General features: G+C 37.2%; 1 protein-coding gene across 5 annotated transcripts; it reads left to right on the plus strand.

The window, feature by feature from the left end:
• The first annotated feature begins 9,890 nt into the window (after positions 1-9,890).
• DSC2 (desmocollin 2) lies at positions 9,891-42,326 on the plus strand. Of its 5 annotated transcripts, none has more exons than XM_069468150.1 (17): positions 9,891-10,321; positions 18,133-18,217; positions 19,091-19,290; positions 19,826-19,860; positions 20,260-20,383; positions 21,946-22,101; positions 23,757-23,901; positions 24,836-25,002; positions 28,582-28,716; positions 28,989-29,174; positions 30,724-30,980; positions 31,109-31,251; positions 35,500-35,724; positions 38,324-38,560; positions 38,990-39,114; positions 40,390-40,647; positions 41,338-42,326. In XM_069468150.1, the coding sequence occupies exons 1-17, from the start codon at positions 10,253-10,255 to the stop codon at positions 41,533-41,535; spliced, it is 2,745 nt and encodes a 914-aa protein (XP_069324251.1). In that variant the 5' UTR covers positions 9,891-10,252; the 3' UTR covers positions 41,536-42,326. The 5 variants fall into 5 exon arrangements, with proteins under 5 accessions (XP_069324251.1, XP_069324253.1, XP_069324254.1 ...); XM_069468152.1 differs by lacking the exon at positions 19,826-19,860 and adding an exon at positions 41,205-41,250 and having other exon boundaries at positions 20,264-20,383; positions 41,338-41,387; XM_069468153.1 differs by lacking the exon at positions 19,826-19,860 and adding an exon at positions 41,205-41,250 and having other exon boundaries at positions 20,273-20,383; positions 41,338-41,387.
• Positions 42,327-52,902: the final 10,576 nt, after the last annotated feature.

Raw genomic sequence — 52,902 nt, forward strand, 5'->3', positions numbered from 1 at the left:
GAGATGGTCCAGAGAGATGACGAACGGAAGAGAGCAATGAACCTGGAGACTGACAAGGTGCGAGGGGGCAACAAATAGAGTGTCTTCTAGGGTGACTCCCTAGTTTCTTTCTTGAGAGAGCAGGAGGACCATGAAACCATTAACAACAATGTGGAGACAAGCAAAGCCACTGCAAGTTAATATAAATGATACCAAATGCCAGTTGCATCTTTAACACTTCCTAGCAATCTGTTTATGGAGTTTTAGTCATATCTATTTATAACTTTGATCAAAGCTATTCTAAATTTTTGATACCCTTTTAAGCCTGCCCACCGGATCCCACACACCTCCCTCTCATTGAACAGAAAACTTTGCTTCCTACTTTAAGAAGGAATATATAGGTTACAAGTGTGAACTACCTCCTCCCCAAACTGAGTAACACATTCACCATACTGAGTACAAAATTCTAAAACCTATAAAGTTCTAGAAACTCAAAGCTGTTTTTCCCTCTGTCATTTATTTGACAGCAATATCAGACCTGTGCATAATTTCACTGGTGGCAAAAATCTAGACTGAACTGAAAAATTATGTCCTGGGTTGAGATTTCCCTTCTATCCACTTAGTCAACCACACACTCACTACATCATTAGACATCTTAAACTTAACATGCCCAAAATGAAGCTCTTGATGTTTCCATTCAAATCTTTTCTTCTTTCAGCTGAGGATAAGTAGCTTCAACTCATTACCCTAGAGTGATAGCTTGCAGTGCTCACATTTTTCAGGTGCCTAAGCAGCCATTCTCAAAACCATCCACCCCCAAGGGTACCGTGAAAAAGCATCCCTTGCTGATCTGGACCAACTATCTCTTTCTCTCCATGCAAATCCATGCCTTTAATATGATGTCCCAGCCCCTCTCTGACTAGATAAAATAAACAAAAAGGCCACATTTTAATTGTCTTCAGTATATCTATTTCTATACATCTATCTATCTTTATATGTATGTATGTATAGCTCTACCTATCATCTCTATAGCTATCCATATTTATTAGATGACTTCCCTAAAACTGATTAGCCAAAAAAATAATTATAGTTAAGTAAATTAATTGCTACTATTACTTCCTCTGAAAACAAGCTACATAGTATAATCTATTCTATATTAAATGTAGCTTAATTACCAAATCAATGCCTGCAATTAGGAATTACAGAATTTGTTATTTTTAGTTTGAGTCTCATGTTTATGATCACCATTTTAATGTTTTTCATATACTTCTTGCAACTGGAAATTACATAAAACTCTCATGCTTCATTTTCTAGTTGTTAGGAAGGATAACCACCTTTATATGAGATTCCTTCTCAGATTCCCTAGTGTAAATTCCAGGCTTGCTTATGGCCAATATTTTGCATATTAATATTGTCATCTCAAAATAATATCACAATTTCTTAATAATTAGTATATGGATTATAAGTAGTTGGATAGCATAGACTATATATGCACATATATGTTTATTCAAGAAATATTTACTGAGGGCCCACAGTGTGGCAGATATAGCTATAGGAGCTGAAAATAGAGGCTGGTATAAGACCTCATGTAAATTATATTCTAATACAGAGAGAGAGACCGAAAAAGAAAAATGTGAGGGAAGCAGTAGTTTATGCTAGACCACTGTTCCAGCTAAGACCAACCAACAAGAAGACCTGGATAAAATATAAAATTTATCTGTTTAGAGTTATCAGAAAGTTTCAGAATCAAGAATAACTAGAGAGACTAAAATTCCAAAAGGAAGAGCACCAGCTATAGCCACATTTTCCCCAGGGAGCATTTGAAGACACCGGACACAGGCTAGGTGCTTAGAATCCAGGCTTGGCCAAAGCAGAAAGCCAAGAGAGAAAGTAGCAGAGCTTCGAGCAATTGTGCAGGGCTGGATTCACAAAATTAGAGACGTGAGGGATTTCATGTACTTCCGGTTTTTCCTTCAAGACATTTGTTAGATTCTAAAGATTTATAGAGCACGAAGCTAACAACTAAGCCAAACCCCTGGGATAAACAGAAAGCGGTTTCCGGTCTCAGTGCAGGAAACAAAGACACACGGGGTGGGGGGCAGAAGGAGCCACAGCAAACATACCAGGCTCTTAGTTAAAAGCCCTGGAAAGTAATCAGAGGCTTGGGATTTTAATTAGGGGTTCAGGGAAGACCTCACTGAGAAGAAAACTCTTTGATAGAAGGATCAAAACCTAAAGGAGGACAGGGAAGAAACAATGTGGCTATTTGAGGGAGAAGCAATCTATAGAGAAATAAAAGGCCCGGGAGGAGTGTGCCAGCATCGCCAAGGGCCAGCAAAGAGTCCCACATGGCTGGAGCATAGTGCATGAAGGGAGGGTGGACAGAGTCTGAGCCAGAGAGATGCATGGTGGATTGTGTGGGCCCTGTGGACCATTGGAAATATTTTGAATTTGATCTAAACGAGATAAGAATCCTTGGGAGTATTTTTTTAAAAAATCTTTTTATTTTAGAACAATTCTGGAAGAGTTTGAATAGAGAAATGTCATGATCCAACTTATTTATTAATAGGAGCAATCTAGCTGCTGGGTCGAAAATAGCACAAAGCAAGGAGCGTTGGCAGCAGAAAGACCAATTAGGAGGTTTTTGGAACAAGGCAGGTGAGAGACGACAGTGGTTTGGATCAGGATGGTATTGATGGAGATGGTGATAACGGGGTGGATTCCAGGTAGATTGATAAGATTTGCCAGCAGATTGGATTCAGAACATATAAGAGAAAAAGAGGAGTCAAAGAAGTCTGCAAGAGGTTTTGTCCTAAGCAACTGAAAGGATGGTGTTGCCGTTAATTGAAAGGGAAAAGACTCTTGGGTGGACATTTTTAATGGAGAAGATCAGGCACTCAGAATTGGAAAGATTATTTTGCAATGCTTACTAGACTGCTTGTAGGCAGTTGGAGCCTGAAGTTCAAGGGAGAGATCCGAAAGAGAGCTTTAGATTTGCGGTCATCAGTATAGACATAGTGTTTAAAGTGAGGTTAAATGAGAGCAATAAGGGAGTGCGGGTAGATAGAATCAGAATAAAGGTCCAACAACTGAGTCCTGGGGCACTGCAATATTAAGAAATTATGGAAAGGAAGAGGAATAAATTAATAAGGTAGAGAAGGAAAAAGAGAAGTCAAGTGAAGAATGAGTTTCAATGATGGTTGTACCAACTTTCTGCAATCGAGACAATGAGATGAAGCTAAAAAATAACCATCAGATTTTACAAATGAAAGTCTCTGTAAGCTTTGCAAGAACAATTTTGGTGAAGAGGTAGAGGAGAAAACCTGATTAGAAGATGCTCAGGAGGTAATGAGAGGAAAGAAATTGAAGACTAAATATAGAACAGCTTTTTCCGGATTTTTTTCTGTAAAGGAGGGCAGAGAAATGGGATGTGATAGCTAGAGGGAGACATGGGATATAGAGAGGTAGGTATTTCTGCTGGTTTGGTTCATACACTGTTGGGAAAACAGAAATGGATTAAACTGATAATGTAGGACAGAAGGAGCAGATTGCTAGATCGATGTCCTTGAGCAGATGGGAATGAGTACACAGGTAGAGAGATTGACCTTAGCCAAGAACAGGGCAATTAGTTCTTACACTGTACAGAAGGAAAGGCCATATAGACAGCACAGATTCAGGTGGGTGGGTAGATGTGGAAAAGCTTGTAGAAGTTATCGATCATTTCCATTTTTTCTGTGAAATAGAAAGCAAAGTCAGCAATGAGAATGAAAGAAGATGTATAGGTGGTTTGAGGAGAGAGAAGAGGGCATGAAAATATTGCCAAGGAGAATGGGGAAATGAATGAACAGATAGAATAAAACTGCAGGGCAGTATTAAGACCCACCTGAGATACTGATCACCTCACAGTGAAACTCCTGAGGCTGGACGTGAGTTTATCTCTAGCCACGTTCAGCTGTGGGAGTAACTTTGACAATGGAGAACAATGAAGCTATTAGGGACAATAATAGAGTAGAGGTATAAGCAAAAGGTGATTATAATTACTATAACGATTATCAGGAACTTAAGCTGGATGAGGAGGACACGGGGTCAAAAAAAGGGGTGAGAAAAAGTAAAAATGAGATAGAAACTACAGACATAGATACTGGTGCTGTCTAATACTTGTTGGAGTTGAGATAATAGAGGGAGGGAGCTGTGAAAGTAGAAGATGGCGGTCATGGGGTGGAATCCCTGAGACTGAGATTTGTGGAGTAGTTACAGGGCTTAATAATGGTAAAGTCTAGAGTTGGATCCTGCGGTGAATAGCTAAGATGGTGGTGGGGGATAAGACATTGAATGGGAGGAACTCAAAGAACCAGGGGACTAGAGTTTTTAGAATGATCACGTATGTGTGTGTTAGTTTTCTATTGCTGCTGTAACAAGTTATGACACATGTAGTGGCCTAAAACAACACAAGTTTACTATCTTAAAATTTGACAGGTCAGAAGTCTGACGAGGATCTCGTGAGGCTAAAATTGAGGTGCTGGCAGGGCTTGTTCCTTTCTGGAGGCTCTAGGAGAGAATCCTTTTTCTTTCCTTTATCAGCTTCTAGAAGCTGCCCATGTTCCTTAGCTCATGGGGTCTCTCCGTCTTTACGGCCAGCAAAGTGGGCCAGGTCTTTCTTATGTCCTGTCACTCTGACATTGCTTCCATCATCACATCTTCTCTGGCTCTGATTCTTCTGCCTCCCTCTTCCACATTTAAGGACCCTGGTGATTACATTGGGCCACTCAGATAATCCGGAATCATCTCCTTTTTGGAAGGCCAGCTGATAAGCAACCTTAATCCATCTGCTACCTTTGTCATAGAATGTAATATGCCTTTCTCTCATTTCTTAAAATATATTTTGTAGGTTTTTAGATTCTTCTGTTGTAAAATGCCTGGTCATACCCTTTGCCTATTTTTTTTCTGTCGACGTACTGTCATGTTCTTATTATGTTCTTTTATGTTCTAGATATTATTCCCTTGTCTGTTTTAGTCATATCAAATGCCTTCTCCCAGTCTATCATCTGTATATTGACTTTATTCATGGTGTCTTTTGTTAAATAGAAAGACTGACTTTTAATGTAATCAAACATATCTTTTTTTTTATTCCTGTAGGTGTATGCATTTGGGGTCTTATTTCAAAAATAGTTTCCTACCTCCAGGTAACATAGATATTCTTCTATATTGTCTTCCATTAACTTTATGTCTTTGCCACCACAGTATAGATTAATCCATCTGGAGGCCATTTTGTATGTGGTATTAAACAGGGGACCAGTTTTATTTTTCTATAATAGTGAGTCTGTTTTCCCAATGCCAACACTGTTGGGGATTAGTTTCTCCTTTTCTTCATGGTGTCTGCTACCATGATAGTAAGTTTCCATTTATACACTGGTCTCTCTTGAATTCTAAATTAAAATTCATTAGCGTATTTGTCTGTTCTTGTGCAAAAACCACACTAGCAAGTTTTGGTAGGCCCATCTCAAATTTTATCAAATATATTACTGTAATACACGTCCAGCATATCTGAGATTAGATTAGGAACTCTCACCCTACAAATATGAACTAAGATATCACTTTAATATGCCAATAGACATTGAAAAAGAAAAGCAAAGAATTACTTGCCAACAATGCTCAGAAGTCATTAATTTATTTATTCATTTTCTCACTCATTCCACAAATATTTATTAAGTGCCTACTATGAATCAGGATCATGATAGTGTTGGGAATACAAGGATGAAGCAAAAAAAAGTACAGATTACTCCAGCCATGAAAATGCCATCTTTGGTGAGAAACATATATTAATCAAATAGTTGCTCAAACAAACTTAACATTGTAACTGTGACAAATGCTCTAAATGAGAGGCAGTGGCGGACCCAGGAAGATTTGACCTGGTAGGGAAGAAAATAAAAGTAGGATGGGTAGGAGTTTACCAGACCAGAGGGATGGAAGAGGGTGCCAGGCAGAGGACAGAGTATGTACAAGACACTTGTAGCAGAAGGAGCTTCACGAGTGTGAGGGTTTGAAAACAATACAGATGTATTTGTGTACAGCAATATTTAGAGGCCAAGAAATATTTAGAAGTCAGATAGAGCAGAAGAAGCCAGCCAGAAACAATGCATAAACACAGCCAGCACAGGGAAGAAGAAAACCAGAGTGTTGCAGTCAAACAAGCAAAGAGCATATATATTCCAGATTATTTTATTTCACAAATTAGTGAGTTTCTTCTTTCTAGGTCCATTTAAGAAGAGAGTAACATTTCATAATCCGTGAAAAGATATGATCAGATAATTTTTATATTGGTAAGTTTTTATCCTCAGAGGACAGAGTTCATATTTTATTTTCACTTACTCTGAGATCTACCTTCTCTTTTCTTTCTCAAACAAGTCAACATGATGTAAATCTCAGGTGGAGAGTACTTCTTGTCCTACCTAGTAATTTTATATTCCTTAAGTGCTTCCCTTGAGCAACATCCTTTCCATCTTATTCACCACTGCACTCCCAGTGTCCAGAACAATGCCTAAGACATAGTAGGTGCTCAATAAATACTTGTCGAATTAGTTAATTAGTAAAGCAAATGAATGAAAGTTTTGTTGTTTTAAGGATACATTTCTTTGTATAGCACTCCTGGGGGGCTCCTGTCAGCAGCATCTATTAAAGGCAGACCAGGCACTGTGAACTGTCTCCAGCCATTTCCACCACAATTGCCTCGGAATTCATCCACTGGCTTCATTTTATTGACAGTCTGCTAAAAGAAAGGTACTGGAATAAGAATTAATTTATAGTTTATTTTATACTCTACCATGATTAAAAAAATACTTTGAAATGTAATAGAAACTGAATTTGATTAGTGCACTATGTTTCATTGAGGCTAATTTTGAAAAGTAAACTACAAAGAAATATGTGCAGCATTACAAAAGTAAATATTTTATTGATTGGGAAAGAGAAAATTTTAAAAACTTTTCTCACATTGAGGACTCCTTTTTAAAAATTGGTCCAAATTTTCAGAAAGTACACAAGTGACACAAATTGCAGCATGTCATCTTAGTGGTGCACAGTTAACTCATTTTGCGTCAGACAAAATCTGGGGTTGGTGTGGAAGGGAAGGAGGTTGAAGGATTTGGGAGTGGTGTGTGAATTGGCACTAGCATTCAGCCAGAGACCAGGACAGAGAGCCACCTGAGGAGAGGTGCTGGAAGAACAGGAAATCAGGAGCTGTCATAAGGATGAGGTGAATGTGTCACAGCGATGCGGTAGTACAGTGAGGAAAAGAGAGATGCTCGTAATAGGTGACACTTAGGGAGCACTTGGAATGTGCCAGGCTTTGTTCTGAGTGTCTTTCATGCATCACATCATTTAATCCCTGCAACAACTATAAGAGGTAAAGAATTGTGCTCGTTTTATTGTGACAAGCAGATGTTTTTCTTTCTATTCCCACCTATAAAGTAACTAGACAATGTCCTTTAATCTCGTTTTTTTTTTTTCCAATTGGGTCTATGTTTCCCTTGCTTTTGAGTTCCATTTGGTCATATACCATGCCGAGATGGAATCACCCTAAAGATCACATCTGCCCATGTGGGTTACCCCTCCTCACGCTCTGGCAGTGGGGACTGGCAGGAAGCCTGAAGCCCAGGGAGAGCTGTCTCTGTAGGCATGCCAGTGCGTAAGGGAGTTTTTTTTTTTTTTTTCCTTTTACTTAATATCTTTTTAGTTTCGGCCTCTGCAATTAGAAAACTGTGAAGTTAAGCTACATAGATTTGGCCCATGGACCTTCGGTTACAGATTGTTCATTTCTTTAAGGACCGCTCTGATGCTCACTTTCTATGTTGTGTCTGACATGAAGACCTATTTCCAGCCAAGATTCTCCAAAATCCGTCACAAGCAGTCTAAATAGTTTAATTTTAGATGTGGAAAGTACCACAGACAGTAGCCACTATTACTTTGATTATCTTAACAAATGAGAATGCTGAGACCTGACAGATGACTTGAGGAACATAAAGGAAGTTGCTCCTTGCTTTTGGTCTTGGGCACCTTTTACTATAAAGCAATGAAAAATCAGTTCATGTCAGCAGAATCACATCCATAGGCAGAAGGTATTCTTCAAAAAAATCACACCTACCCACATTTCATTGCCTCTTTAAATACATGCCTCTTGTTTCAAATCTATTTTATAGAGGAATCCATTTCTACGACCATATCTAATCTAAATACATTAAATAAGTTGGTCCGCTTATTTAGAGTGAGTAGTTTATATTTTATTCCTTTGTTTAAAAATTTTTCATGATGCAATGGACAACAAAAATCATGATTTTAATCGCCTCAATCAGTTACCAAGTGTAAAAAATGAAAATAAAAATCTAAGATGAATTCTTGTCAAATTGCTCTTCCCGCCCTTTTCCGGAATGAGGAAAAACACGAGCCACCCTTAAGGCATTAGAGGTTAAAGAGTAGACCAGAGTTTGGAAATGCCCTATTGTCAAAGGCTATGATAATAGTCTGAGTAGATTTCTAGAACCTGAAACTAGCTTGCGTCTCTGTCCTCTGAAAACTTCACGCTAGAGATCATGATGTCATCATGAATAGGATTAGGTGTGTTTATGAAATCATTGCTGGAAAAACATGGGTGTTTAAAAATATGGAAAAGGAAGGCTGTCAACTGCAGTCTCACGCTGATGACCCAGGCTTATTTTACTAGCAAAGGGTCAATTATAATTTTATGGACATGGAGACAACAGAACCGTGTGAATACCACTGTGCCGTATTCACTAATAAAACAGAGCATGGGACTAACAGAGAATGTATGGCATGCACTGTTTGACATTAATGTTGATTTCAATATATGCTCAATATTGCAATAACTCTGGATCGGTATGTAATGATATTAAGATGGTAAATGTTTTCAAGAATTAAAATGGTGTGAGTGTCATGGTTGGCTTTTCAGACAGGTTTCTCCCAACATTCTTGAGGAGACTTAAAACAAGTTTCTCCTTTGTGGTCAGACTTAACCTGGTTTAACCCAGTAATTGAACAAGAGGAACAAGAGGATGAGTCAGAATGCCTTGTCATTACTTTCTGAAGAGCTCAAAGCACACAGCTTTTATATTTTAATCTTCCAGGATAAGTGCTGGAATAATTCATCCAGTTTAAATGCACTTCAAATAGAAGTGTAAATTACCCCAGTCTTTTCTCACCATGAGGTCTGGTTTTGATGGCTGTAAAGAAAGAGAACTCTCCACCAGGAGATGTTCAGGAGTCCAGTGTTGGAAATAAGTTAAAAAGAAGGCCTCTGCTTAGCTTTATTTGTTGCAAGGGAGGTTCTTGGAGAAAATCAGTAGCCCACATTTAGCCAACGTCTAGGACCTCAATCGATTCATTTTCTATAGTAACGCACCCTGGGCTTTGTTATTTTCCCATAGCCTTGATTCCCTAACTATATGTTTGTATGTATGTATGTATGTTTGTTCCTAAATTGTGGTAATTTTCTTGTATCGTTGTCATAGTAACCAGCAAATTTCTAAGAACACGAGACCCCGAAAAATGGTGTTCTACAGATGAAAATCCTGTCTAAACCGCATTTGGATGTCTGTAGGAAATTCACTCCAGTAGAGTGTGTAAAATAGTCTCCCTGGAGTCAGCCCTCTAACAAGTGGGCCTTAGGTAGCTGTGACATAAACTGCAACCTCTATAGCTCAGACCTGGGCGGTCTCTGTGGGACTGTAATTGACCCCAGGGCAAGGACCACAACAGGCGGCAAGGGCAGCGGTCAGGGCGGAGCCCGGGCCGGGGAGCGCGCTCCGGAGTGAGTCTTTGTACAGTCAGGGCTTCTGCTGGGCAGGGCCGGCTGCTAATCTCGCCGGGCGGACACTGGGGCGGGGGGGGGGGGTGATGGGACATATAGGTGGCGTCCGCTGGGGAGGAACACCTAGCGCAGGTAAAAGGGTGGCGGCGAGAGGGAGTTCCCACTTGTAGCGTTCTTAAAGAAATGAAGACTTAAGAAAACTGCCAGGAGGGGCCGATCGGTGTCTTCCGGACGCGCCTGGAGCCCCACCCTCGGCCAGAGGAAAAGCCCCTGGAGTGAGAGGCAGGCGCTTCAGAGAAACTGAGAAGAAAAGCGCCTCTCCGCGCGCTCCGCCTCCTCTTCGCACTCCTCTGCGCGGCGGCCCAGCCTGCACCCCGGCCGCGGCCCTTCGCCCCGCGGAGCCCTCCCACCGGCCTCCCGCTGCCTCGGCCGGCGACCTGTCCCCGAGTGCGCTCCATGGCGGCAGCGCGACCCACCGGCTCCCGGAGCGGGGCCCTCTGCCGGCAGCTCTTGCTGACCCTCACGGTGAGTGTCGCCCGGGCCACCGGCTCGGGCTAGCGGCCCGATCGCCTGGGGAGGCGAGTGGAAACTTGGGGAGCAGGGGTGGGTGGGGGCGGCGAGCAAAGCTGGGGTTAAGGGGCCTCCGGATGGCTGAAAAATGGAGGTGCCGGGGGTTGGGGGAGGGCAGACAGGAAGAGGATCGCGACCTGGGCTCCCGGATCCCCAAGGGGAGGGAAGGGTGTCTCCGCAGATGTAATCGGCGCTGGCAGACAGGGGCAGAGAAAGCAGCTGTCAGCGCCCGGGCAAAACCGTGGCCGCTGGGTACGCGCCGGGACGCGGGGTGCGCGGGGGCAGCTCCTCTGCGCCTCTCGCACATTCCCTGGGAGTGTGCGGCCACCTCTGCCTCAGTGTCCGGTTCAGGCCACGGAAAGGGGAGCCGCTGGACGTACGGGACCTAACGCGAGTGTCCTTGGGTCAAGGAGGGGACTACTCACGACTCGCCTTCGTGGGATTGCTCGAGTTGTCGGATTGGGGTGGGAGTAGTGGGGGAGGGGAGTCTCGACCTTCCGCTCCCGTAGATGGGCGGGCCCCAGGTGACCATTTCTATTGTTTCTGAGTGTGAGAGGTTTCCGTCCCCTAAATCTTTAGGGGAATGATTGTCCTGATTTATTGTCCCCAAAGGCGTCCACAGTTTTCTGCCCACCCCCCGTCCTCCCGCCTTGTCCCAGCTTCTTTCCCACTTTAAAGAACACAACAGCCACGAACCTACCCTTTCCAGAGCTGGGAGCCAACGGAGGTGGCCTTATGTATGGCAAGACAGCCCCCGTCCCAGGCATAAAAGACGAGATCTAGCTGCGGAGCCCGAAGGCATGGGAGTCCACTACCGGGGAGCAGCCTCGGGGGCAGATTGGGGCCAAAGGTGTCCCATACTGGACTTATCCGCCCCCGGAAAAGGAGAAAAGTTAATTCGACCAGGTGCAAAAAAGTGTTCAACTCAGTAGGATCCTTTCATGCTGAGCCTCAGGCGTTGGGCGCTAGTCAGCTCTGAAGGACAAAGGGAGGAACCCGGAGGGATGATTCCTCCTAGGAGTGGTGGAACCGGACTCTGAAATAGTTGGATAATTTTCCCTTCTTTTCCGCTCTCATTTCACAATAGATTCCTAAATTTTTAAGCAATGAAATTGTAATCGTTACTGTTATTAGAATGTCTTTGCCAAGGAACTCAATGCACTTCGAAGCCTTAACTAAATTCCTTGGGCATGTTAATAACAGAAAGGGCCAGGTACACAGCAGTTAACATTTTACAATTGAAGAAACTGAGAATGGAATAAATAACGGTCACGAAAGATGTTGATGACAGATGAATTTTGATTAGAGTCCTAATAAAGTTGCTATTTCGTTTTAAAACAGTGGCGGTTATTCTTTGAAGGAAAAGGCATGCTTAGGCACTGGCAATACATAGCATTGTTCTGCATGTGTTCACATACAAAACTTCCTGCTGCGCATCTCTGATCCTTTTTAGAAGAGAGCAAGGTATAAGTGAATAAACTGGAATTGAATCCCCATTCCCTGGTCTTCCTTAGCTTCAGAGTGTGATAGGCCAGAAGTAGGGTGAAGAGAAAAAGAATGCTGGCCCTGGCTACACCCTCATTCTGCCACTTTCTAGCTGGAAAGCTTAGCAGGAGTCCCTTAAATTGCTCTGAAACTCTAAAGCCTATTTGTGCAAAGCCGTGCCAGGCGCAGGTGCTTGTTGTGGTTGTAAGCCTCAAGCGTGAGAAATGTGTAGCAACTATTTAAGTGTAAGATATTGTTAAATCAGAGTGACTTTGGGGGGTGCCCTTTAAATTACCTTCTTCCCATACACCCAAGTAATCCTTCACCATTCCACAATCAGCTTCTCCTCACTTCCTAATATTGCCTCACCTGACACGTGTCTTAGCCATTTGAACTCTTGCCTTCTCTGCCTAACCACCTCTAAGATCTTCAGGGAGTCCCCTTTGCTAAATCCAAGCAACACTTCATTCTTCATACAATTCTTCCTTGTTGATTGTGCCCTTTTACTTGACATTCACTTTTTTTTTTTTTGACCTTTCTGATCACTCAGAATCTGATTCGCTATCTGCTTTCTTTTTCTCCACTTTTTTTTTTTGTTATTGTGGTTAAAAAAGATATGAGATTTATACTCTTAAATTTCTCAGTGTACAGTACAGTATTAATAATTATAAGCACAATGTTGTATCGCAGATCTTTCGGACTTTTTCAACTTGCATAACTGAACCTTTATGCCCATTAAGCATCAACTCCCCATTTTCCCCAATCCCCAGCCCCTGGCAACCACCATTCTATTTTCTGCTATGAGTTTGACTACTTTTTCCTCTACTCTGAAATGCTGATGTTCCTTGGGGCTCTGTTCTAGGCCTTGTCCCTTGTTGACATCCTTCCTCCAGGCCATTTCAACCACTTTTATAGCTTGAAATATTACATAGATGTCAACATATCCTAAATTAATATTGCTAGTTCAGATGTCTCCACCAAACAATAGGCATTTATATCTCCCTACCTACTATGATGTGTGACACATTTGTTGTCTTCCCAAACAATGTTGTTTTTCTTTTAGTGACCTGTGTTTCAATATATAGCTCCCTCATACGTCTGTTCCTCAAGAAGGAAGTCTGGAAGCTGTTTGTTTTTCCTTCCTCACTGCTCCCCTTCCCTAATCCATCATTAAGTCCCATTAAATCTACATTCAAAGATATCTCATGGATCTGTTTACTTATTTTCTGCTATTTCTTTTCCATTACACATAATGTCACAATGAATAAACTTGGATATACGCATTTCATATATAGGCAGGTGTATCAATAGAATAGATTACCAGTAATGGGATTGATAAAAGTGTAAATGACTATATAATTTTGGTATATGTTGCTTTTCTCTACATAAAGGTTGTATAGGCCTAGAAAGAGAGCTGTCGTATGACATGGCGTATCACATCATTGAGGATATACATATTATTATAAGATAGTATTAAATAAGAATGACTTTGAGACCAATTGAACTAGGCAGTAATTTGCCAGAAGATAAAGTTGAATCCATGCTTCATGCAGAACACCACAGAAAACTCCAAACAGATGAAAGATTTCAATGTAAAATATGATACCAGCTGGTGTGGTGGCTCACACCTGTAATCCTAGCATTTTGGGAGGTCAAGGTGGGAGGATCACTTGAGGCCAGGAATTTGATACCAGCCCAGGCAACACAGCAAGATCCCATCTCTACAAAAAAATTTCAAAATCAGCCAGGCATGGTGGCACACACCTGTAGTCCTAGCTACTCGAGAGGCTGAGGCAGAAGGATTGCTGAGCTCAGGAGTTCGAGGTTACAGTGAGCTATGATCAGGCCACTACACTCTAGCCTGAGGGACAGAGTGAGCAAGACCCTGTCTCTAATGCTTAAAAAAAAAAAATACCATACAGGTAGTAGAAGAAAACATGATGAATTGCTGTACAAATCTGGAGTCAAGAAAGCCTGTTTATGACTCAGATTTTAAAAGCCAATTTATTAAAGTTGAGAAAATCAATTATATAAAAACACATACGCACATACTTCTCCATGGGAAAAGAAAACAACTAAACCAAACAAAACACCATAAGCAAAGTCAAAAGGTAATTGGTAAACTGGAAAAAAATATTTTCAGATCATATTTTAAAAGGCTAATCTAATATATAAAGAACTCTTATAATTCAAGAAGAAGTCCAGCATGAACATGGATGTGATAAATTCCCATAAAGTAATAAAATGGCCTTGAAATATAAAAATATGTCAACCTCACTCATAAGAAAAAATGAATTACGAACGACATCGAAATGTCATTTCACATGTGGCAAATATCCACAATTTTGATAACATGCTGTGTAGTGGCAAGAGTGTGGATAAATTGTTGGTGGGTATAATAAAAAAGTTACCACCTTTGTGGACTGTATGCACTCATATCAAATGCCAATGGAAATTGTTTACCTCTTCCTTTGCTTTTCATATGTATCTATTATCAGTCTATTCATGTACTGATACTACATTATTTTAATTATTGAAACTTTATAAGATGTTTTAATATCTGCTAGGGCTAATATCCTTTCATTGCTCTTCTTTTTCATGATTTTCCTGTCTATCCTTAATTTTTTATTTTTCCTTATGACCTTGCGAATCAGCTTGTTTAGTTCCAGAAAAATTCTGTTGGAATTTTTATTTGTATCATAAAATGTGTATTTTAACTTAGTAAGGATGGGTGTGTGCGTGCACATATTTACAGGGAGAGAGAGAGAGAAAGTTGATTTTTGTCTTTTTCTGCAAGTCTATTTTTGTGTGCAGCAGAAAAGTTTGTAGGTTTCCCTCAAATAGGCTTTGCATGTATCTAGTTAAATTTACTCTTTGGCATTCTAACTTTTTCTTCCTTTTTAAAATAATTTCTTCTCTTTTCTATTATATTATCTAATTGGCTTTATTTGTGGGTATGAAAACACAAGATTTTTATATTTTTATGGTTATTTCTGTACCCTCACTGAAGTCTTTCATTGTTTTATAGTACTTTATTGGTTCATTGCTTGGGTTTTCCAGGTAAGCAGTCATATAAAATACAAATAGAGAAATTTTTTTTTACCTCTTCCTTTTCAATTCCTATGCCATCGAATGCATTCCTCTTGCTAATATGCCTTCGATGTGATATAAACTCCCTATGATGACCTTGGAAAGCCTATCTGGTCTCTAGGTTTAGTGGGGTTTCTTCTAGTGCTTTCCCTTTCGTGGTGTGATTATAATATATAAAAATCGTATTGTAAAAGTACTTACCAGTTCTTAATTTGTGAGGCTTTAAAAAAAAATAGGAATGGTTATTGAATTTGATTAAGCGCCTTTCAGTATCTTTGGCGGTGATTACATGCCAGGCCTTCTTTGAATTGATTCATGGCTTGAGGTTTCTACACCAAGCAAACCATATGAATGAGGGCCACAAATCCATGCCAGGGCCAGTTTACTTTGTGGCTCAAACTTATAATGAGGGTTCAGCATTTGGGGGTCCCACATGAATGTGGAGTGGATTTTCTCTTCGATCTTAGGTGGGCCCCATGCTTTGATGTCACTCTCCTTCTCTGTGGGGGCCAAAAACCAGACTCAAATCTTTGCAGGGCAGAAGTCCTTCCTGGCTTCCTCTAACCAGTTGGTGTTCCAGCTTTATCTTCGGCTCTTGCATAGGAATTCCTTGCTATTTTGTTAGCTTTTTTTGTGCTTTTAGGATATTTAAAAAATATAGTATGCATCATTTTTAGTTAGTTTTGGCATAGGGTTTTCTGCATTAACTAGACTAACATTATTGGAAATGAAAGTGGTTCCCCGCCATCCATTCTCCACATTGGTCAGATTACTATATTTAAATATAAAGCTGCTTATGTTATTTGTTTGCTTAAAATAAAGCTTTGGTTCCTTATGTCTTTGGGAAAAAAGATCTGTACACTCTGTTATAGCTGTTCAGAGTCTGTCGCACACCTACTTCTCTAAAGCCATTTTAAACCTCAGTTCTGTCCCCTTGTGCTATTCACATCAGCCATTCCAGGTTTCTCTTTTAGGTCTGTGTCATCTCTGGGTCTTCACTTATGCTGTTCCTTTGGAGTATTTAAGCTCCACCTCCTCTGAACGTGGCTGGTTTGTAGCCACCCTGATCTCACCTGGCTCCTAGGCAGGGTTGGTTCGCTCTGCTCTCCCATAGCACCCTGTACTTCTCTGTCGTTGCATTTATCCAACTTCATTGTAGTTACAAACATGTCTTACCCTTGGATTGAATGTTTATTGTTCTGTGTCTGGGACATAGTAGACATTCAATAAATATTTCTTGACTACATGAATGAATGGATGTCCATAATACTGTTACCAGCCATTTCTCACCTTCTCCACTGTTGTTACCTTAGTCCAAGTCACCATCATCCCTCTCTTGGATTTCTGCTGTCGGCATCCAGTTGGTCTCAGAGTTCCACTCTTGCTTCTCGACAGCCTGTTCTCCACATAGCTAGCAGAGTGATTATGCCACTCTGCAGATTCTTAACCGTGCTGTTGCTTCTCTTTGTACTCAGAACAAGAACAAAATCTGCGCTTCTCACCATGGCCTTTTAAGCCCTACATGATATGCCGTTGGCTGTCCTTTTGTTTGCATCTCCTATCACTTTTCCCTTACTGTGCTCTACTAATATGACCTTGTTGTTCCTCCAGTCCACCTGGTGAAGTTCCCTTCCAGGGCCTTTATTCTGGTTCTTGCCCCACCTGGGAGATTCTTCCCCAGTTAGGAAATGGGTTTGCTTCCTCCTTTCATTTGGGCTGTGGTCTTCCTTTCGTCATCCTCTCTCCCTGCTTTATTTTTCTCATAGCATTTATCTCTTTCTGCCTTGGCATTCTGTGACATTATGCATTTGTTTGTTTATTTTTTGTCTCTCATTATAATGTAATCTTCATGAAGGCAAGGACTTTGCTTGGTTCACTCCTGTGGCCTGTGAATCTGCTTAGCACCTAGTGGATGTATTCTTTCAGTCGCCTTGAACTGGAATCCTCAGAATCATCTGGTTCTACTTCTATTCTCTCTTGACTATACAGCCAAGGATAATTCTTCTTATCCTTTAATTTCCAATTCAGGTACAGTCTCTTCAATGTGTTTGTCCCTAATATCCAAAAGCAACATAATTTCTGTCTTACCTGATCCTTCATATGTCCTTTAAATTAGATAATTAAAATTCTTTAATATATATTAAAAATGAAACTTTTCATCCAAATTTTGATGATTTTAGTTTGTGTTTATAAACTTTGTAAATAACAGTGTAAATACTAATTAGCCATCTTGCTTTTGATTGAAGGTGTTTGCAAACTATGGAAAAAAGAATGTGACTCTTTCAGAAGCATCTACTGTAAAGTTTCAGAGAGAACAGAATTAAATTTCAATGTGTTTAAATATATGTTGTATTGGAATTGATTCACCTTAAATCACTAAATCATTTAAAAAATTTTTAAGTGAACTATTTTGTAAATTGACCTGAAATTTCATTTATGATTAGATGCATCTTCAAAGTAAGTTCATATTTTAAAGTTATGTATGTGCTTGTTTATAGTGGAATAATACATAAATGCTCTCCAAATCACTCCAGCATTGAGTTTTTGTTTAGGATATTACTGATTCGGTTCCATGGCTCACAGACAATAAAAAATATATTGAAACAATTTGCTGCCTCAATAAATTTGTTTTTGTTTCTCTTTCCTATTTACGAACCTGTGCTGCCTTCCTAACGGTTTTCAGTATTCTCTCACACAGATTGTTGTTGGATCCTCAGTATACCCACTAAGTTAGTCAGTAAAGTTACTATGAAATCCATTTTACAGTATAGGAAACAAAGCACAAGAAGGTACATAATTCTCTGAGTTCACATGGTTTTTGAAGGAGAGAGCCATCCTCTTGCAATAGTTTTTTTCTGATTTCTTATTCCAGTATATTATAATTTTATTTTGTTTATATAAACTGATTTAAAATTAAAAGTATATATTAAATATATATTTATATAATATAATTATATATTATATAAATATATTTATATTAAATATATTTGTATATAAATTTTATATGATTATAAATATAAATTATTCGATTAATTTAATTAATAATATATCTAATCGATATATTTAATCAATTTAGAATATAATTGGTATATATAAATATTAAATGATATTTATACAAACCATATACACATTAAAAAGAATCTTTTTGTAATGCATGATACTGATTTGGTTGTTTTTTTTTAATGTTTTAGATCTTAACATTTGCCAGTGATGCCTGCAAAAATGTAACACTACATGTTCCTTCCAAACTAGACGCTGAGAAATTTATTGGGAGAGGTAAGAAACTGCCAAATATATAATAAATCCTAATTTGGTATGATCTTTTAAAAGTTAGTATAATTTTTAGAATACTAACTGTGTTGGGACTAATAGTTAAAATGAATATAGTACATGATCATTTGTAATACATGTGGTATGGTGTCATTCAAATGAAAAGGATATTGTTCTTTATTGAAAAACATGACTATATGAGTAGATAAAAAGGTTTAGTTTGAGTAATAAATTCTTAATATTTACATTAGATGAAAAGTATGGAATATGTTTAACATGCTTCTAAAATATTGAGAAATAGTATTGAAACTATTTCTTGAGTTTAAAGGTATTGTTTTGGATTTTCATCTTAACATTTTGGCATCTTATTGCATTTACTTCCACATATTGTTTCTTATCAATTAATTTTTTTCACATACGCAACATGTGAAAGATAAAACCAATGAGAACACAAAATATGATGATGATTTAACAATAGATGTAAAGAGTTCATAATATTTTAATTTAATAACTGCCAATTTTAATCTGCTAGATTTTCTATAACTTATTCAAGTATTCTTATGTGTTATTCTATAGCTAATTTCAGTTAAAGAAAAACTGTTTTTGGTGTTGGTTTAAATATTCAAACATGAGTTCACATCCCTTTATGTCAGGGCAAATGTCTGTTCTTCAAGAGGATATAAAGTAGTTATTAGAAGTGATATATAAGCACAACTTAATCAACCATATAGTTTCATATGTTCTTTTAAAAATGCTAAGTTTATAAGTATCAATAATTAATTTTAAGTTTTTGCCTTCCCCCACATGCATAGATGATTGTTAAAACTACAGATTATTATGTTTTACCTTACAAATGCTTGCTATGTGTATTTTCTGCAGTTAACCTGAAGGAGTGCTTTAAATCTGCAAATCTAATTCATTCAAGTGATCCTGATTTCCAAATTTTAGAAGATGGTTCAGTCTATACAACAAATGCTATTCTTTTGTCCTCGGGGAAGAGAAGCTTTACCATATCACTTTCTAACACTGAGAACCAAGAAGAGAAGAAAATATTTGTCCTTTTAGAGCATCAAACAAAGGTATACAAGACTATATAAATGAAGTATCATGTTGTCTTTTCTTCAGGTGCAACTAACATTACCAGGGAAGATGTGGACTCAGAAAGGATATGGTATAGTTTGTCTTGAAGAAGAATGAAAACCATGAGATGACTTAACAGTGTTTAAAAGGAAAGAAAAGGATTGTGCAACCTATTAATACGTTATTACAGGGCCTTCTCATTTGGGATGTAAAAGGAGAGCTTGGGATAAATTATAGCATGAGAACTTGAGATCAGACACAAAGAAGCATATCTTGATCTTTACTATAGAATGGATTTCCAAAAAGAAGTTTTGGAACTCTATCTCTGGATAAAGAAAACTTTTTCTCATGCATCTTAGCATAATTTGTAGTCTTAGGAAATAGATGACAATTTTAGGAGGAGGTTTGGACCACACGCATGCTTATTGTGTTGGGACACCCAAGATCAAAATGACTTTTATTCAACCACTGGCCATTCCTCACTGCGGTAGTTTTGAGAGTTGTCACCATGTTTTTCTCCTCGTTCTGACACAGATGTCTCTGTTGGTCCCCTGGCTCTGCCTAGTTGCTGGTGAGTGGAAGATGATTGTGCTAAATTTAGAAGGGCACATACTCACTTATTTTCTTTGCATATCTCTCCTCCCATGTTTTTGCATGGCAATGTGGCAACAGTAATTTTTTTTGTTTGTTTTCAGTTTTGCTTCCAGGCTTCCAATTCCATCTCTCTTTCCTCCATTTTTCCACCACATCATTTTCTCAAGAGGATTGCTGTGATAACAGTTAGGGCAGTTACTTCTTCATAATTTTTTTGCAATGTTGAACATTTAGTTTGGTTTTCAAGCACTACTATTGTCTTATACCTGCCCCAGCTAACCCTCATGAGAGGAGAAAGATATATCAGAGTTCTAATGTTTGAGAATAAAGTAGTCACTGACTTTATTTATTTATTTTTTTTCTGTCTTCTGAATTGAGGTATTGAAGAAAAGGCATTCTAAAGAAAAAGTTCTAAGACGTGGCAAGAGAAGATGGGCTCCTATTCCTTGTTCAATGCTAGAGAATTCCTTAGGTCCTTTCCCACTTTTCCTTCAACAGGTACAGTTTAATTTCTTCCCACTGTGGAGGTCTGTGGTTTCCATCTTTTAAAAATTTTGACACTGACTATACAGTTATTTAAAAATAGGTGTGTGTGACCATATGAGTGAATATGTGTATCATATGTTTCAATATATGGGTATAAATATATCTGTGTATAACTACATACGCTTCTCGAAGTTTTAGCCATGAAAAGGCCATTATAAAACTGTCAAATCCATCTAGTAGTCTCAAACACATGGTTCCTTAATGAATTTTCAAATCAGCCAAGGTATCGCAGAGCCTGGGCATAGCCTAGAGCAGCAGTCCCCAACCTTTTTGGTACCAGGGACTGGTTTCATGGAAGACAATTTTTCCACGGATGGGGTGGGTGGGTGCCAGGGCAGAGCTCAGGCAGTGATGCCAGTGATGGGGAGAGGCTGTAAATACAGATGAAGCTCGCCAGCCCATCGCTCACCTCCTGCTGTGCCCCAACCCCCATTTCCTAAGTTTCATGGAAGACAGTTTTTCCACGGAGGTTGCAGGGAAACTCTGTGACTTGAGACTCTGCGGCCCAGTCCCTAACAGGTCACGAACCGGTAACCAGTCTGTAGCCCACAGGTTGGGGACTGCAGGCCTAGAAAACCCAAAATATGTTCCATGATAAAGGATAAAATTGCTGATGAAAGACTAAATGCCATGAAGGAGAAAGACACGTAGGCTTTTCTATTGCTGTTCTCAAATCCACATCCGAAATCACACTGGATCCACATTTTTCTCTCTTTTTTAACTTTTAGTGGAAACCCCAACACATCTTCTTACCTTCTTCTGCTGTCAGTGGCTACTACCATTCAGTCTATGACTTGGGTTTTTTTTTCCCTCAGTTCTCAAAATGGTGAGAGAGAATCCTTTTTTTTATACCCCACCAACAAATTTAATGTAGCCGAGAGAACAGCATATAAAAGTTGAGTAAGAAGTTGTCAGAAAATAATTGTGTTAGTCATCCTGATGTAAAGATCTTACTGAGAGGATGAATACAGCTTGGGAGAAATTTGCTTTTTGAATCAAGGAGCAGAACATCACACATGCCAGGATATTATTCTATTTCTATTCTCACTCGTATTTTTTTTTTTTTATCAATGCCTATAATAAGGAAGACGCTGACAACAAAAACTCATTAAGGAAAGTATTTTTCAAGTTTTTGACCTTCAGACAGTATACTTCAAATCCAATGTCTTAAATATTATTTTACATATGATAAAAGCTCCATTTTTTAAAAAAATTGATAACAGAATAATTTTTCATGCTCAGAATACTTTGTTTTCTAAGACAGGAAAAATCTTAAATGTTTGGTCCATGTAGTCCCCACTTAGCCGTTGGGAAACTAAGACACTACATTAATTTACTCTCGTGAAAGTTCTCAGTTGGGCTTCCTCATTCTATTGCTGTTTTTTTATTTATACATAATAATCAAGAGGGCAATTATTTATTGTAATAAAATGGCAAAGTGATTGCACAAATATACAGATGAAAGTTCTGCTGAAATAATAATTTGTCTTACGTATGTAATATCTACTTTCTAGGTTCAGTCTGACACAGCACAAAACTACACCATATACTATTCCATAAAAGGTCCTGGAGTTGACCAAGAACCTAAGAATTTATTTTATGTGGAGAGAGATACTGGAAACCTGTATTGTACTCGTGCTGTAGATCGTGAACAGTACGAATCTTTTGAGGTAAGGCCTAAAGTGTATTTACTATATTTGTAATGATTAAGCTTGGCCATTTTATCTCTCCTCCATTCATTTTACCTTTTTCTGTTTTCTGAGTTTGTCACTGATGCTGTGGCTATCTGATAGCACAAAACTGACGTGATGCAAAAAGAATTTTCATAGAATAAATACCATTAGATTCTATTAAATTGTTCCTGGTATCATGGTTTTACTGTTAGGCTTTTTTTTTTAAGAAAAAAAAAGAGTACCACCTTGAAGAGTAATTATTTAGTTGGCAGAAAAGATCTGTGAACCTCTTTATGGTACAGAGATAGCATAGGAGGTAAATGAGGTTCAGAAGTTAAATAAACCTCAGTACTTTTGCAGTGGGAAAAAGTTAACTTACGGTGAGCAGGTAAGGAGTGTGGACACTGTTTAAGGTCATTTCCTTTAATCATCTGGTTGACTTCCTTTGGTGGAATGTGAGTTAATACGTAAGAATTTAGCTTAATGCTGGTTTGATTTCTCAACGGGACCCGGTCATTTTACTTTACTCAGTTTTAATTATTGTACATCTATTTTGGATGAATTAATTATTCATTGGAAGACCAGATTAATCAAGCTTATAATAAAGTATTTAGGTTAAGAATTGCTACAACATGGCCTTCTGAGTACCTGTGATGTTCTGCTCTATGATAGTTGCTATGAGAAAAATTAGAATTGAAATTTATAATATAAAGTCAAAGGGAATAAATTATATTCCACACAAAATTTACAGCCATTCATTTATTCTGTTTCTGACTCCCTCTTTTTAAATAAAAAAATTCGTGTGAAAAGACTTATCTCACTATAACCATATGTGTGCCTAAAATTCTAATTAGTAGAAAATAAGATAATGTCCCAGTTAACTGCTTCTGGAGAATTTGTGTTTATAGAGAATCCAAAGTTAAGAAAGATCCAGAAAGTTGGATGCATTGGACACTTTTTTTTTTTTTTTTTTTTTTTTTTTTGAGACAGAGTCTAACTCTGTTGCCCAGGCTAGAGTGCTGTAGCATCAGCCTAACTCACAGCAACTTCAAACTTCCCGGATCAAGCAATCCTCCTGCCTCAGCCTCCTGAGTAGCTGGGACTACAGGCATGCGCCACCATGCCCAGCTAATTTTTTCTATATATATTTTTAGTTGTCCAGCTAATTTCTTTCTATTTTCAGTAGAGATGGGGTCTCGCTCTTGCTCAGGCTGGTCTTGAATTCCTGAGCTCCAGCAATCCTCCTGCCTTGGCCTCCCAGAGTGCTAGGATTACAGGTGTGAGCCACCGTGCCCGGCCTCTAATTGGACACTTTTAAACAAAACAAAATAAAAAAAGGTCCTCAAGAGTGTTTTGAGAAATAATAATAAAAGCCATTACACTCATTACAGTCATAAGCAACAAAACAGCAATGGTGAGGAAACTAAAAGTATCTGTTACTATATTAGATGAATTTAAACTTAGACTACTGTGCTGCTCCATGAAATTAGTCACTTCCTTCAGCACTAAAGTTACAGCCACCTTCAAAAACAATAACAAATGGTGAGACTTAATGCCAAACAGTCTCCAAACTAAAGCCAAAGCGAGTTTGAAGCCTTCTCTTATTTTAAAAGATTATTTCCACTTTTCTCTTTATTTTACTCTCTTTGCAGATAGTTGCCTTTGCCACAACTCCAGATGGGTACACCCCAGAACTTCCGCTGCCCATGGTAATCAAAATAGAGGATGAAAATGATAACTACCCAATTTTTACAGAAACAACCTACATTTTTACAGTATCTGAAAATTGCAGAGTTGGTGAGTACCTATTTTAACAAGATTTGGCAACTTAAATGTGTTTCATTTCATAAATTGAGTTTCACCCTCGCCATTGGGAAGCAGAATATCCTGGTAGCAAGAACAAGGGACTCTGGGTTGAATTTTACGCTGCCTTTCACTAGCTGTGGGACCCTGGACAAGTTCTCTAACCTTGACAAGCCTTAGTTCCTCCACCTGTAAAATGAGTTAGCAATATACCAGATTGTGGTGAAGATTAAATGAAACATAATACACGTGGGATGTCAAGCATAGTACCTGAAATATAGGTGTTAATAGATGTTATGTTACCTTCTTATGGGAGGTCAAATAGTGCTTTTAAGAGAACATAGTCCAAAAAGAATGTCTTTGAACAATTGGAGATTTAGTCTTGGAAATATCTATTCATGTTCTATAGTGAGTAAATGATTGACAGTATTCTGGGCATGATCGTTAATAAGTCATTGAGAATAACACAAATGTTTTTGCAATCCTGTGAAAATGGTCCATTTTAGTTGGAAGTCAGAATGCAGTTTTTGAAACTTCCTCTACAAATGTCTAAGTGAGCCAAGAATTTTTAGAGGAAAATAACTCATATGGTCAATTTCAGTATCGGCATGTAAATAGAAATAAGCTAAAGAGTAATTAGAATTCTTTAGACATACAAAAATCATGGAGGGATAATATCAACATTTATAAAAGCAGCCATTAAATGCAGTAAGTATGGGTATGATCACCAAATTCCAAAATGTTAGAACACTACAGTATTTAAAAGGAAGTGATACTTTACGTAGAGATTGGCAAACTTTATAAAAGCCATGGCTCTGATATATAATAAAGTGGTCCTCAACTTTTCTGAGGTGGGTGGAAAGGAGTGAGATAAATGGGAGGTTGAAAATGTGAGAGTTTTGGAAATTAAGGATTTCTCCATATGTAGGTTCTACTGTGGGACAGGTATGCGCAACTGACAAAGATGAGCCTGACACAATGCACACACGCCTGAAGTACTCTATCATTGAGCAGTTGCCAGCGTCACCCACACTATTCTCCATGCATCCGAAGACAGGTGTGATCACCACAACATCCTCTCAGCTGGACAGAGAGGTAACATAAATATTTATAAATAAAAATTGATTATAACATGGCTATTTAATAGTACTTGTATATCTCCTGTAATTGTGCTTTTGAAAAGCATGTTGTGAATCTAGTTGTAGCAAAATTATTATTTTTAGTATATTCATCGAGGTCATTAAATAACCTTGGTGTATGCTAACTTTGAACTATTAATTCATTCTTTCTTGAATTGTATGTTTTGTATAGTCAAATTTCCTAATATAAACATATTTCTATTAGGTATTAAAAATAACTATCAAATATGAAAAGTGAACCTTTTGGAAATATGCAGAAATTTGTTATCCACAGAGAAAGAAATGCTTCTATTTCTGTCTGTCATCTCTTCAACAATCTCATCTACATTCTTGCCCTTATGTAGATGAAAAGGAAATCTATCTCTCTCTAATCTCCAGTTTGCCATTTTTAATTGACTGCTAGAAGTCTTAATTTGGATGTCTCACAGTTACCTAAGATGTATTAATAATACATCTAAAACCTGTCTTTCCTGCCAAACATATTCTTTTCCCATGTTTTCTAGTTCAAATAATATTAATACATTCCTTTTTTTTTTTTTTTTGAGACAGAGTCTCACTCTGTTGCCCAGGCTAGAGTGCTGTGGCGTCAGCCTAGCTCACAGCAACCTCAAACTTCCCGGCTCAGGCAATCCTTCTGCCTCAGCCTTCCGAGTAGCTGGGACTACAGGCATGTCCCATCATGCCTGGCTAATTTTTCTATATATATATTTAGCTGTCCAGCTAATTTCTTTCTATTTTTAGTAGAGACGGGGTCTCGCTCTTGCTCAGGCTGGTCTCAAACTCCTCAGCTCAAACGATCTGCCCGCCTTGGCCTCCCAGAGTGCTAGGATTACAGGCGTGAGCCACCGCACCCGGCTGATGTTGCTTTTTACTCCCCTACATCAAATCACTTTCCAAAGCAGTGTTGATATTACCTCTGAGATTATTTTATAATATATCTATAGTCTGCCTGTTTCCATGGCAATATCCTAATTTAGTAATTCATTCTGTTAGTTATTCAACTATTACCTTCTCCACCAATCATTATTCATCCGAATTCTTATAGCAGTTTGTTTTTCCCCTTACTACATTTATAATCCTTAATCTTAAAATAATATTAATAGATGTTTATATTTCTTTAATTATTAAATCTTCATATTAGATTAATTTTCTCTCCCTTTTCCTATCCCTCCCCTCATGTATTAGAGAAGTGGTCCTCCAAATTTCTGGTCTCAGAACTCCTTTATATTCTTTTTTTTTTTTTTTTGAGACAGAGTCATATTCTTAAATATTGATGAGGAACCCAAAGATATTTTGCTTATGAGGATTGCATTTATCTATGTTTACTATTAGTATTTAAAATGAGAAACGTTCAAAATATGTATTAATTTACCCATTTAAAATAATAAATGCATTATATATTATCATAGATAAAATTTTTATATAAAGTAAGTCCATTTTCCAAAACAACAAATAATTAATGAAAGAGTGGCATTATTATGCATTTTTCAAATCTCTTTAATATCTGGCTTAATATAAGACGTGGGTTCTCTTATCTCCTTCTGCATTCAGTCTGTTATAATATGTAATTTTAGCTGAAGTATATAAAGAAAATCTGACATGATATGAAGTTAGAAAATACAGGAGTATTTTAGTAGTAATTTCAGGTCATTGTGGATATTCTTCTTTTGATAGTACACCAAAGCTTGACAAGTGGCAATTTGCTAAATGTTTTTTGCGGTGTGGACTCAAGCCTTACCAGTGAACTTCGGTACTTTGTTACATTAAAGTCCATTGGTCTGTCTTGTATTGTGAGTGGATATTTTACTGACATAGGATTTTGTAACATCATGCATTGGTCATTTGGAAAATATTAATTCACAGCTATGTAGATCCTCCAAATATTGACATATTTCATTAAACAATATAAAAAAATCACCTCTTCACCTCCACTGATATCACAATGGTTGATACAAATTATCCAAAATTCTCATTTTTGCTTGAAAACTCCAATTTATCATTGGCAACAAAGAGTTGTTTTCCTTGAAGTGACAACTTCACTTTGTGTTTGAGAACATGTCTTCCAAATACTCTAGTCTGAATAACCATAGCTGTCTTTCATGTAAAAATGGTGCTCTATGGAAAAAAAAAGAAAAAACCTCAATAACTTGTTTAGCTCACAAATCAGTTATACGAGTACTTTTCCTTGGATAGATCCTTCTGATAGAATCAGTTGAAAACATTTGACCAATGAAGTTCACCCAATAGTGTTTTCTGGTAACGTTTTGACCCCACAATTCCAGTTTTCTTGTGTTGCCTACAGCCTATTAAGCCCTTCAAATGTTAGAATTTCTCTCCCATCTGAAGATTTTACAAGTTAACATTTAGGATAACAAAACTTCATTGCTTTGTTTTCTCAGCCAATCACTTATTTCCAATAAATCTTAGTTCACTACAAACAAAATACATATTACCTTTTATAAGTATAGTAGCATGAAGTTCTTAAAAGTTTCAATAAAAATAAGGCCATTATTTTTCAAATCTACACATGCGGCAGGTTATGAGGGAGGAGTAAATCAAGAAAATTATGTGTATAAAAAGCACAGAGATAGAAAGAAACTTGAGTTTTATTTTGGGTGATACATGAGGACAAGAAAGTTTAAAAGATGATGGAATTAGGGGAAGAAGGTGGCTTTGTAAGAAGGACGAATGTTCTAGGTAGAAGGTTAGGATAGGTTTCCACATATTATTTTGTCTTGTGAAAAGAGATGAGGAAAGATAATCATCATCACCATTTTATAGAAGGGGAAACCTTGGAAAAGAGAATTTCGTAACTGCCCAAGATTGCATTTGTTATTTTTGAAGTTGGGGTTGGAACCCAAATCTCCTAATGCTTAGTCTGGAAGGCATTATTATGTTGTTTTTAATCCTTCCATATCTCAATCACTTATAATAAATGAAAGCATTATGATGAGAAACACATTTGTTTAAAGTAATGATCAGTGTTCTATAATATTTGATGAACAGGAAGCCCTAAGAGCCAGATTTTATTTTCCTTGGAAAGAAAAAATTACATAGCCCCAGACCTTTATTTTCATACATATTTAATGACCTTTTTATAAACGTAAAGTAAATATTTAAAATCTATATTTTTTCACAAGAGGATATTTCACTTTATTGTTTCATTAAAATGCTGCTGTATATTTTTTTAAACATCAAAATGTACGTTGGATAGGAGATAAAGATTTTGATTCATTACCAGGCAATTTTAAATGCACTTATGGCTGTAGCCCTTCTCTTTCTGTTGAATAAGGATAAAACCAATTGATTCTATATTCTATGAATTGACAGCACTTTAAATTTGAGAAACTACTCAGTTTTCATAAGTTAATTAAAAATTACGAGTGAGAGGAAGTTATTCTTCTGTACGTAGACACCATGAAATTTAATAATGTATCCCTTAAACTACTAATGCAAAGAAAATTATAGAGTGCAAATTAAAATTTCATTTATAATGTTGCTGCTTTCACTGAATAATTAAATTCTTTGTTTTCAGTTTATTGATAAATACCAATTGAAAATAAAAGTACAAGACATGGATGGTCAACATTTTGGTTTGTACACAACTTCTACTTGTATCATTAATATTGGAGATGTGAATGACAACTTGCCAACATTTACCCGCACTTCTGTAAGTATGTGATATTAATTAAAGGAAAATGTATAGCCCAGTGTTAATTGTTCAGTATGCACCTCTCCATCCATACCTCATGCTTTCAAATGAAGTACTCTCCACCCCCCCCCCCCCCCGCCCAAGACATCACAGTTCTTTGATATTAGGGTTTAAAATCATGTAAACATAATACTTTGGAAATTAGAAGAATAGAACTTACTTCACACAGTGTTCTTTCTTTGTGAGAGTTATAATACTAATGAGACTTTTGTTTCTTTTTATTATTTTAGTATGTGACATCAGTGGAAGAAAATACAATTGATGTGGAAATCTTACGTGTTACTGTTGAGGATAAAGATTTAGTGAATACTGCTAACTGGAGAGCTAATTATACCATTTTAAAGGGCAATGAAAATGGGAATTTTAAAATTGTAACAGATCCCAAAACCAATGAAGGAGTTCTATGTGTAGTTAAGGTAAGAATAAATTAGTAAATTAGTTATTTGCTATTTATGATATCATATAATAGCATACTAGAGTTTAATGTAGAGAAAGATATTCTGGTAAATGTAGTAATAAAATAGATATATAGGTAAATGTAAATGCCATGTTTCCATTATATATAATGGAAAGAATATATTCATTTTTGGTAACCTTTTGTCAAGGCATGATTTTAAAATATATTATACATATGTGTATGTTCAATTAACCAATACCACTTAACAATTCAAAAATAAGCACAGTTTTGATGCCAGTGGGATGGTACCAAATCTTCCTAGCCAGTTCTTTCTGTTTCTGGGTCAAGGAGCCTCCACTTATTTACTGAATTTCCCAAATGATGTGTTACTCCTGGTCGGACCCATAGAGAGGCTATTCGTAGGTTTGCTCATCTATTTTCATTGTATATTACATTCCTAGCATCCAGATTCAGAATGAGAATCCTCAACCATTCAAAGATGTAAATATTTCTAAAACTTGTTTCTAATACCATGGCCCAGCATCTGAGAAGAACCTACTGCTAATTCACAAGAAGCCAGAGTTAGCACATAAAGTGTTCTGAGCTCTTTTGGCCCTGGACAAAGTCATAGGCTTATATCTGCTGTGTCTTTGACTAGAACGTGATTCTGCTGTGGGTCTATACAGTTTTCCTTTTGTCCATGTTCACAAGGAGCATGGATCACAAATGATGAATCTTTTTTCCTTTCAATGATGAAAAGTAGCTGCAGTTTGTGGATTAAATTCTCTGTTTGAAAACAGCAAAGAAATATGCTTGCAATCTTGTCTCTTTTTTCACCTAACTCCTGCCTCAATCCTTGGTATTCTCAGAAGGAAATTGATCTTTGTGAAGTCCAAGACCTGAAAACATTTCTGTCTTCTAGAACATGGCTTTACTAATTCTCATTACAACTATGTATCAGGAGAATAAATGAAACCTTTCTCAAACTTGGTACTTCCAGTTTTTAAGAAAAGAACAGGAATGGAATAAACACACAAAAAAAGAAAGAAAATGTAATGTCCATAAGCTTTCTCTTTTTTTGTCCCTCCCCTCTTAAAAGCATTTTAAAAAGTTTCGCCTACTTTTTCTACCTCAAACCAGATACAAATAATAATTTTATTCATCTCAGAACAGTAAGACAAGATGTCCGAAAACTTTTGGTGTAGTAAGTAACTATTGGTTATGTTATGAACCCCCTAAAAGAGTATCTCGTGTATTAACATCCAGGCACATTTATTATTAATAAATACTTTCCAAAATCTTCATTGGTACCTATTATACTACTTTACTTAAATTTAGAGTTAGGGAAAAGTATTTGGTCTTTTTTGCCAGTTCCACCTAAATACTGAATCAATGGAAGGATTCCTCCTCCCTCTCCTACCACCAGTTTCTGGGTGTATGTTTAATATTCTCATGACTATTTCCAATACAGCACTTGGTATTTCCAAATTTAACAAGTTATATATGCTATTGAGCATTGCCAAATATCAAATGAGTTGATCTGATTTTGAACACATTTGCTTTTGCAGCCATTGAATTATGAAGAAAGAAAACAAGTGATCCTACAAATTGGCGTAGTTAATGAAGCTCCATACTCCAGAGAGGCTAGTTCCAGATCTGCCATGAGCACAGCGACAGTCACTGTTAGTGTGAAAAATCAGGATGAGGGCCCTGAGTGTAGCCCTTCAGCGCAAACTGTTCGAATTAGTGAAAATGCACCAGTGGGAACAACAAGCAGTGGATATAAAGCATATGACCCAGAAACAAGAAGTAGCAGTGACATAAGGTATCTATAATTCTGTTATAGTTAACTCTAAATTTATTGTGTTTTTTAAATTTATAACTTATTTTGATACGAGTATTATAATTTGGCTTATGAGACTTTTTATTATTTTAATTCATCACTGCTAACAGGTACAAGAAATTGAACGATCCAAAAGGGTGGGTCACCATTGATGAAAATTCCGGATCAATCAAAGTTTTCAGAAGCCTAGATAGAGAGGCAGAGTTCATCAAAAATGGCATATATAACATTACAGTCGTTGCATCAGATCGAGGTAAGAACTTTGTTTTTAAGCCAGCTGCATACATCCTCAGCTACATATATCCTCAGTGTTTAAACCAGCACCATAAATTTTTAAGCCAGGGGCTGCATATACTCTCAGTTTTTTCATATCTCTCCAGAATGATGTATAAAGTAATTAAAAGGTTTGCTGTAATTTATTAACTCATGTCTGCTTTCTAATAACATCCTCAGTTTTAAATGTAATTATAAAATAATTTAGTCACAGAAACACTTGAAACCATAATTTATTAAAGTTAAATAATCATTAGAAATTGAGAAAATTACTTTAGTAAAATTAGTTTCAATTTATCTATTCATTTTTCTTAAAATATTCACTTTGGCAGGAAAGTTCATTACAAGGAGAACATACTTATTGCCACATAGTGCACTTTTGGAAAACAGCTTTAACTTTTTACTGGCAACTAACAATATAGTTGGAGGCTAGAATTCTGATTGAAGACATTATAAAAATAAATCATAGTCACAATTAATAACATTATAAAATTAGAGACACAAATACTATGAATTTGTATAATCATATAAAATGTAAAATTTTGTTCTGTGCATCCTATAAAATTGGGAGAAATATGAATATAGTGATTATATATGAGACCCATTTAGTACATAAAATACAATTTTATCATAACTTGAATTTGAACTCTGTGTCTTTGTAAAATAAACATGCTAACTATAATAAACATAAATTATTATGCTATAGCTTGAAAATTAGAATTCAGAAATGATTTTGGAAGACGATTTAGGTATTCCATTTCTCTCTAAATTAATGAGAAGTGACTCCTATCCATTTATTGAATTGGTAAAGTTGTAATCGTGACTGGTTTATCTTCAACCAATTGAAGACTGTCCTTTAAGGCCTCAGCTGCTCATGTCTCTTTGCCAAGAAATACTTTTTGGTCAAAGGCAAATGAAAAGAAGAAAGATAATATGAAAACAAAATTCATTATTTTTACATTTTTAATAGCACTTGGAAAATGGTTTATGTGTAGATGAGATAAAAATTGCTGTCTGAAATTAGAGATTTTGGCTGTAATTTCATTCTACATTCTCCTCTGTTGCAGAAGAGATAGAATTGTTGAGAGATCAAATATTTTTATGATTTGAGATGAGGCACTGTTAATCGTCGTTATGGTATTGAATGAAGGTGTAACGGGGCCTTTCCCATTCATTTCTTTGGAAGAGGGTGGGAATCATTGTGCTATCTCCCAGGGAGGGAATTGTGAATCAATAATTCTGCATTGTTTTATTTTTTAAACTAAATGAACTGAGATCATACAAAAGTATGCCATTTATTTAAACCTTTTTCTAAATTCTGTACTGGCTAATTCATCTGGGCCCTCCCTGCTGCTTCCTAATGAAAATGCTCTCTCCTGAGCACTGTTGTCTTGGGCTGGTGCTCACTCCTCACCTTCCTGTGTCTCCACAACGCTTGCTTCCTCTTTAAAACTTTCTCTCTCAAGGCTTCCATGTCTAAATTTTCCCACACATTCCTGCATGCTTTCTGGTTTTACTGCCTTCCCCTCTTCTAAACACAGATTATTTCTTAAGCTATAAGTTCAATTTCTCTTTTCTTCTCAATTCCTTTGTAATCTGAATTCTGTTGGCAGTTTCACCCAAGTATCTCCTCTATATAGTTGAGTTTTAGATTTCTATTTTCATTGTTGTCTAGCTTTTAGGAGGGGGTTACTTTCAACTCTTTTACCACATTTGACTGAAGAGTGCCATGCACATAAAACACGAAACCATGGATAGTACACCTTATGTGGCTTCATATTTGCAATTAGTAATTCTACCCATGTAGAACTATATTAATATTAGAAGATGAGCATTTTATGCCTACACTCCGATGAATAAAAGAGTATTTAATTCATCAACAGATGAAAAACAGCCGTGAAACACTGTGAATTAGATGTCTGAGGTCTTAAATGTTCTTCTATACCAGTACTAATCACAGTGTACAAAAAAATATATAATTGGAGTTTAACGAGTAACTCTAAATGTCTGATGGAAGGGACATTGAAACATTTATTACAGAAGAAGAACAGCAAACACTATAGAGCTCAATTTTTAAAGACAGCACAATTAGCCAGATTCAATGGGTAAGGCATGTGCTCTCAATTCTGTGTGTGGAGCCAAAGGGAAAGAAATGTTCAACACATCCAGCAGTCCCATTTTTCAGAGAGAACAAGAAAGCACCACATAGCATGAGAATAAGAGAGGTTGAGAGAGAGAAATTATTCTGCCCTAATAAATAGGGAAAAGTATGCCAGGTAGATAAAATACATACTTCTCTGCTTTCTTTATCTAATATAAAAACTCTTTTGAAGTTGTCCAAAATGGAAGGTGGTCGCATTGTTTCTTATTTCTCCTTTTCTTCTCGTCCCATTTCTTCTTGCTGGGAACTAGTTTTTTCAAACCTGGTTTTTTAGAACAACTCAGTTTTGTTGTTCTAAAAAATATTTTAATACTGGCCTCATACTTAATTGATACTTTGACTTGTTTTAAAATTCTGAGTCCATGGTTTCCTTCCCTTGGCATTGTGCAGATATTACTCTGTTAGCTTCTGGAATCTCTTCTTGCTGATGCTTATTCCGCTGTCAATCTAGTTATTTTCGCTTTGTAGGTGATATGTCCAGGTAGCTTTTATAGTTCCCTGAGTTGAGTTCTACAGTTTTAACTTAATGTATATACTGTGAATTTATTTTTATTTATCTAGCACTGTAGTCAGAATATACTTTCAATCTAAAGAGCCATGCTTTTCTTTACTTCTGAAATATTCTCAGCAATTAATCTCTTGAAATGTTGCTCCCCTGCCATCTGTCTGTTCTCTTTTTTAAGAATTCCTACTAGATGAATGTTGCTGTTTTATTTCTACTGGAATTTGAGCGATCATTTCATTCTTACTTAATTCCTTACCCTTCTTTATGTCTTTGAAAATTCTAAATGTACCTGTTTCACAGATGTCTTATATAGGGTGAATTAATCTTTTGACTGGTGTTTTTGTTGCCTTTCCTTCTTAACATTAATCTTGCTCAGTTGGGAATTTTAATTTGCAGGCTTATATTAAATGAGAGGTGTTTGGTTTGCTCTGTGTTTTGGGTTTTTTCTCTCTCCCACTCTACCCCATCTTAACTAGCAGTCTTGTAGTCGCCTCCACCTGCTTCTTCTCTGTGGCCCCAGTTTAGAACCAATCCTTAACTTGGTGGCCTTGTGCTCCTGACCCATGGTGACCCAGGCACTATCACAGGTCCAGTCACTGTGTCACAGGTGCCCTGGTTGAGGTTGTGACTGCAGGGCTGTGCCTAGGTCTCCCAGCATCCCTAGGTTGGCAGCTTCATATAAGACATAACTAGGCAATGGGTAACACAGGTTTTTTCATCCTCTTCTCCACCTCTAATGTCCAAGCCTCCTTGTTAAGCAGAACAAATAAATGATGTAGAGACAGAACTCCTGGATTTGGGCTTTGGACTTCATAATCACACTACTAACTTGAGGCATAAACCCATGACTGCTTCTTCTTTGAATCCTCCAGATTTTCCAGTGCAGTGCCTTGTACAGGGTAGTTATCCAATAAGTTTTTACTAAATATATAGATAGATGAATTATTTCGGCTACACCCCACAGTGATTATTTCAGTTTCAGTAAGCTTCCACTGCTGGAGTGTTCCACCCTTTGAACATTTCCATGTACTATTTTTGTTGGAATCTTCCAAATATATATCTTCTATTCAATTTCTTTGCTCCAAAACCTCTAAGCTCCCTACTCTGCCTTTCAAAGACCCCTAGCCCTTCCCTCCATTGTCAACTTCCATCGATCTACCTTCCCATTCATTGTCTCCAGATCATGGGTGTGTGTAGCATATTCTCCCATCTCCTTGAATTTCCTTGCACTTTGAAATATACCAGAAGTGCCCTTGTTTGTACTCCCTTCCTCCTCTTAAAAAATCAGTCAAAACTTAGCTCTATGAAAATGTCTATGTTTATTGCAGTGATCTGGTGAATGAATGAACTCATCTAAATAGCTGTCATTGTCGGTACAACCTTTTTGAAAGTAGCAATATTTTTCTCTTAACATTCCCCAAGGACATAGCCTGTGACTGCCTATCATTATATTAATAACTTATAAGTTATAGGTGCTTAATAAATATTGAAACATTTTTTCGATGTATAATTTCCTTGTGAAAACGTAAAACATAAAAAAAGTATTACTTTTATTTTTCTAGTTGGGCGATCATGTACTGGGACACTGGGAATTATCCTTGAAGATGTGAACGATAACGGCCCAGCCATAACTAAACCCACATTGACCATCTGCAAACCTGTCATGGCGGCTGCGGAGATCGTTGCTATTGATCCTGATGAACCCAGGAATGGCCCACCCTTTGACTTCAGTTTGGAGACTTCTGACTCAGAAGTACGGAGAATGTGGAGACTGACAAAAATTAATGGTGTGTGTTTTTAAACACTGCTTTGTCCTTTTCAACATTAAGATGTCTGCAACATTTTTTTCCTAATGAAACAGAATAATAATTCACTATATGGGAACCACCAATGAAAATGTCTCAGTTTTGGAGTGGTGGGAAGTGGGCCTCTCCAATGTCTGCCCCTCAACCTATGCCAGGATTCCTTTAGGTGTGTGATGCATTCTCATTCCCACTCCAGATACACACATACACACACACGCACACACACACGTTCCCTTACTTAGACTAAGGCTAATGCAATCACTTTTTAACTTGTATACCGCTCACCTACATAGATTTTTTGACATAATTTTCTAGGTCATAAGGGAGCCCCCATCTCTTGCAGACTGAGTCCCCAGAAGCAGACTCTGAGACTTTGAGGGTATCTCCAATAGAATGTTTATTAAGGAATTTGCTTGGTATCAATAGCTGTGAAAAGAAGGGAAGCAGGATTGGGCAAAAAAACCAAGGGAAGCTGCAGTGCGGGTCAAATGACAGCCTCAGCTAACCCCATGGGGAGTCTGAGCTAAATGGCCCTTCAGAGGGTCCCCAGCGCATCCCCTGTTCTCTCTTATTGTTCAGTCAATGCATGTGGGCTGCAAAGAAGGACATGAGCTTTGTCAAGAAGGCACGATCACTGAAGGTGCCAATGCCTCCCAAGCAGCTGGGACAGTATGTGCTTCATTGCAAGGGGAGATGGTGAACACTACAGTGTCTACCACACTATCCTCCCCTCTGCCACTGTGTTGACTTCTGACCATTTTGTGTGTATTGTGTTCTCCTTGGGATTCTCCCCAAGCCTGGTTCCCAGTCTGCAGTTTTGATGTTAGACCAGAAGGATCCATGGTGATAAGAAAGGCAAAAATGAAGGGACTTCTTTCCATTACCGCCACTGCCTCCCTCCCTGCATCAGCTCCTAACTCTTCAACATGTTCTCCATCTCCTGCTCGCACTGCCCATGGATCATGGGGGCAGGGTCTACCGGCTACCATGACTCCAGCACTAGAATGGGATTTGCCTTTAAAATGCCCTTGAATGTTTTTCAACCCCACACTTTCAGTGAATATGTCTCAATCTCCTATTATGACAAATTAGAAAGGTTATAAGAAAATGCAGAGGGACAACGGGATGGGAAAAGATAAACGAGGATCTACAGAAATTAGGTACTGTGCCTTGGATCCTGCTCTGTGAACTGACAAGATTTTCGGTTTTTGTTCTGTTGAGTTTTTTTTTTTTTTTTACAATATTCTGGTGTGTGTGGGTTTGAGTGTGGTTATCTATTGTTTTTTTCTTGGGAATAATTAACCTTATTCTTAGAGTTTGCCCTTTCAACTTGGTGTCATAGTATTATTTCTTTTTACATAGTATTGATAAGGTGGTATTTTTTTTTCAATATTCATACTTAGCAAAATAAAACTTTGGCAGCAGTGTGTTGCTCAAAAACTGTTATTTTAAAGATTTGCTGGTTGGTGTAGTCATCCAAAAGCCTGGAAAACACCAAGTTAAGAAGACCATACCCTAAAGAGGCTTTGAAGTCAGACAGGCTTAGTGTCAAATGCTGGCTCCATCATTTGTTATTATAGTCATGTCAATCTGAGCATGCTATTTATTTTTATTTTTTGAGTGCCCATTTCCTCATGTGTAAAATGGGATTATTTGAGGGAGTAAATGAGATACTGAATGCAATAGACCATGGCATATTATGAATCATAAGTTTTGGTTCCGTCAGTCTTGTTATATTGTGGTTTCTCTTAAAGTGAATTTTTAATTCAATGATTTCTTTACCTAAACATTTAAATCTACTTTTAAAGCTTCAAACACTACAAAAAATGAGAACGTCACACTGGGCAGTGAAGTGGGAGAAGGATTGTTCTCTGGCATGTGGCAACTACATTCAGAGTAGTTTTATATCTTTAGCTTTGAACTTAAGATTATATTGGCTTTTGGTCTGGATATTTTCTGTCCTCGATGTAAAAAACATTCATCAAAACTTTAGAAATGTGTATTTGGCCCTGGTGTCCTTTAGAACCAGGAGATGTAGTTCCAGTAGTGCAACTCAGGACCTGCTAATATGTTTATGGTCAGGTGTGTTTGAAGTTGTCACAATTAGTCTCTGACAATAAGTCACAAATATTTATGTTTATTTGGCACAATTTATCAAAACAAAGTAAAAGGAAACATCCAGAATTTCATACTATTACTCTGATGAATCATGTGTACAAGGAAATATACACTGACTGGTTTAATTAAATATTTTAAAGATACGATAAAAAATGATCTCTTAACAAGTCTGTTAGTTATGATAGGAAAGATTTTTTTACAGACAAACAAAATACATTATTAAAAGAGCCGAAAGACGTTTATATAAGAGGCAGTATAGACAGACTTTTATATGCAATATGTTTGCAATGGCTATAGATTAGAACTACTAGTTCATTCACATTTAGAATCTTCTAGTAGTTGTGCCATCCCATCAGGAATGTTCCTTTGTAGGGAAGTCTGATAACTATCCAATAATTAGTTACGCTCAGAAGAAATTGATGAAATTCCATAATGCTTGGTTTTATTTATTTGTTTTTTTCAGATACAGCAGCACGTCTTTCCTATCAGAATGATCCTCCATTTGGACAATATGTAGTTCCTGTCAAAGTTTCAGATAGACTTGGCCAGTCTAAAGTCACTTCGTTGACTGTTACACTCTGTAACTGTGTTACGGAAAATGATTGCACATCCCGTGCAGGTCCAAGGGTTGGCGGAGGAGAAGTAAAACTTGGAAAGTGGGCTATCCTTGCAATATTGTTGGGCATAGCATTGCTATTTTGTAAGTCCTTTTTTGAATTCAAATAATAACCTTTAGAATAACTTTCAAGAAAAATTCTTAGAACCAACACTATTACCTATAGCGGATCATTTGTATATAGCTGTATTTCAATTTAGCATGCACACATATTTAATTTGTATATTTTAAGTGCATTTATGTATAGTTCTAGTGTCTTCTCAGTTAGCATGGACATGAAACTCAGTGTGGAAATACAGCACGTGACATGTATTGTATGTATGTATGTATCTGTGTAGGGCAGACGTTGCTATAGTATACTGCTTTGACATAAGCAGTTATATTTATGTGCTCTAGAAGACTGTCTTTTAATACACACTTTTTAATTTATGATTTATCTGTGTATTAATCATTGTAAATTCATAACTTCACATTATTTTATGATAAACTCAAGTAATTTCTTCCTTCCTCCAGGTATCCTGTTTACGTTAATCTGTGGGGCTTCTAGGACGGCCACACAACCAAAAGTATTTCCTGATGACTTAGCCCAGCAGAACCTAATTGTATCAAACACGGAAGCACCTGGAGATGACAAAGTGGTAAGAAGTCTCTTTTTAAAATGAATATAAAGGATGAATTAGTCTATAATGTATGTTTCTTCTAAAATTATCTTTTCTGAGAAAAGTTCTTTTGATACCAGGTAATTTTACCATAAAATTTCATCTGTACCATGGAACAGATAAAATGACTTTGATTTACATGTGATATATGCTATTTCAATTTGGCCAGATAGTGTTACTTAATAGTGAAAATCCTTTAGCGTGTCATTATTATTTTCTATTTCAGATGTTCCATGGTTTCAATGTTAGGCATGGTCTTTCTTACATATTTAAATTGCTGTTTGTACTGGAAAAATGCTTCATTTAATTATTCACAGGTCTCCAGCATAATTGTTTTAAATTTTTTTCTGGCAACAGCAATAAAATCAGTACAAGCTTTGATCATCGTGGGAAGAACTTTAATGGATTCTTTTTGTCTCTAATATGGGGGTTAGGAAAGAGCTTGAGGCCAGACACATGACGTAGCAGTGCTAGCAAGTGGCCACATGGCTCCAACTTTGTTTACTAGCCCAATGTTTGGAAGAGGAACACGTAAATTCCTTATAAAAAGTGTAATTGATGACGAGGGCAGGAAAGGTTTCTAAAACAAAAGCATGATGGCATCTAGGAAGGGATTGAAAAAAATAAAACATAATATTAGAGTTTCCAAAAATACAGCACAGAAAATTAGTGGCCAAAGCTTTAGTGTTGTTATTTTCCCTGCCTGATTTATTTGTATTTATTTAGACTGCAAGGATTTATTATTGCAGTTAGGGATTTTTATGGCAACTTTATTTTTATTCTTTTTTTTTTTTTAGTTGAAGGCCAACTGAATTAGATGCTAAATAGAAATACTGATTATTATTTCTGTTTCTGCTCAAGTTAGGTAAAAGGGAATGAGTTTAAACTAAGCAGGGTAAATATATGTGAGACAATAGTGCTGATTTTGAGGTATGCAGTGCTGGAAGGACTTAACAACTGAAGTTGTACTCTACTCTAAGAAGATTTTAAAGAAGGAATACACATCAGGCTTTCTGATTTACCTCCAAATATTAACCACTTGACGTCTGTGATTTGCTTCTTATGTTAGATGCTACATTAAATTCTGGGGTTGTAATCGTTAGGTGCTCATGATTAATATGACAGATTCAGTTCCTGCCCTCAGAGATCTTACCTTCTAGCACACAAAAAAAAACCGTGGTGTTATCTGTGTGATGGTGTTCTTTTTCGTTGTTCCTTTCTGTATTTGCCAAATGCAAACTGTTTTCATTCCAGTGTTCCACGAATGCCTTCACAACCCATACTGTGGGCACTTCTGCTCAGGGAATTTGTGGCACCACAGGATCGGGAGTCAGACATGGAGGGCAGGAGACCATTGAGATGGTGAAAGGAGGGCAGCAGACCCTGGAATCCTGCCAGGGAGCTGGGCACCATCGCACCCTGGATCCCTGCAGGGGAGGACACGTGGAGGTGGACAGCTGCAGATACAATTACTCAGAGTGGCACAGTTTCACTCAGCCCCGTCTCGGTGAGGTGAGTTTTCCCTAAGTATCCTACAGAGCTATTTTGATTTCCTTTGAACCTTAGAAATGATCTCAATGTAGTGTTTATTTTGATCTCTATTTTCAATTAATTATGGATCTGCTAATTAGAAAATTATTTTTCCTTAATTCCGATTGAGTTATGTTCGGATTTAAGCAGTTATTTACTTTTTCTCGTATTTGGTTTGGCTTTTAATGTTCTTACTGAAATAATGTGGGACGATAATTAACTTATTCTCTCACGACTTTGTGCTAATATTTCCCATCTGGCAACCACTGTCTTAGAAACCAACAGTGCGGTACAAGCCATACCAGCGTGTACCACCGTCGCTGTGCCCACCTGGGAAGATCTGAGCCCACATCAATTTGGGTGCAGTTTAATGGATGCATTTCACTTTTAGCTTTAATTTCGAAAGGGAAAGTAATGATGACATAAAATGAACACTTGTATACTTGCTGCCACCTGTGTGACATTTAGAGACATGCTATATACTGAATTTATAGTGTGATTTATGATATAGACCAATCATGTGCATTTTTTATGTGTAGGAATCCATTAGAGGACACACTCTGATTAAAAATTAAACAATGAAAGGTAAATCCAAGCAATCATTTTTATGTTAGTAAGTTTTGGTGTTTAAAATAATAATAATAAAAAATGTTGTGTTTTTCCCCTTGGCAGAGGGTGCATCTGTGTAACCAGGATGACAATCACAAGCATGCGCAAGACTACGTCCTGACGTATAACTATGAAGGAAGAGGGTCGGCGGCTGGGTCTGTAGGTTGTTGCAGTGAACGACAAGAAGAAGATGGACTTGAATTTTTGGATAATTTGGAACCCAAATTTAGGACACTAGCAGAAGCATGCATGAAGAGATGAGTGTGTTCTCATAAGTCTGCAAAGCCAGTAGCTTTATCATTTTTTTTTTTTTTTGTAATTGCAAAGCAGGATTTTTTTAAAAACAGAAGATGCTATGTTTGGGGCTTTTCTCCATTTATTTTGGTGGAATCTCTTTGGCCAAATGTACATTTACAGAGAGACACTGTAAATAAGCACACAAATTTTCGATTTTTACGTAGTTTTTAATTACTTGTCTTCCACCCAAGGAGATCTATAAATAGAAAATTTAAGAAAGTCTGCATTGTTGGTTACATTTGGGTATAATAACAATAGCCAATTTATAGTGCAATAAAATGTAATTAATTCAAGTCTATATTATAGACTACTTGAAGTACAAGCTGATAGAAAATCGTAGAGACCTAGCTTTAGCATTATCTCCAGTTAACAATTAGAATTAATTAATCATTTGCGTGGTGCTTGAAAACTTTTGTTTTCCTTGATAGTCTGAAGTGTATATATTGCATTCTTGCTATTGTTTTATTCTTATAACACTACCTTCATAATGCAATGGGAAATTTCTAGCCAGGCATTGACTGTTATTACAATTCCATTTTGATGAAGTTGTAAAAAAAAAGTAAGCAGTTTTAGGTTTTATTCTATATCAAATACTGCATTGAATCTACGTTTCCTCTGTTACCTACTTTGTTGGCAAAATTTAATTTTAAAAATGCTTTCAGAATGTAGTCTTACTCTTGCAAGTTTTTCCTTGAAATGCCAGATAGTCTCTCTCTCTCTCTCTCTTTTTTCCCTCTCTGTCTTTAAAATTTCTACTTGGGTTGGAGAATCCATATATTTTTAAGAACTGTTGCTCTTTTCTTCTCTCATAAAGTGAATTATTACTTGTTTTATGTAAATATATGCAATCTTGGTTTTTCTTAAAATCAATGTAATGTTAACTTTGTTGTTTCAAATATCTTGGTGATTGCTGCAGTATCTCAACAAAGAACCTTTAATTTTGCCATTGAAACTGTAGAACTATGTCATGCTTTTATTAGAAGCAACATCATTCTATGTTAACAAAAGGACTGGTGCCATTAGAATCGGGATGTGGATGCTTAATATATGATAGCACATTTACAGTTCATATCTTTAATGTAAGAATACAGTTTGTAATTGCAAAATAGCAATGGTTTTGAAATAAGCTTTGAAATACAGGGATCTTGAAAGCTCTCTGGGACAACTATTTTATAACTTTTTAGATGAGATGGTTAGCTATCTCTATGTGTTTGTAAAGTTATTTCTTAATATTTTAAGATTACAGTTTTTAACAAATGTAGAAATGAGCCAAACTATTTAAATTTTAAAACAGTAAGACAAATTAAACTTAGTAGCCTACCAAATTCCAGGCCAGGTTTCATGGTGTATTTCAATCAATGACTTCTCATGTGTACTAAACATATGGACATTTTAAGTATGTTTCTAATATTTGTGATTGTTAATAATTTGCCTGTCTTGAATGTACAATCTTGGCTTATAAAAATTATTTTTCAGGATTAACATTGGGTAATTATTTGATAACCAACTTATCTTTTCAATAGTCCCATTAACTGCTTAGTCAAAAATATAGTTTCCCAAAGTTTTTTTTAATAAATTATGTACAAAATTTTTGTGTATTACTAGTTATAATTAAGTAAATTAAGCAGTTTTTAAAAATTAGTATCAGTTTGTTAATCATGGGTCTAATATGAGTTTAAGGGCTTATACTTTTCTGACTTAGAGAAGTGAGTCCCTTCATTAGAACCCTGTTGTACATGTTTTAGAATTTAAAATTTAGTTTGGAGAGATGTTTGGTGCATTGTTACCACCACATTTATATAATATTACTGTTCTAAAGACTGTGATGCTAGGGGGTATTCGTTAAGTTGCATACTTTCTGTCTGTTTTTGTCATCTTCAAATGGGGAATAATAACAGAACTCCTTTCCTAGGGTGGTTGTAAGATGCTTGAATAAAAAATGGTTTTGAAGCATGAAAGGCATCCAGAGTGGTCCACCTAAAGACAGCCCTAATAATAATAAAGGATTTTAAATAAATCACATGTGCAACCCATTTCATGTTAACAAAAAAATCAACTAAGAAAACAGGATAATAGAAAGATTTGTTTTTTCACTTTAGAATATGTCTCTTCGTAGTATCACCTGATGACTTATATATGCAGTTGTTCACAACGTGTTAGTGCAGATCGCTAAAGCATCCACACAGGATTGCCTAGTTTGAAATACTATGAAACTACTAGGTTCAAATTGGATAAGAAGCAGAACATGCACTTTTTATAATGGGCACTAATTCTAAAGCCCTGTAAAAATTATGTATGTTTCCGATTTCTTCCGTCAGGCCCCTTCCTTAGCTGTCTTCCTCGCTGTTCTGCTAGGCAGTAGCAGTCCTTGCCTAGCAGACTCATTGGTAGTTGCCATAGTAACCCTACCTGAAAAGACTCCAGAGTAAGAGTGCCTTGATGTAAATCCCAGCTCTACCTATATAAACTGTGGGATTTGAGAAGTCACTAGTTTTCTCACTTGTAGGACCTGTACTGAGGAGGGTGAAGGAGTCTACTTGATAGGACTGTTGTTAGAATCAAAAGAGTTACTGGAAAGAGATGGCACGGAGTTAGCACTCAGTGCTATTGTTACATGAGAAGAGAATGCCTGAGTTGGGAATAATTGTAGCTTCAATCTTCACTCTGCTTTACAGCTGACATCTTCCCGTGATGCTCCTGTTCATCTTTCCCGGAAGCCTAACTGGTATTTCACCTGTGATGGCCTTTGGGGAACTTCATGGCTCATAATAGATTCCAGGTCTCTCATTCTTGGTATTCAGAAAGTTACATCTTACTCATCCATAGTCTAGGAATCAGTGCGATAAATACTTTCAGACTTAATTGAAAAGTCAGGTAAAATTCTTAATCAGCCATATTTTGCCTCAAGGAAGCAAAATCTTAAGGATTTTCCCCTAAGAAACGGATGGTGCCTCTTTAGCGGGAGGAAGGCAGCAGAGATCTGCTATTAGGTCAGCGCAGTTTGCATTTGAGGGCTCCCTGTAATTGTTTTCTGCTTTTTTTTTTCTCGATTCCCATCTTAAGACTGGTTTTGATCTTGGATCCCAATTCTGTTGTGCAAAATCTGACTTTGACTACAGGCTGCCCCTTTAGTTTCTGTTTCCATCCCTTTACCTGGGCTTTAGATTGCAGTATTGACACTTGACTTTGCTCTGGTCAACCCCTATAGTGCCATCCTGAGAATAGAATGCTTTCCTTTTATATGCCTGGAATCATCCTATTTTCAACCTCCTTAAATACACAAAGCCCTAAGAGGTTACATGGTAACTAGGTAGACCTACAGTTCTTAATTCAGCTTTTCTGTGGGACCCCTGTTAACCTTCCCACTTTAAACTCATTATGCAAAAAGAACAAACATATACTACCACGTCAAATCAGGCCTTCCTGAATTACCTATGTGGTGTCCTCCTCCTAATTGCTTCTGCTTGAAACAAGAGAATACTTGATTCCTCTCTTTTCTTTGCAAGCAACCCTATTTGCTGCCAAAAACTGCCAAACCTTTTGAGAATTTTAAACACAATTTCACTCGTTAAATAACTTATTTGTACCATAGTCACTTAATGCCTTCCCAGTGCAATCATGTATGGCCTTCTTATTACAGGCTGTAAAGACTCTGCTCCTATGAGAAAGTACACAGTGAGTCAGCCACTCTCCTCTCCCACATACTGCAATGCAGGACAAGTCATGGTGGATGTGAGTAAGGAGTGAGCTAACGCCTGTAAAACACGTCACACATTGCCAGGCACATAGTAAGTGCTTAATACATGTAAAAGAAGTTCCAGATGATGTAAAAAAAAAAAGCTGTAGAACTCTAGTGCCTGGAATGTGCTTCCTCTACTCCCAAACCAAATGTTTAGGAAGACAAGGTGTAACCCACCTCTGCTGTCCCCCACTCCTTCTCTTTTCACCCAGCCAGTACCAGATCAGTTTCACCCTCTCTCAGTTCTCCCCACCAATACCCAGATCAAACCCTCTCATCACTCAACCCCAGTGGTGTTTGGGCCTCCAATTTCTTCCCTCTTCCCTCCTTTCAACTGCTTTCAAAGAACAAATAGGATGTTAGCATTTTCCTGCCTAAGTGTTTTCTATGGTTTTAGAAGATAAATTCTAAACACAAAATCACAATCAAATACAGATGCTCCTTGACATATGACAGGGTTACGTCCCGATAAACCCATCATAAATTGAAAATATTGTTAAGTAGAAAGAGCATTTTCCACTTACAATATTTTCAACCTATGATGGGTTTATCAGGACGAGCCCCATCTTAAGTGGAGGAGCATACTGGCTGCATATCGCTTTGGGATCATCATAAAGTCAAAAAATGATAAATAAACCATCCTGAGTCAGGGAGCTTCTGTACTGATCTGTATCCCACACACATACTCTGTGTGTTCCTTGCCCATGATGGGTCCCCTTTTTGCAATGCCTTTGCTCATTTATTATCTATTTCTTCCTTTGTAAAAAATATTACTTCTTTGAAGATCTAGGTCAAATACTATCTCCTAGACATTTGTGTGTCTAGAGCACATTGCTGTAAAATTTTCACTTAGAGGCTTGTATGTATGCATATGTGTGTGTTTGTCTGTGTGCGTGTTTTCTCTCCTGCGGGAAGCTCACTGAGGACAAAGAAGGGCGTTCACAATTACATGCCCATAAAATTCTGGCCATTAATACATTTTGATGAATCAAATTGTATTGCCCAGGTCATAAAGAAAAAAAAAGGGAAGACTACAGATTAGGTTTCTTGATTCCTAGCATACTACATTATTTTCTCTTGGCATAAATTTCCCATTATAGACATGCTATATATTAGATTCTGCACGGGATTCTTTTTTCAATATAGAGACATTGAATGAATAGAACATTAAACATTTGCATTCACACTTAGTAGAAGAAGGTGAAGTACCTAAGTTTTGGAATCCCTTCCTTCTGCTTCTCTCCTGGGGTAGTACCAGTGGTAGACAACAGGTGTACTGTGAGTATTGTGGTTCAGGTCAGCTCAACTCCTCCTACTAGCAGTTACTGCACACACTTGCTTGTGACCACCAATAATTACACCACAGAGCAAAGATTCTTGTCTGTCTTCTTCACCACCATGGACCCAGCATATAGAGCAGTAGACACTGCATATGTTTGTTGTATGTATGGATGGATGGATGAATGAATGGATGAATTTGTATACGTATTGGGTACCTGACCAGGACTAGACAGCAGCATTGTCTAAAGAATCATTTTTTTTCTCAGTGTGAAACTTACTGGCCAATGTGAAAGTTGTGTTTGTAACTGTCAACTCATGGTCATCGTGTTCCAACACCGTAGTGAAACTTCTTTTTTTAACTGAAGAGCCACTTTCTAACCCTCAGAGGAAAAGCAACTAAGAGCTTGTTTTAGGAATTCAGAAACTGATTCTTAGGAGTTTGCCAAAGCCCCGTTAACTATTTACAAACTGTTGTTAAGTCAGCCCTCAACTCAGGGAGTATCTTGAGAAACCAGAAGGCAGGAAAGATAGCACAGATCTAAGAGCTTCCTCCAAGTTAGACTGGGACAACATTCCGTGATGGGACACCACAGTACTCATATGTGCACTGGAAGAGAAGAAAATCTTCAGACAAAGACCAGAGGAAAGGAAAAGAAATGTGTAGCAGTGAGTCTCAGAGGCAATGACTGTAGTGTACCCTGAGCTGATAAGGTCTCTTGGAAGGTAGCACGGAAAAGGTGGAGCCTGGCCCTGCTGTTCTCTGACCACCATGTAAGAGAGTGGAGCTAATAGTGGCCAGGCTTAGTAAATAGCAAGACAGCTATGTGGCTGGTTTTTTTGTGTTTTGCTTTTTGTGGGGAGAGGATCATTTGTTTGCTTTCTTTATTATTTTCTCTCCATAAATCCTTGGTTTCTAAGTCTGAAGACTGAAATCCTAAAAAGTTGGATCTGATCTTCCTTCCAAAAAGATCTTTTCTCTCCCCCTGTCCCTCTGTCCTTTACTCCAAGAATAGCTAAGGAACAACTTATATCACTTTTGCTTAATTTTTTTTAATTAAGCAAATAAATGCATCAAGCAGCTGCATTTTAAACTTAAGACATCTTAAATTTTAGAGATGCAATGTAGAGCCTTAAGGTAAAACAAAACAACATGGTGCTAAAAAGCAGGAAATAAAAAGAAAGCTAGTGCTTTGTTATTACTAGTTAGTTTGGATAAACAGAACAATTTGATCTCATTTTATTTTAAAACAATCTCCAATCTTGTTTTAGGGGAATTTTACTGTGTTGTGGCTTTTGGGTATATTCTTTACTTTTAAAGCCATTTGGTATGTCCTAAATTCTAGGTATGTGTGAGAGACTGAAAAAGAGGTTCTCATGGAGTCCCTCTGTATGGAGTGATAGTTGGCGCATGGGAAATGTCAAGGGCTGTTTTGTGCCATTCTCTGTTCTCTTGGTGACTGTACTTTCATGTCTCTACAGAAAATCTGGGCATAGTTAAGAGGCTAGAGTTGTGTTTTTGCTAGTTGCCTCTTTTCTTTTTCTTTTAGTTATTTTGTTAGGATTCAGGAGAAAGGAAGGAGCAGGATGTTGATTTCTTTTCAGTTAACAAATGTTAGGGTGAACTTGCTGAAATATTTGCTTGTATATTTTTTTAGTGTGTGGTTCACAGACCATCTGCATCAGAACCACCTTGGTGTTTGTTAAAATAAAGATCCCCTATTGAATCAGAGCCACGGGAATGATAGGCTAATGGTGGTGGTAGTGAGGGGGGGAGCTTATTAAAAAGTAAAAAACTTCACTTTTTAATACGTTTCCTAGATTACTTTTACATACTCTAAAGGTTGACAACCATTGATAGGGGTTTAGTAACTGGGTTTATGTGATTATTGGGGGTTTATTAAACTTGAGTACTTTAAGTTTGCTTTTTCATATAAGATATGTTAAGCAAAATGCTAGAAATGTACCGGAGTTGAAATACATTGATTAGTAAAATTTCACGATTTTTGTAAATTGAGCATGTATTTAAGAATATACATTGTTCTCCATGTTCCTACTCACCACTTGGATGTGAACTGGAGGCATAGTTTTAAGGTGGGAATACATACAGGACCAAGCCACATGGTAAACATTCACTAAAAATTAACATTTTTCCACATCTTATTTGGCAGCAAATAAGATGCATGCAAATTATGTAGCATATATTAAAAAGAAATCAAGATGTCAAATCTCCAGAGACAGATAAGACTAGAAAGGTCAATACTGGGTGGAACAGGTGACTCAGATATTCCCCCCAATGCATTCTCCACCCCCTCCCCCCCCCAAATAGCCATGTTTGCTTTCTGTGGCTGAAATGCAGAGACTTTCAGAAGCTTTGCTATGCTTTATGTTTTCCTGCTCAAGAAGAAATCTAGTAATTGCATTATGCTTTTAAAACATTTGAGTTTCTCTTAGAAATCACACCAAATCAAGACTGACCCTCAAACTGGAATAAGTCAGCCTTTGAGCTCTACTAAGCCTGAATCAACTCTCATAATCAGACCTTTATATAGAAAAAGAGAGATATAGTGAGGAAAACTATGCAGTTATCTTAAACATGTTAACTTCATATGCTCCAGTATTACTAGTGTGATAAAGATGATTATTAGTGACCACAGAAGAATGCCCAGAGCTTCCTCTCCCAGGTTTTCACTGTGTTAATCCTACTATTACTCTGACTCAAATGAAATGGGCTGAGTCCCATTCCCTGTGTCAAGGGAGACTGAAGTACTTCCAAACTGTCTAGGTATTCTAGAAAGTTTATTGTGTTTTTTGAGTAACCCCTAGCTCTGATCTCTGTCTTCCCCTTTATTAGCTCAATTTCATCCATATTACATGTTCCTAGAGTGCTTACCCTATCCTGTGCTGTATCACCCCAAATGTGAAACACACCCTCCATTTCTTTATGTCCACAGAAAATTATTTTGATGAGTACCAGACTTATTGAAGTTTGGAGAGAGAGAAAAGAAAGAAAAGAAAGAAAGAAAGAAAGAGAGAAAAAGAAAGGAAGGAAGGAAGGAAAAAGAAAATACCAGTTATATTTAATAATGTTAATGCAACTCTTATCTCACAAAAAGTTTTTATATAATCAGTAATTTAAATTCCGCTTTATTGCATAACACATATAGAATTCTTATGAGAATAATTTTTTTATCAAACACTTCTATATAATAAAAATATTTATAAAATTCTTTATATGGTTCACTGATTGCTGACAAGTCCTCAAACAATAAGTTCTAGGACAATGTAAGAATTTGGATGGTTTCCTAGAGACCAAAACAGGATTTAACTTGCAGATACAACTACATTTTCTCCGATTATAATTAGGTATACTATTTCTTCCAAGAATAGCATTAATACTTTAAACCCTGCCAATATATTTTGAGTTTAAGCAGGAAAAAAAAAAGACCACTCTCAGTTTCAACTATTTTGGTTTTAATTAAAAGATTAATGTGTCTCTAAAAATTTTCTTTAAATGAAAGGAATACGTGTCTTATTCTGGGTTTTATGTCAGCCTTCTAATCACTCTTCTCTGAATCTTAAGGTAAATCACATAAATCCCTTCTTTGAGTATATATTTCTTCAATAAAATAAGGAGTTAGAGTAGACTATATACATATCCACCCAATTTTTCATATCCATGTTAATTAAATACAAGTGATATGGTAGTTAAGTATTAATATTAGTAAGATGCTAATTTCCAAACTTTCTCCAAGTCAAAGATATTGTATTTCAAATGTGTGGGGGTGTACGTAGAGGGTAGGGCTAGGGCAGTTGGGTTGGTTTGGTTATCCAAGTAGGAAAAGAATACCAAAATAATATGAGTATTATTTTTTTTCGTGCCAATGGCTGTGGATATCAAAGTCAACTGTAAGAATTGTGTCTATTGCAAGCAGAAGAAAATCTTAGTAGCATATACAATTTATCTGGAAATCATGTAAAATATCAAGCCCCAAGACTTAGAATAAATACTTTCGATTGGCATGGGAAAGTGGAACCACTGAAGTCTTTCCAGTGACAAATACTTCACCAAGAGTAGGAAACATCTGGACTTGATTGAGTATGTGGGAGAAGTACTTCCTTGATGTAGGTTTCTACTGGAATTTACTTAAATCAAGAGAGAGACTTTGAAAGTAAGAGTAATGGAGTATAGATAACAACCATCCAGGCAATAGCAGGGGCAGAAGCTACAATGTATTTTGTCATGCCCGCCATGAAAGGACCTGATGAAACATGCAAAAGTAGACCTAAGCTTTTCTTATTAAAATACAGATTAGACAGTTTATATAAGTGCTGCAAAAAGGGCGAAGAAATGAGGAATGCAGATGTTACTTCTAAATCAAAATAAAACTAGTTTTAAAAAAGGGTTACTTAGGAACCTACTTCTTACCAAAACTCAGAGGCCCGAATTCTTCCAGAATTGGTCCTCATCATTTCATGGGTGTTGTGTCCCTGTCATCAGAGTATTTCAGGGTAAAGAACCTTCAAGTTCCTAGTGGTACACAAGCCACCACATTTTGAGAACCACTTATCCAGAGCAAGAATCACCCCTGATCTACACGTTAGAGTACCCAGGAAGCTTTTAAATAATACAAAACATACAAAAATAAAGCCCCTCTCCCCGAAGATTCTGATGTAATTGGTCTGAGGTGGCCCTGGGTGTTCGTGTGTATTAAAAGCTCCCCAGGAGACACCAACATGCAGCCTGAGTTAAAAACTACTCTTCTTGGTGATAATACTCCTAAATTTGTGGCTTCACTTGTGGAGGTAACAAACCTTAGTCAGTTCTGGCCCAGTTGCAGCTGAAACTTCCCACACCTTACAGGCATTTGCCAACCTGGGCCTTTCTCTTCCATGACAATAAATTTCATATTAGCATCCAAAACAAAATTTTAAAGCATCCTTTGGTTCAAAAATTTAGATAATAATTCACTAGAGAAGATACTGTTGCCTCTCTCTTTCTACCTGTAAATTCAACCTGTGAAACAAGGACTTCAACGGCTCCTACAAAAAGGAGGAGGAAAAAGAGGGTCCTGAATTATGCTTTAAAAAATAAAAGATAATTCCATTCAAAGTGTACAATATTTGAGTTTCTTTTAATAGAGATCTGAAAAATTTATAAATATTAATAAATTAAATATTAGATTAAATATTTATTAAAGTTAATAAATGTTATTGTTACAATAAAAAGACAAACAACTCAACTGTACTTACAAATGGCAAGTAAACATACCAGAAATTGCTCAACATCAATAGTCATCAGGGAAAAGCAAATTCAAAACACAATGAAATAATGACGACACTAGGGTGATGGAAATTTAAACCACAGTGAGATACCCACAAAGGCTAAAACTATAAGACCAACAAAATGAGTTAGCAAAGATATAGAACAAGTATAACTCACATATATTGTTGGTGAGGAATAAGCCTGGCAGTTTTTTAGTAAATGCGTACAATGCAATACTACTCAACAATAAAAGGGACGAGCTACTGATACATTCAACCATCTTGAACGAATCGAAAACATGTTGAATGAAGAAAATCAGGCACAAAAATGTCCATACCGTGTGGCAGGTAGCCTCTAAGATGATGTCCAATGATCTCTGCCTCCCAGTATTCACACCCTGTGTAATGCCCTTTCCTGGACTGCAGACAGCTCCTAGTGAATTACTTCTAGCCAATAGCATTTAGCAGAGGTGACAGGGTGTCACTTCTGATATCGAGTTACAAAAAGACAGTGGCTTCCATCTTGGGAACCCTATCCTTCTTGTTTGTTCTGAAGAAAGCCAGGCATCCACATTGCCTGTTGCCCTAGGGAGGCCCATGTGACCAAAAACTGCTGATATCGCTGGTCGACAGTCATCAAAGACCAGAGGCCTGCCAAATGCCACAAGAGTGAGCTTAAACAGATCGTTGCCCAGTTCAGCCTACAGTTGATTGCAGCGCCAGCTAAACATCTCAATTTCAGCCTTTAGGAGAGCCTTCGAGGTGAAGATAGTTAGCTAAGCCCTGCTTGGATTCCACAGGAACTGTGAGATAAGAAGTCCTTCTTTTAAGCCACTAAATTTTGGAGTAATGCAAAAGTGATGTCCAACTGATAAAAAGTAATATAGCAATAGATAACTAATGGAGTGTGTGACTCTGTTCGTGTGAAATTCTAGGGAAGTCAAAAACACTCTTTAGTGACAGGTTGCAGAACACAGGCTGCCCCAAGGTAAGGATGGGTATTGACTGGGGTGAAGGACATGTTCTATATTTTGGTTTGAATGATGATG

This window comes from Eulemur rufifrons, chromosome 5 (genome assembly GCF_041146395.1).
Source record: "Eulemur rufifrons isolate Redbay chromosome 5, OSU_ERuf_1, whole genome shotgun sequence".
Taxonomy (NCBI): Eukaryota; Metazoa; Chordata; class Mammalia; order Primates; family Lemuridae; genus Eulemur; species Eulemur rufifrons.

Coding starts and splice junctions, on each gene's coding strand:
- DSC2 (XM_069468150.1), top strand. CDS start 10,253: ATGGCGGCAGCGCGACCCACCGGCTCCCGGAGCGGGGCCCTCTGCCGG. Junction 10,322..18,132: donor AGCTCTTGCTGACCCTCACG/GTGAGTGTCGCC, acceptor TTAATGTTTTAG/ATCTTAACATTTGCCAGTGA. Junction 39,115..40,389: donor CACCTGGAGATGACAAAGTG/GTAAGAAGTCTC, acceptor TTTTCATTCCAG/TGTTCCACGAATGCCTTCAC.